This window comes from Lycium barbarum, chromosome 7, assembly GCF_019175385.1.
Source record: "Lycium barbarum isolate Lr01 chromosome 7, ASM1917538v2, whole genome shotgun sequence".
NCBI classification, from domain to species: Eukaryota; Viridiplantae; Streptophyta; class Magnoliopsida; order Solanales; family Solanaceae; genus Lycium; species Lycium barbarum.
Genome location: NC_083343.1, coordinates 52,910,817 through 52,982,905, shown reverse-complemented (window position 1 = coordinate 52,982,905; position 72,089 = coordinate 52,910,817).

Here is a 72,089-nt window from a genome sequence, read left to right as displayed (position 1 = left end):
AGGTTGTACTTATTCCATGTCCAGGTCCTTTCCTTATCATCTATAACTTTGATTCCCCACGTGCGAAACCTTAACCAAATCACGAGGCAAAGAGAACTCTTAATATATAGTACAAAATATTATCTGATAGTTGGTACTCGAGTAATACAATTAGTGTAGCAATTTATCCAAAGCCACATTCCATTTATTCTGATCAGTAATTAGCTAGTGCTTATAGTCGTTTCAAATTTTCAATTAGGTAGCGCTTATATTCTGATGATAAGTGTCCCAAGCTTTCTTATAACACTATCTTATCCTAACGGATATCATCTGTTTCTTTTAATAAATTCACTATACATCAGTTGTTTCGCAAATTCGCAATCCTTGTCCTTTAAGGATTTCACTATTTCCGAGGTGAAGTCACATACACGTAATACTCCTTTATGCTTCTTGCTCTTTCACCCTTGTTGTATACCCAGCGCTAACTTCTAACTTATTCAAAATCATATCAAATTCGTCTTAATAGTGGTCTTGTCTTATCAGCTTCTCGTCGTACTACACCTTAAGTTCGTAGCTATACATTTCCCTTTTATCCCATACTCATACTCAATTAAATACGTCTATCTTGAGTGCTTCCTTTATTATTCCTTTCATATCTCCAGTCTATGTCCATATTTTATTTTGTGCACGAGGAATCGCATGCTACTCCTGTATCCTTCGGAAAACACTACTTCTATGCAACCCCTTTCTCATTTTCAAAACATATTCTGTTCATCCCTATTTGTTCTTATCATACCAGTCATTTCTGGCATTCATTATGTCTCGTTGCTCATCTTCCTTTAGTTCGGTCTTTCACAATTCTATCGCTTATATTACTCGTTTTCTCAGCTATACACGTCATAACACATCGCTACACCGTAATTCCACTCGCTTTCTTCTTATCTTCTTCTTTCTATTAAATCCTTCTCTTCCTGTGCTCGCTTTCACTTTCGTTACCACTTGACCTCCATTCTGAACTTTCCCTATAGGACTTTGTAAGTTTTTTTTTTTATATGCTTTCCCGTTTCACACTGATCACATCATATCCTTTAGTTACTTCCTTGCTAGGCTTTACTCATTTCTATAACAATCCTTATGATATTCACATTACATCCTGTTCGTCATCCATCCTATAACGTAGCACTCCCTAACCTTATTCACGATTCTTACTATGTTGTAATTGCACTCTGTGGAGTAGGCGTATTTAACCCTTCACCCTTTCTGATCAATCTTATCCTTAATATCTCACAAGTTGTCTTATTAATACCTTCATAATTTATCATAATTCTTCCTCCTCCGTACTTTTATCTCAATCATACTGTTGCTCCTTTTAACTGTAAACTCATCGTACTTTATCCCTACTTAACGGTTCACTCGATACCTCAATAAAATGTTTTGTTAAGATTTGCCACCTTTTTCTAAATCATCCCTTAGTATCACCGGCCTTTCCGAATTATCCTAGCATTTCATCAACAACATATGAAATACATGATCCTAGACAGCCCACAAGTTTGAGTTTTCCTTCCACAAATTCCATCTTCAATTACTTGATTAAGAACTAATAAAATGTCACCATGAAGCATTCTCCAACCACCACCAGAAGAAAAACTAGAATCCGATAAGCACCACAGGACTTCTAGTGCTTGATTCACATGGTTTACCTCCAGATTTATTCTTGAGTCGTGAACGAATAATTTAGTTCATAAACTACTTGCTGTATGCTCTGTATTCTCCCAATGAAGTGAAACTTAATTGCAGGACGTTTTTTCCCTTCAACGTGAGCTTTTTCAAAGGTAAAAATGTGGCTGGAAAGTATTCTGGTCCATTCAAATGGATTCCAAACCGTGTTGCTCATACATGCTTCTTTGAAATAAAATTTCCCAAATAAGAATAATGCCTCTTACGGATGACATAGAGGGTATCTCTTAAAGCTTTAATCCAACATAATAAATTTACTCTATCGGTATCGACTTCCAAGACATATTATGAACCTATATCTCATTCTCTTTTTCTCTATTTCTGGGAAAATTTGGGCAGAGTTTCCTCTGTACTTCTTACTATCCCAAAACCTGCACGCTGGAAATACCAACAATGTCCCACAGGGCCAACATATATACGCATATATCATATTATATCATAGCCACAAAGGGCTCCTAATTTCAAGTAAAAAGTATAAAGGTGTCGGAACTAACCTCACATATCGCACCTCGAGACGTACCTGATCCTTTAACGATCTATCCTGTTATACCTTCATATCTACCTTCCCTTCCATTCTTCAACTTTACATTTCAATAGTACTTCAATATTGTTACCTTATCCGACAGGCATCTTTCGCACCGTTGCTTACCTGTGTACTTTGTGACTTCCAATATCATCAGTTACTTTCTTCTGTCGATGCCGTTCTTCAGCTGAAATCAAGGGTTAGTATAAGGAATTTCATTTCCTATGGCTGGGCTCTATCGCACGATCTAGAATAAGATGGAAAGGTAACATCCTAAATGTCCTGTAGCTTCCTATTTATAGATGTGGTGCACAACACACCGATAAACAAGACTCTACCAGAAACGGTCTGTAGACACTCCGAGGATGAACTGCTCTGACACCACTTTTGTCACGACCCAACCCCGTGGGCCATGACTAGTGCCGAGCTGGACACTCATATACGTACCTGTAAGACATAGTAAAATTAAAACTATAAACAACATGGAAACTTGAAAAATAACTCTGAAGGTTGATAACCTCATCATATGTATATATCCAGATAAACTGTCTCCTGAGGAGTCACGACTAATCAAATCATAAAATGATACGCAAGCCGACAAGGATGGTACTACATATCAATATCATATGCAAGCCGACAAGGCTGCCATTACAGACGAACATCATATCATAGCACATCGTATAGACACAGCTGAACAGGACTTATACACAACCCACACATATGTCTACAGACCTCTAAGAGTACTATAGTGAAATATGACGGGATAGCCCCTTCGTACCCCTGATAAACATATATATATATATACATCATAAGATCTGTACCAAAAGTCTAAACTCCGGAACAACGGAGCTCTCCAAGACAGGTGAGTAGGAATCCTATACTGAAGGGTCGCCAAACCAACTATCTGTACCTGCGGGCATGAAACGCAACCCCCCGAGGAAAGGGGGTCAGTACGGAATATGTACTGAGTATATAAAGCATGAAATACAGTAAAAAGGATCATAACTGAAATAGGGAGTACAGGAGACAAGTATAATGTCCAAAATACCAAAACACTTGCCCTTTTGAAACATAAATCATGCATGTCAATATCATATATCATACCCGGCCCATTATGGGACTCGGTGAAGATGGTCGCCAAATACCATCCTTGGCGCCATAACACAGCATAACCCCATAAACACATCATAACGCCATAAACACATCATAACGACATAACACAGCATAACTCCGTAAACACATCATAACACCATCATATATATATATATATATGCCGTACTCGGCCCTCTAGTGAGGGACTCGGTGAACAATGCAGTGAAACTGCGCACGAAAACGTATCCTGGCCCGGGACTCAGTGAAGGACATATTGAGGCATGCACGAACAGAGTAGTGAGCAACCATATGCAAATTAAAACATCATCGAAGACTCAATTGAGTAATCAAAACGAACTATCATTTGAAAATCCAGACAATAGTCATATCAAATACCTTTCGAATGTCACAATGGATTATATCAAAATAAAACTTCTGGAATCATATACACGTATCAAGATATAAAGAAATAACTTCCGAAAATCAAGAAAATTAGCCATCATAGTGGCTCTAGGAATAGGAACTTCTTTGAAATCATATTCACATCGTCTATTTGTTTCATAAAGAGCATACCATAAAGAAAGAAGGGTTAACTTTACATACCTGTCGTAGACCGATCGTAACAGAGCTTACTTCATCGCTCCTTTAGCCTTTTTAATATGAAAGTAATACTATTGTCAATAAACTACGACTTTCCGAACTTATAAATCTATAACAAATCACTTATGGGAATCATTCTCTAGTTCGTACTTTCTTGATTAGGATTTTGATTAGTTAAGAACCTGATGGAACTCGGGCAGCATTTCCTCTATATATCTTGCCTAGCCCGGACTTCCAATTCAATTCAACAATGCAACATATAGCAGCAACCACAACAACTTAATATAAATCTCTTTGAACTCAAATCATCAACTTTCATAGCTATACATAAAAATAGCCCAATATACACCTCGTTTACGATACTTTATACACTTCCTTCTTCAAAACATCCCAAGTATATCAACATCAACACAACCTTAACATCAACTCCTATCCATAAATAAATAAATCAGCTCAATAAGACAACAAAAACATGGCCAAAACAGTCCATATGCCTACAACAACAACAAATACGATTTCCGGCATATTTTCCATATTCTCTTATCTAACAACTTAGCTATATTTTGGATCAACTCAAATACATATTTAGGAGGGAAGAGTCATTACCTCACCCAGCAAGATAACACCTCCCTTAAGCCAACTTTAACTTGGACGAACTTCCATTCCAAGAACAAGATGAAAGGGATGATGAACACAATCTTTACGAACATCCGGAACTTCATCTTTCCAACGAAGCAACCTTCGACCCGCTTAATTAGCAAAAAATGACTTGATAATCTCCTTGGTATTAATCTAAGCAAGCAAATTTTTTTTTTTAAATAACAAGCTGGCCGTGAGCTTGCTACCATGGCTGTTCATGATTCCACCTTCAAATCAAGGTAAAGATCAACAATTTAATGGTGTGGAAATGAAGGCTGGTCGTGGGCTTCTTGATTTGCCATAGCCATGGCCGTGACCTTCAAGAATTGCTACCATAGCCATGGTCGTGAGTTGCCATGGCTAGGAGCTCCTTCCTTCTTCAATAAGATAATGAATTTGATAAATGAAATAGGAGTCACCAACTTAGTATTTATATGTGTCCACTCTTGTGACATGTGTCCACTTTTATGACATGTGTCCACTTTTCATTCAATCACCAATCAAATTTCGCTATGTTTCGTGGGGCCCACTTAGTGATCTAATTAGCTTAATTAATCATTAATCACCACTTAATAATATAATCATGGCTAATTAATCCTTAATCTCCAATAATATTTCTATACCAATTGAAATTTATAAACAATCGTGCACTCATAAAAAATCGGGGATTAAAAGCCCTTGTCTCATATCCCCAAAATTAATCTCGTCCTTAGACTTACGTCGATTAGCTTATGAATAGTTTGACGTTCCAAAATATGGGGTGTAACAGTTTGAATATTGCAGGTAGCCTAATCATTCGTTGAAATCGAAAGAGTCAACAAATCTTCAGAAAAGAACCTTTAACATTTTATTATTCTTGAATATTTCTTTTGCACCGGTCTTGTCATCCGCCCTTAAATTTCCTATTGATAGTAACGTTTGATCAATTTCCACATTTTCAGTATTCTTTTAATTTAATAGTAAATTTGTTACTCGTGGTGCGCACCACAAAAAACTCTAAACATTTGATTTCCTGAATAATACTGAGCAAGACTTTGTTTGATTTATTAGTAACACCAATCCCTGTGGAGATGATCTTAAACTATACCATTTTTTAACTAGCGAAGCGCTTAAGGAAATTATATTGTGATTTGTGCTCGTCACTAGGCTAGAGTGAGTCTAGGTGTATTAGTGTGCTTGGCTAGGGGTAGTCAAGTATGAGGGTTGCATAAGCGTTATTATAAGGGTGATAGGTTATGGGAGTTAACTTCCAGCTTACAATAGAGTTGTAACCTGAGTTTTCTAGGTTAGTGGAGTTGAAATCCTACTGGGGTAGGCCGTAATTTTTAATCCCTTGAGAAAGAAGTTTTCCACATAAAAATCTTGTGTTGATTCTTGTACTGCACTGCATAAGGGAACTGGTACACAACCAGGTCCCTCATATACTGTTTGGTTGACGCACAGCCTGCTACAATTGGTGTCAGAGCAGGTTCTTTCTCAAAGGTTAACATCTAGAGAGGATCTTCATCATCGCTAGTTCACCAAGCCTAGAGAATGGAGAATCTATCACAAGACCACCAAGATCCAACAGAGAATATCATAGATTGTGGAATGGGAGAAGGCATAACTTTTCATAGCTGAGGATCTAAGCTGTGGGACATCATTTGTGATGGACCTTATGTTCGCGGGGGTGGATCTGGGACTGGTCAAAAGATTTAGAAGAGGTCAAGATTCGACCGACCCAATTTCAGGAAAAGAAAGAAGGCTGGAGTGAGAGGAGGCAGTCAAAAAATATTTTAATAATGTTTACTTGGATAGTGACTGCTCAAGGCATATAACTGAAAGAGTCGATGATTTCTCTCACTCAAGGCCTACCAAGGAGGGAGTGTGTCTTTTGGAAATGGCAAGAAAGGTCACATTCTTGGCCATGGCAAAATATTGGCAAGACATCCTCCCATGAACTGAAAATGTGGCACAGAGAAACCTGATCCCTGCAAAAATAGAAGAAGCAGTAGAATCTCCATAAGGCATAGAGGAACCTGGTCCCTGCAATAACAGAAGAAGCAGCAGAATCTCCAGAAGTCAGAGAGGAACCTGATCCCTCTATCACTCTATTTGATGAAGGCTGATTCTGCAAGATAGAGGACCAGGTAGCAGAGATCTTCACCAAGGCACTAAGCAGGGAGAAATCTATAGGAGATGGGTTTGATCGAGCTCAACTTGTTGCCTTTCCTCAAACTTCTTTAGGCTTGGCTATGTTAAGAGGAAAGCTACAATGTTAAAAGGTTTTTTTCTGTGGCATCTAACTCACTCCTGTACCATTACAGGTACACACATGTGGCAGGGTCAGGAAAGCACAAGCATAAGTGACATTGTACATCTCAGAGCTCTTGCCTCATCTTCAAAATTGTCAATGGACCTGGTGTCCATAACTCAGGCTAGTAGTCTCTTCAGTGCTTAATATGTCTCGAACTGCCTAGAATGCCACGTCATTAAGACTCTTTCGCTTCCTATTCCAATTTAACCCCTTTAAATGCCTGGCCATCCTGAACGTTTTCATACTTCAAAAGAAAACAGTTCCTACTTCAGATATTGGAAATATATATATATATATATATATATATATATATATATATATATATATATATATATATATATATATATATCACCATACCTTAAATCTGAATCGTCCTTCCTTACTTGTTAGAATCTAAACCCCACCATATCACTACCAGATCCCAAAGATAGTGTGGCTCTGGTAAGCCCCACTTCTATCCATCATTCTAGAATAGATAAAGGACTCTATGAGCCCTGTGTAGACCTTTTTCTCGATGACTCTAAATGAGGGGGAGAGAAAAAGATCTAATATCATGAAAAGTGGAACTAAAATTGTTAAGGGGTTTGAAGAGGCCTTGAAGGCAAAACAAAGCGATGAAGGAACTTAAAAGGATCTGATGACTAAACTAATGAAGGGGAGGGAACCTGTTAGGGAACAAATGGATGCAATCCATTAGAAGAAAGGTATTTGTCATGAGTAACTCTTGTGGTAGTGCAGAAGAGACATCATACACATCAGCTCCCTGCAAATCACAATGATCTTAACATGACAGACAATGATGGAAACACCTTGCCAGGTACTGTGATAGATACCATGATGTGCCACCTTATGGAGCCTAATGTTTACTGGTATAGCCATGCTGAAATCTAAGGTCCTAGCCGTCCAGCTCATTACCATATATTGATTGATGAGAACGGATCTGTCGCAGCTACAAACTGGCTATGCTACATATGCAAGGTACACACATTCGGTCTCCATGAATCCACCGGCCTGTTATGAACATTTAGTTGCCCGTTGTGCAAGATTTTTCATTGAGGATGATGTGCTAATCATGGAGAAATGAAAATGCTCAAGAAGGTAAAGGGACAAGGTCTCAGTGGTGCAGTAAAGGAAGCCGACTCTTAGCTAAAAGACTGATCCTTTTTCTAGCCCCACTCTTCTTTAGTTCTTGAGCCCCTCCTAGTCCCCTTGAATATCTATGCCTTTGTATTCCATCTCTTAATGACTATGTCACTCATGGTAGTTTAAGCATCATATTTTGTAATGACTAAGACTACTATGTTTTTAATATGCTTAATCTAATCTGGGCAATTACTCTGATTTTTGAAATGATCTTAAAACTTGCTATTACTGTTGTTTCTTATGTTGTGTTTCCCTAGTGGCCATGAGTTAATGCTACTGAACTTCTTTTTGGCTTGTGCTACTTTTATTACTCTTTTCAATGATGCCAAAAGGGGGAAGAAAACAAAGGGGCGGGAAAGGGAGACTATAAAAAGGGAGGAAGAATGAGGGAGAGAGCAGTATATCAATAGAGTCTCTAAGTTTGTCATCATCAAAAAGAGGGAAATGACTACATGTTATATGTTTTGATGATTATCAAACCTGGTGAAACCAGAAAGAGAAACTCGGTCCTCAATATGGCCTCTCTATACAACTCACAGTCTCAAGAATATAATCGATATTTGTGGGAGAGACATATGCAGAAGATAAGGGGAACGATGATAAAGAGAAAGAGGACTGGAAGCTGGGCAACTGAAGGTCTTATCTGCATGGGGGAACAGGTGGGAATCTGGTTCTCAGGGTGAACTTTGCCTATGAGTTTATCATCATCAAAAAGGGGGAAATTGATATGTCATGACATGTTTTGATGATTCGACAAACCTTACTCAAAGAACCAAAATGCTACTATGTATCTCGAGATCTGAGTCTCAAGGGGAACAAATGAAGTATCTGGGTAAGAGATCTGGTCCGTAGGGGGAATACAAAGAATGTCGCTTTGTCATCATCAAAAAGGGGAAATTGATGAGAAATAATATATTTTGATGAGACGAAAAACCCTAAGGAACCAGATATAATTAGGTTCACCTGTCTGAACTTGGTTAACCTTATGATATCTCATATGCCATTTTTCTAACATGCTCCTTGAAAGATCAGATGCCTGCAGGATTTACTCATATATGAGAGACCGGATATATTGATTCAGAAGGACCGGATGGGATCAGGTCGCCAGCCTGCTCAGCCAATAATGTGGTTGTACAGATACTAACAGTGTGTCCAATACTTACAACTTGTTCGAAGAACAGATGAGGAACCAGGTTCCTCCAGATAAAGGTCCTGGTAACTGAAGTTGAAGGTCCAAATCCATAGCTGTAAAGTGTGCTGCTGAAAATTACAATGCAGCTGTACAGCAGTACCTCAACAACGCTGATAGATCAACGATCCAGATTTCATGAGTGGTCATCTCTGCACTCTCTCTCTCTCTCTCTCTCTCTCTCTCTCCGTGCATATAAGACACCATCTTCCAAGAGAAGACTTATTCTTGCACAATTCGGAAATTGCTCCATACAAAGTACAAGTCTCCACCTTTTAAGGTGTTCCTCAAGAATATAGCCACATCAACCCGGAGGACTAGGTCCAGAACTGAAGATGTTTTACGTCCTTATGTAGTTGAGTCTTTATTCTTTTGTGCATAAACTGTAAACCTACTCTTCCATAAAAATAGGCTGTTTGTAGGTGTTCTAAATTCTCAAGGTTGCTTCCACAAGCTCTTGAGTGGTACACTAGGCTAGAGTTAGCTTAGTTGTATTAGTGTGTGGCTAAAGTTATTTACTGTGGTGAATTTTCAAAGGGTGTTTGAGTGGTACACTAGGCTGGAGTGAGTCTAGGTGTATTAGTGCACGACACAACTAGAGGGCCATGACGGGTACCCGGTGCTAACCCACCCGGACACCTCTTAAAGTGCTCTCATATTCACATCTAGGTGAGCCACATGGCTTACTCATAATTTATATGCATCAATAGTGCTAATCTTGTTGCGCAACAACACATTTATATCATCATCAATAACAATGCCCATATCCATATATACAAGCCGACGAGGCTATCAAAATGATACACAAAATACAAGCTGACAAGGCTACAAGACATCTAACCATACACAATTGTCCACGAGCCTTTAAGAAGAGTATGTCACATCATATAGACGGGACAGGACCCCGCCATGCCCATAGGTGTGTACACAAAAGAATAAATACCAAAAGTTGTAGCTCCGGACGAAATGGAGCTCCTCTATGTAGTCCCTGAATAAGAATCTACGAATCAATCTTGTCTCCCTGTCCACCTGCGGGCATAACGCAGTGTCCACAAACAAAAGGACATCAGTACGAATAATGTACTGATTATGTAAAGCATAATCAATAGCATAATAGGAGCATAAGAGACAGCATAAGAAATAGCATAATATGGGAGATTCGGGGGATAGTAGCCATCATCGTAATTACTTACTTGACATTCATAGGGACCTTCCATTTCTAATGCGTGCTCACGTACATACATATATACATATACATATACCCATATTTGTATCCATATTCATTTACATATTCGTATCCATAGCATACCTGACCATGAAGGTTCGGTGGTTTCACATACCCGGCCATGACAAGGCTCGGTGTTATACATACCTGGCCCTACCAAGGCTCAGTGTTATCCGTACCCAACTGCAGTGGTGTGCGCGCGATAGGTATCATACGCGGATTCCGATGAGCAGAATATTCTCCGAGGCGTGAATCCGATCCTAGTACATCTAGGACATGCCAAAAGAAGAATCGGGGTAGCTTTACATACCTTTTACGCACTTTACGCCTTTCCAAGTTCACTTCCCGTTTCGTCCAAAATCTGCAAATGGTCACATTTACCAAATGTTAACCATAAGGCTTTAGGCTTAAATCTAAAGTCAACACTTTTCTACAGAAATTTGGGCAGCATTTCCCCTATATATATAGCATCCCCGAGAATTCAACTCGGCCAAAATAATCAACAACAACCCAAGAGCAATACTAGGAACAACCATAATAACCACAAAACACAATATGGCACCACTATTCTTCTTTCCGACATAATACGATAACTTTCATTCCGACTTCACACTTCCAAACTAAGCTCAACATTTTCATATTCATCACTACTCGAGATCATTACAATACAATTTAGAAGCATTTCATATCATTTCCACCAAATATTCATACGATATACAAAATATACAACTTTCCACCAAAGTCATAATTCATCCAAAGCTTCTAATCTTTGGCATACATATTCATAACATGTTTCCATCTTCCAAATCTATCAATGATCATCATAATTTGCAACCTAACAACTTCATTTTTCATAATGTCATAAAATCGTACTAAAACGACATAAGCTTCTACATTCCATTTCAATACAAACTTATATCATTTTATCTCCATATACATTGCAAGCATCACAACAACACAACTAACATATTAAACAAAATTAATTCATTTCCATTCCACCAACTTCATACCACACGGCCAAACACCACATTACTAACCCCAACTAAATTCATTCAACTTTCATTTCCAATGCGAATACCATCATCCACACAATTAGAATATAACATAAAATTCAACTCATATATGTATACCACATATATACACTCACGGCCACCTACTACATTCCATACCCACTTTGAAATCTTCCATTTTTCCATACTTTCAACTCATTTCTATATACTACAACACAAACAAACCTTCATAACATAAATAAAAGGGATGGATTCTTACCTTATTCTCTAATCTTCTTCACTTGAGTATATGGTCACTTTGATGAAATAAGTGCTCTTTCTTCCCAAACAATTGGACCATGTTGTAGAGGACCCTTAATATAGTAGGTATACCACAAGAAAAAAAAATTTGGAGGAAAATTCTTGAGAGGTGGAAGTGAAGAGCAAGGGCCGAATGTGCCCTTGAGTCTTGCTCTTCTTTGTGCTTGTTTTTCTTTTCTTTATTTCATGAAGCTTCAATGAGATAAGGACCAATATATACATTAATTATAGCACATGGAAAATTTATTAAATTCATGGGTTGGGCCATGCACATGGCCGGCCACCCCTTTGGTATTGGGCTTAATTTTTCATCCATTTTTTTGAGCCCAATAACTTATAATTCTCGTTTTGAAATTCCCGAAACTAATTTTCAAAATTCCAATTTTTTCCCTTGGCCTTCCTCCGTGTTTCCACACCAATATTTTTCATGAACAACACACACATACATTAATCCAAATCAACATATGGCCTCATTCCTTACAAATCATAATTATTCCGAATTTTCCCGAATACGCGAAAATACGGGATATAACAGACAATATCACTCTTCTCTAAGACATCTTTAAGCCATCATTAACTCGTCGCTCATAATTAGTACCCGACACACAGCATATCCCTTACTTTCCTTGACAACCTTCTTCCCTTACGTCAATTGTCTTTGAATCTTGATTAGGATCATCAAATGCTATTGCTCACTTATCGAAACATCGTATACGTCATGCTCTTGGCTAGCCTATTCACTGTACATTAACGGGGAATTTTCCAAGGTGTAACACTACTGGGACAGACTGAAGTGTTGGCGTTTCGGCTTCTACATCTTGAACCCGAACTAGATGGTAAATACACCCTTTAGCGATCATTTTCCTCGCCTTGAGATAGGAAATAAACCTACCCCTCGGGGATGCCGTATTTCCTTTCCATTCCAAAACTGGTTCTCCCGGAAATTGGAAGAGAACCGTCTTCGTTCTACAATCAACATTGGCATAGCAAGAAGCCAACCAATCCATGCCCATAATAACATCAAAGTCCACCATTTTCAACTCATGCAAATCAGCCACAGTACGATGATCACAAATCACAACTACACAATTCCTATAGACATGACTAGTTATTACTAGTGCACCAACGGGTGTAGATACCTCAAAAGGTTTGATTGACTCAGGTTTGACCCCAAACCGACCCGAAATATATGCAGTAACATATGAAAATGTAGAGCCCGGATCTATCAAAGCATATACATCATGAGAAAATACCGATAATGTACCTGTGACGACATCAGGGGAAGACTCAAGATCCTAGCGCCCAGCCAAAGCATAAATACAGTGCTGAGGACCACTAGAGTTTAGAGCTCTCCCTCTACCTCTACCATGGCTGATCGGCGCCTATGAACCTTGCCCCAAAGGGTGTATCAATGATGAAGACCTGGATGTCATTCCTGAAGGCTGGACTCTACCCCTTCCACTAACCGAGGGGCAGCCACGCATGATACGGCCTGACCGACCGCACGTATAGCAAACCTCTGAGCCTAATCGATACTGGCCCTAATGTAACTTCCCGCACAGAGTACATCATAGCACGGTGGCCTTGCCCGACCCGAATCACCTCTGAAATGAGAACCTGAAGCCTTGAAACATTGACTCGGCCCGGAATAAGTAGATCTATCAAATCTCTGGCCTATAAACCATGGAAGCGCACTAGTCATAGGATGGCCTGAATGCCAAGAAAACTGCTATCTTTGCCCTCTTCTAAACTCTCCAGTAGGACCCGAAGAGTTATCCCTCTTGTTATAACCTCTATCAAGCTCACGTTCACATCTTTGCGGTTGTTGGCTTTCCTCCAAATTCTGGTCATGGACTTGAATGCGTGAAATATCCATGTTGTACTGAACGGACACAGTAAAGCACTTATCCATCAAATGTGGTCCTAGGCCTCACACAAATCGGTGTAGTCAGTCACCCATATTTGATACTATGGCCGAAGCATACCTAGCCAAAGCATTGAAGCGGAGACTACACTCTAAGGCACTGATACCCCTTTGCCTAAGATTCAAGAACTTGTTGGCTCTAGCCCGCCGAATCTGTGGAGGTAAGTAATGTCGGAGGAAGGCATCCACAACTTCTTGCCATACCGGAGGAGGTGCATTTACTCCCGGTGAAGCCATCCAAACCGCGTACCAATGAACCGCAATATCCCACAATCTATAGGATGCTAACTCTACCGATTCAATGTCTGAAGCATGCATTAACCGAAGTGTCCTCAGCATCCCATCAATAAAATTTTAAGGGTCCTCATCCGAATTTTATCCGAAGAATTCCGGAGGGTTCAAGCTAATAAAATCACAGGCCCTTGCACAACAACCCTATCACCTTGCCCTGTACCTTACAGCTGAGTCTGAGCTTAAACCATTGAGTAAGTAAATGAATGGCCTCTTTTACATCTTGGGCTGAAGCATCTGATAGAGGAGCTGGGGATGAGACTCCCTTATGCTCCTCTGAAGCGGGTAATGAGTGGGAGGATCTAGATGGAACCTCATTCAGGGACTCATCCACCTCTATGACTGGTGGCGGTATTCTTTCAGCACACTTTTCTGTCGCTGCATTGCCCTTTTGGGCTGCTGTAGCTTTCCTCTTTACAAGAATTTCTGAAACACATAATAAACAGTTAAGGAAAGAGAAATCCCTATATCATGGCTCTATCGCACGATCTTATGAAGAAAGAAGGTAATTCATTCCTAAAATGCCCACAGCCTCCTACTTATAACTGTGGTGCGCAACACACCCATAAACAAGACTCTACTGGACACGGCTCGTGGACACACCCTAGGATAGAACTGCTCTGATACCACTTTTGTTACGACCCAACCGGAGGGCCATGACGGGCACCCGGTGCTAAGCCACCCGAGCACCTCTTATCGTACATTTACATCTAGGTGGACCACATGGCCTATGCATGATTTATATACATTGATAATACAAATGTCACTAGGCATCGACACATTTATATCATCATCAACAACTAAACCCATATCCATGTACACAAGCCGATGAGGCTATCAAAATGATATACCAAATATAAGCCAACAAGGCTAAAATACATCTAACCATATGCTACTGTCTACGAGTGTTATAGCCCGTACTTTGTACGTTGGGATAGTTCAAGGTCGTCGGGGAAAGTTAAGGGCGAGACCATTTTCAAAAATTATTTTTATGCACAAGCGGTTATGAATGTTGCTTATGAACATTACTAGTATGGAAATATTAGGAACGGCCAAGGATAAAAAGAGGAATTTGCAAAGTGGCAGTATGGTAATATTATGGAAGACTATGGGCGAAATGGTAATTTCACAAACAACTCAAGAACATTCTTGAAAAGAGCCATGTTGTCCATGTGGAAAAAAAAAGAAAAAAAAAAGATGACAAATAAGTCATCTTTGCCACCAAATTAAGAAAACGCTAGAGATGGATAGGTGGCCACATAAGATTGGAAGGAGACTATATATATATACAAAAGGAGACGACTAATTCATCAATTTGGAGAGTTGAAGAAACAAAGAAAAAAAGAAGACACTTTGGAAGAAAAATAAAGGGCCAATTTCGGCCAAGCTTGGAGGAAACAAGAACCTTGGAAAAATTTCTCAAACATTACTCTCTACTAATTGGAAGGTCCCTAGCAAGGAGAAGAGGTCGTTGGAACAAGTAGAACATTTATTGTTGCAAGATCAACATTCTAGCCAAGTGGGAAATTGAAGAAAAAGGGTAAGAACTTAATCTTCCTTTATATGTTATGTATGGTTGTGTATGTTGTGGTGTGTAGGAGTGAATGAAACTCATGAAAATTATGAAAATATGGATGTTGAATAGTTGTCCGTGTATATGTAGTTGTGGCCGTGTGGTCATAGTGTGATTTGGAAGAGAATGGATTAATTCTATGTAGTATGTTAGTTGTTGTTGCAATGTATGGAAAAGGATGGAAATTCATGAAAATAGGGGTGTAGTTGTTGTGGCCGAAAATGGACTGTTTTGCATGTCAAAGAATGGACTAATTTTGTTTAGTATCTAAGGCTTCACCCTTCTTTTTATTGCATGTCTTAAATGTAATATGTTGGATAAGAACCTCGGGGACCCTTCTACCCTCCAGAATCCGCACCTGAAGTTTCCTCTTTTTCAATCAGTAAATTTGAATTAAAAAGTGTTCAAAATGTTGGAAGAATTCCCTAAACCTCTAGAACTCGCATAAATAGGACCCGATGACCCTAAAAACCTCACCAGCAACGCCATGACAGCTAACATATGTAAATTTGGTACGCCGCCTCATTTGATCCTAGGTGGGCCCACTGTTCCCGGATTTACCTTATTGTTCCGCTTGACTTACTCTGAAGCTAAATCCAAAAGAAACCTTCGATCTTTATTCCATTACCAAATGACAAGTACTGTACCTATCCCAACGAGAATACTTCTATGACGGTAATGATAATGATGATGTTAAGGAAGAGAATATGCCTATGATAAGTACGATAAGAATGATTCCATGACTAAGAGTCTTGAGCTAAGAATTTAATGTAAATGTGAAAGTGTTATACTAGTTCTTGACCCTTATCTCTTCTTCTTAGCTATGACACTATGTTCTAAGGATTTCAAAGTCTATGAATTGACGTCTATGATGCCTATGTTTTCGTATTATGTTTTCTCCCAGTGCTATTCTCCGTTGGTAGTCTCGCCTTAAAATACTCGTTCCGTCAAGGTGGGACAAAGCAATCCCGATTATTCCATAACGTAATCGGAGGTTACCGACCTTACGTCACTCTAACGTGGACTTGGTTTTTTTTTGGACTCTCGAGCGTGTTATATGCGTGTTATAAATATATGTATATGATAAAAGAACCAGAGCGCTATAGACGCTGATATATGTACATGATACACGTATATGTATATGACAAAAGAGCTAGAGCGCTATAGACGCTGATATATGTACATGATGTATGCATATGTATACGGGGAAGATGGGAAAAAGGGGCAGAGCGTTATGTACGCGTATCCACCTGATCAGTTGGCATTATTTGACATGATAGCGTCCCGGACGCGGGATGTGTGCATTTATGGTTAAATGGATCGGCTGCCGACGCCTCGGCAATATGACATGTTCTATTTTTATATATATATGAATAAGGAAAGATTTTCAAAGGAAAGCTAAGCATGCATGGTATCTGCCCAAGGGCACCTATACGTACAGGTTATGTTTCTACCTCAGGACATGTGCTATTACTCTTTTATGTCATTATCCATGTTTTATATTTTACGTATATTACTATTCATGCTTTACATACTCGGTACACTATTCGTACTGACGTCCCTTCTTGTGGACGCTGCGTTTCATGCCGCGCAGGTCAGCAGACAGGCGGATTTGGTTCCTAGAAGCCCTACCAGCAGTACTTGACAGTGCTCCAGTTGTTCCGGAGCCTCAGTCCCTTGGTACTATTTTTGTGTATATATATTCGGGCACGACAGTACTCGGCCCTTTCTATGTATATGTGTACTATGTCTAGAGGCTCGTAGACAGATGTGTACAGTTAGATGTTTGTATTTTGGATTGTTCGCGTTGCTGTATAACGTGATAGCAAAGTGTACTAGTCTATGTTTATGATGACGCTACTAAAGCTAATGTTCAGTAACAAAGAAAAAAAAAATGGCACAGCTCCTACGGCCCACTGAGAAGTAAAGGTAAAATGACAGACAAGGGGGGTGTTCGGTACAAGTACTGGGCACTCGTCACGGCCCCTAGTCGGGTCGTGACAGAAGTGGTATCAGAGCAGTTCGGTCCTAGGGGTTTGTCTACGAGCCGTGTCCAGTAGAGTCTTGTTTATGAGTGTGAAGCCGGCCACATTTATAAACAGGAGGCTGCGGGGCATCTAGGAAATATTGACCTTCTTTCTATCTTAGATAGTGCGATAGAGCCAAGTCATAAGGAATAGGATTTCCCTATATGAGCTATATGTATGACGAAAGAAAACGAGCAAGGCTGCAGAAGCATATAAAGGTAAGTCCCGACATAATTGTTCTGCTACCTGAACAGGAAGTATTGGATGGCGGGGATGTGCCATATAGTCGTACGTTCTGTGAGGCCTTCATGACATTAGCCGCATACAGGTTTTGAATAATTGGAACAGTAAAGAAGGTTCTGCCAGAACGGGTACGCCCCACAGGAAGAAGTATGGGAAAGAGATACTGTGAGTAGGTAATAATTGAAATGCGTTGGTTCAGGAAGGTTATGGATTTGGGCGTGGCAACAAAGGTAAGGTCGCTACTATCGGGAATCTGGAAGCCCAAGACGGGAGGTAGTCATACACACAGGCGGAAGGTGAACATCGGGAACCAAAAGGGTAAAACGGTAATTACAAAAGAAGGGACGTGTTACGGAAATGTTTTGGGAACTGTGAGACTTTGACTTGCTCCCGAGCATGCAATAAAGGTCGTGTGAGGAAGCTGACGCGAAAATATCGGCATTAAGGCACCGAATTTCAGTGAAGCTTTTGGGTTAAGCGTGCTCAGGTGCGAGCAATTTCATGATGGGTGACCCCCTGGGAAGTTGTCAAGAAATTCTATATATCGAGACATCAGAGACAAATGAAAAGCTAGGTTAGACTAAGGAAAACTAGGATATACGGAATGGTTGGAGACTATAAGAAGACACGTAGGACGAGACAGACTAGCTCGGTGAAGAGACAGAAAAGGCATCATAGCCCTGGAATTAGGATAGGCTTGAACAGCAACTGAGACGTACTTTGTGGGTTAGTTGATAGTAATCATATACATATATATGAGAAGATGTAGGATGTTCCAAAATGATTATATAGGTGAATCACAGAGTTCCGGTAACCGACACTATGTCAAGGAGAGCATTAATCAAACAAAGGAATCGAAGCCCGAGTGTTAGCGAAAGTAAATGGTACTGGTGCTATAAGGTAAGTTGTTAGTGCTTCTGCGACAGATTAAGATTGGAGAATCTAATACAGTAATAGTTGGAAAGGAAAAGGAGTGAGTTAATGGAAAATAAGGAGACCAGAGGGCACGGAAGGGTCAATGATAAGAAATCGCATTGAAATAAAAGTAAGAAAAGGTAGTGAGGGAAAATCCGAGAGGAACTATCGACAAGACACGAGACTACTTGGGCCAAGAATTTAAAAAGATAGGTGTGAGAAGGGATAGAGTGTGGCAATATGGATCAAAAGGGAAAAATGTGGAGTCTGAGGACTGATTCCAATAAGTAGGGCCAAAGGAAGGGTTCACGAGCTTTAGAACCCATATGAAGCAATAGTAAGCGAAGGAAGGTACTCGAAGACGGTTAGCCTATAAGGAGCCCCCTAAAGGGGGGGGGGGGGAGATCATATTATATTAGACCTCAAAAGGAAGTGCAACACTATCAAGTGTCAGAAAAGGAAATCTATTAGCTTGGAATCAGAGTGTAAAAAAATGTTGGCATGTCGCGAGGATACTCGGGAGAAGAGTAGAAGCGTAATAACAATGAGTATACTAAGAGATAGACCTGAGGATAAAGAAATAGCCTACGGCTACATTGAACCGTTAGGTAAGAATTGTGTACTAAGACATGGCTTCCGTTAAGGTGCGGTAACGAGACAATAATCGAAAAGGAAGGACCCGGAAAGAACAAGGACAATGAGGTGACACAGTGAGTTAGAAAAACCTATGACATGGAGCAATGACTCATGAAAGGTCAAAGAGTTCGATTATAAGGAAAATAAGGTAAAGGATAAGGAACGGACATAATGGCGAGAGCAGCTATAAAAGAAACCCATGACATGGAATGAGGACTCATGTAAGGATCCAGGAGTTTGATAGTAAGGAAAGTAGGATAACAGATATGGAATGGACATGAAGAAAAGGGCAACTATAAAAGAACCCCCTTCCGAAGTATTATGACACCCCATAAGATCAATTAAACATTCGAGGACGAATGTTCTAAAGGGGGGGAGGATGTTATAGCCCGTACTTTGTACGTTGGGTTAGTTCAAGGTCGTCGGGGAAAGTTAAGGGCGAGACCATTTTCAAAAATTATTTTTATGCACAAGCGGTTATGAATGTTGCTTATGAACATTACTAGTATGGAAATATTAGGAAAGGCCAAGGATAAAAAGAGGAATTTGCAAAGTGGCAGTATGGTAATATTATGGAAGACTAGGGGCGAAATGGTAATTTCACAAACAACTCAAGAACATTCTTGAAAAGAGCCATGTTGGCCATGTGGAAAAAAAAAAGAAAAAAAAAAGATGAAAAATAAGTCATCTTTGCCACCAAATTAAGAAAACTCTAGAGATGGATAGGTGGCCACATAAGATTGGAAGGAGACTATATATATATACAAAAGGAGAGGACTAATTCATCAATTTGGAGAGTTGAAGAAACAAAGAAAAAAAGAAGACACTTTGGAAGAAAAATAAAGGGCCAATTTCGGCCAAGCTTGGAAGAAGCAAGAACCTTGGAAAAATTTCTCAAAAATTACTCTCAACTAATTGGAAGGTCCCTAGCAAGGAGAAGAGGTCATTGAAACAAGTAGAACATTTATTGTTGCAAGATCAACATTCTAGCCAAGTGCGAAATTTAAGAAAAAGGGTAAGAACTTAATCTTTCTTTATATGTTATGTATGGTTGTGTATGTTGTGATGTGTAGGAGTGAATGAAACTGATGAAAATTATGAAAATATGGATGTTGAATAGTTTTCCGTGTATATGTAGTTGTGGCCGTGTGGTCATAGTGTGATTTGGAAGAGAATGGATTAATTCTATGTAGTATGTTAGTTGTTGTTGCAATGTATGGAAAAGGATGGAAATTCATGAAAATAGGGGTGTAGTTGTTGTGGCCGAAAATGGACTGTTTTGCATGTCAAAGAATGGATTAATTTTATTTAGTATGTAAGGCTTCACCCTTCTTTTTGTTGCATGTCTTAAATGTAATATGTTGGATAAGAACCTCGGGGACCCTTCTACCCTCCAGAATCCGAACCTAAAGTTTCCTCTTTTTCAATCAGTAAAATTGAATTAAAAAGTGTGCAAAATGTTGGAAGAATTCCCTAAACCTCTAGAACTCGCATAATAGGACCCGATGACCCTAAAACCCTCACCAGTAACGCCATGACAGCTAACATATGTAAATTTGGTACGCCGCCTCATTTGATCCGAGGTGGGCCCACTGTTCCCGGATTTACCTTATTGTTCCGCTTGACTTACTCTGAAGCTAAATCCAAAAGAAACCTTCGATCTTTATTCCATTACCAAATGACAAGTACTGTACCTATCCCAACGAGAATACTTCTATGACGGTAATGATAATGATGATGTTAAGGAAGAGAATATGCCTATGATAAGTACGATAAGAATGATTCCATGACTAAGAGTCTTGAGCTAAGAATTTAATGTAAATGTGAAACTGTTATACTAGTTCTTGACCCTTATCTCTACTTCTTAGCTATGACACTATGTTCTAAGGATTTCAAAGTCTATGAATTGACGTCTATGATGCGTATGTTTTCTCCCAGTGCTATTCTCCGTTGGTAGTCTCGCCTTAAAATACTCGTTCCTTCAAGGTGGGACAAAGCGATCCCGATTATTCCATAACGTAATCAGAGGTTACCGACCTTACGTCACTCCGACGTGGACTTGGTTTTTTTTTGGACTCTCGAGCGTGTTGTATGCGTGTTATAAATATATGTATATGATAAAAGAACCAGAGCGCTATAGACGCTGATATATGTTCATGATACACATATATGTATATGACAAAAGAGCTAGAGCGCTATAGACGCTGATATATGTACATGATGTATGCATATGTATACGGGGAAGATGGGAAAAAGGGGCAGAGCGTTATGTACGCGTATCCACCTGATCAGTTGGCATTATTTGACATGATATCGTCCCGGACGCGGGATGCCCGGACGCGGGATGTGTGCATTTAAGGTTAAATGGATCGGCTGCCGACGCCTCGGCAATATGACATGTTCTATTTTTATATATATATGAATAAGGAAAGATTTTCAAAGGAAAGCTAAGCATGCATGGTATCTACCCAAGGGCACCTATACGTACAAGTTATATTTCTACCTCAGGACATGTGCTATTACTCTTTTATGTCATTATCCATGTTTTATATTTTCCGTATATTACTATTCATGCTTTACATACTCGGTACACTATTCGTACTGACGTCCCTTCTTGTGGACGCTGCGTTTCATGCCGCGCAGGTCAGCAGACAGGCGGATTTGGTTCCTAGAAGCCCTACCAGCAGTACTTGACAGTGCTCCAGTTGTTCCGGAGCCTCAGTCCCTTGGTACTATTTTTGTGTATATATATTCGGGCACGACAGTACTCGGCCCTTTCTATGTATATGTGTACTATGTCTAGAGGCTCGTAGACAGATGTGTACAGTTAGATGTTTGTATTTTGGATTGTTCGCGTTGCTGTATAACGTGATAGCAAAGTGTACTAGTCTATGTTTATGATGACGCTACTAACGCTAATGTTCAGTAACAAAGAAAAAAAAATGGCACAGCTCCTACGGCCCGCTGAGAAGTAAAGGTAAAATGACAGACAAGGGGGGGTGTTCGGTACAAGTACTGGGCACTCGTCACGGCCCCTAGTCGGGTCGTGACAACGAGCCTCTAAAGATAGTACGTAACATCATATAGATGGGACAGGATCCTGCCATGCCCATATGTATGTACACAAAGGAATAATACCAACATCTGCAGCTACGGATCGATTGGAGCCCTTCTATGCAGTCCCTGAACAAGAAATCTATGGAACAGGCCTGTCTCCCTGTCCACCTGCAGGCATGACGCAGCATTCACAAACAAAAGGACGTCAATACGAATAATGTACTGAGTATGTAAAGCATAATCAGCATCATAGTAAGAACATAAGAAATAGCATAAGATAGAAGAATTAGGAGTTAATAGAGCCATTTGTACCTCTAGTGACCATCGTCATATTTACTTACTTGTCTCTCATAGGGACCTTCAATTTCGAATGATTACTCATATATACATATATTTGTATCATACCCGACCATGAAGGTTCGATTTTTCACGTACCCGGCCATGACAAGGCTCAGTGTTATGCATACCTGCCCCTACCAAGGCTCAGTGTTATATATACCTGGCCCTACCAAGGCTTAATGTTTTCCGTACCCAACTGCAGTGGTGTACGCGTGATAGGTATCATACCCGGCCATATAAGCTCGGTGTTACATGATAGTCATACACGTATACATAAGAGTCCATAAGTATCATCAACATCATCACCATCATCGTTTTCGTTACGTCTATCCTTAGAGGATCAACTATCGTATAAGCGAGGTAATAGCATCGCGAAAGTATCGAGGATCATGAGCTTTAGTAACTTTTAGAGATAGAGTCATTCGAAAGATATTATGGAACTCAATGAGAAGGTATATAGCAAAGGAGTCATGCCTTAATGAAAGAAGTGGTAACTTTACATACCTCTTGGTCTTCTTAACTACTTAACATTCACTGTTGAAGCCTGAACAATCTACATTTAGAAGGATTCATACCATGGTTAAGCCTTAATGATACTCTTAAATTCAGACTAGAATAATTCATGATCTAATGAAAATTGGGCAGCATTTCCCCTATTTCATCAACTTCCACCATATTACAAAACAACTCCCAAACAACCACAATAACATCCACAATATCATAATCAAGTAATCACATTCCATTAAGCCTTCAAAATTCATTCTCATGCTCAACTTATACTAACAACTTCACACCCATTCTTAGCACATTTTCATATAATGCTTCCTCGACACTATTACTACCTTACATAACAAGATCATACGCATATCATACAAAGAATCATGACTCAAGTTAGCCTACCATTCAAAAACATCATAAAAGCTACATTTAGACCTCATTTTCTACATTCTTCTTCTACCCAAGTTGTTCAACAACCAAGCGTTCATGAAATAAGCATGAAAACTAACCTTTTATCTCGTGAGAATGAGCTTTGTAGCAGCTATCAACTTATATGAAAATCCTAGCCTCAATATCCAAGACTTCCTTGTAGACTACTAACCTAGCAAGACTTCTAACCCTAGAAAAACTTCTAACACATGGGTACCTTGATTCTGGCCTCTTGATCTTTGTTTTCTCTTGGGTTGGAGTGGAATATTCCTGGAGAAGGGTTTGGAGCTCTCAATACTTGTGGAAATGTGAGAAATGAAATAAATGAACAAGGGCCATCTATTTATACAAAAAAATAAAAATCTGCCCGATGGACTTATACGGACAAATTATACGGTCCGTATAAGTGGACCGTATAACACCGTCATGGAAACATCCCTTTCTGTAAAGATCATGTTATACAGACCGTATAAGTGGTCGTATAACTCCCAGTTATTCAAAACTTTCTCTCGTTGATTCATTTGACTTCCAATCCTTGTGGAACCTTATTAGCACTTACATAACACTTCATTAACCATACAGTAGGCCCTATAGCAGCCCCTCAAGACATCACCAAATAAATATTAGCTCAATTATAGCGAAAACTGTTCCGAACACGACTTACATTTTACTTCCTTCAACGAGCTAGATTTCTTATATTCATATGACTTCAAAATCTTATAGTATGCACTTAAGCTATCCAATACTCCCTTAATATTGTAAGGATTTCATAATCACCTTATGCTCACATTAGCCTATTCACAAGGCAACAAATCCGGAATTTCTGAGATGTAACAAGATCACACCCACTTATTCCTTTTCATTGTAGGTCGCTATCGTCATGTATTCACATGCTTTTAACTCACTCATTTCCATATCAATCCTCTTCTGTTGTTAACTCCATGTCCTTCCGCTAGCAAAGGCATTACCAAATTCTGAGTCAAGTATTTTTGTCTCTAAGGCTTTCCTTGTACAATGCTTCCCCAATCGTCATGCGACATTGGAACTTCGCATATGTGTGACTTGCTTGCGGTGGCTATTCCATTTGACTTCCCATCTTAGTCCATCATTCACTTCTCCCTCTAATCCAAATCTTACTCTCATTGCCTGTATCTCCTCACTGTGAAATCATTCGCATGAGCTACTGTTTTGTTGCCATTGCTATTAAACCATGAGGGAATTATCCTTACCTCAAGTTCCTTTCATTACTTCTATCAATACCCATAGACCGTCCTGTATGTTCACCATTTCCCTCGATGTAGCTCATAACCGCTCTATACTCCCTATGCCAAATCGTCCCCAAGCTCGCTCTCTCTTGGCTCACCTTTCCTCAATAACTTCTCCCTGGGACCTTTATCGTATAACCCACCGGGGATGCAATTCCATTTGTTGTTGTTCTGACATACGTAGAAAGTCAGTCCATTGATCATTCACAACCAAACCTTGTTCCTCCTTTCGTGTTAACCCTCATCCTTTCCTCAAATGATTTCATTCATAGGACAATAACCCTAAACCTATTTTAGGGTACCATTTGCTTATCTTTCCTTTCTTCTCTTTTCTCTCAGAACACTATCTTTTGATAAAACTATAATTTAAGGTTCAACGTCAATCCCTCTACACTCTTCTCCGATTAGTTCACACTGCTATAGGAGTATTGTACTCTGTTATCCCAACATATTAATAACGGGGCAACACATGGTCCTTTAGAATTCTTTGTATGGATATTGTGTAAACTTTCTCTCCACGCATAGGATATCTTTCTCGACACTTGTTTCCAGAATTCTCATTATAACTTAATTAACCACATTGTCCGTATAGCATGATTCAAAATTTCTATCACTTCACGACTCCTGATTACATTCCCAATTAATGTTAGAATATCCACAGGGTTTAATTCTCGTCCACCCTCTATTTATTGAGTTACTGCTAGTGGACTTCCCTCCTATTTGCCTCGCTCCTACTCTTTCTTCTTTGTTTCCAACACTTCCACTACACACATCACGTATACCGAGCATTCATCACTTGTCATCCTTTTGTTTCGCCAATCAATCTTATCTTATTTTCGCTTTCCCTTATATCTATAATAGCAATCCCTGTCATGTAATCATTCGAATAAATTCCTAGATATATAACCTGAACTATAACACAGAACACAACTGCAGTCATAAGGTTACCCAATTGCCAGGCAAGGAGCTTTTGTGAATACATCTCTTTTACTCTCTTTCCTCGAGGTCTCACCGAGGTCAATAAGGCTGGCTTATAGTGATATGAAGGTTTTTCTCCCACTATAATCATCAAGTGAAACCTAGCTTAATAATCTGATTAATCGTATCATGTATCGGCTTGTACGGATACATACAGTTCATCTCATAACTTAATGTTCCCCTAAACAAAAAGAGCTAGCCAAACTTTCTAACTTGCAAGTTCTTCTAGAGTGCTTATCGCTTTTCTCCTTAGTGTATAAAACATCTTTCTATCCCAAGCACTTCACTTCCCCTTCTCATGTTCCATATTCCATACTGACCTATTTATCATTCCCTTAGCTTAATACGTACTTACTATGTTTATCCCGAATTTAACTACTGACTCTGTCCTTAATCACTCATTGCTAGGCCCTTTTTCTTGCTTCTCGCAACAATCTTGCCTACAGTTCCCACAACTTCCTTTAGATTCCTGGAAGAATTTTGGTAGAGTTTCCTTCATAAACATAACAATCCCGAATCTACACACAGCCCAGAAAACACATCCCATGCCCTAAAGGCCACATATAGAAACACATATAATATACAGCTCAGCAGCACAAGGTTGACTACTATAAAAGAATTTAAGTAATAGGGCTTGTCTCATAAGTTATACCTGCACACTCTTTCCAGAATTCCATTGTACATATTATGTCACGACTCAACCCGATAGGCCATGACTAGTGCCCGAGCTGGACACTCATATACGAACCTACTAGATATAATCAGGATGAAACTAACAACAATATGGAAATTTGTAAAAGCAAGTTATAGACTCATAACATCATATATCATAATGAACCCGTCTCCTGAGGAGTCACAACTAACCAAAACATAACAAAATAAGCAAGCCGACAAGGCTGCCATTCTATACGGGAATATCCAAAGAAAACCATGTCGATATAGCTGACCAAAACCTATATACAACCCATACATGCCTACAGACCTCTAAGAGTATAATAGTGAAATATGATAGGATAGGGCCCCACCATACCCCTGGATATGCATAAGTCTATATCAAAGGATCTGAACCAAAATGACTCAAGCTCCGAAACAATAGAGCTCTTCAAGCAGCTCAGCAGCAGTCCTAGGCTAGAGGATCACCAAACTGAGTGTCTGTACCTGCGGGCATGAAGCGCAGCCCCAAAAGAAAGGGTGTCGTACGGAAAATGTACTGAATATGTAAAGCATGAAGTACAGTAATGAAGATCATGAGTGAGTGAAAAGATGACAGGAGATAAGTATGATAATCAAGGGATACCAATGCATTTGTACCTTATGCCGTGAGTCATACATATATATACTCTGTATACCGTACCCGACCCATTATGGGACTCGGTGAGTGGAGTCATATACATACATATATACCGTACCCGGCCCTTTAGTAAAGGACTCAGTGAGAAAACAAGCTGATTCGTGGTCATGTAAATGTATACCGTACTCGGCCCTTTAGTGAGGGACTCGGCGAAATATATATATATATACTGTACCCAGCCCTTTAGTAAGGGACTCAGTGAAATGATGCAATGAAAATGTATATGAATGCTAAGCCTTTCATTAGTAACTCACAATCCTGTATGAAGACACTTTTGTGAATGCACAATCTTGTTATCATAGAATATCTTTTGAAAGTGTTATTATCGATGTGAGAACACTTAGTAATAGGGGCAATCATGTACAAAATGAATCATCATTTGGGATTTAAGAGAATAGATTGGATGAACTAACACTTGAGGGACCAAAGACAACTACCATGTCAAGTACTATTGAGAACTAGAGTTCATTGGATTCATATGTGTTCGTCGTTTGTTCATTTTATGTAATTCATGCCAAAGAAGGAAGAAGGGATAACTTTACATACCTTTGTGCTTATCAACGACTCACTATATATATATATGTGTGTGTGTGTGTGTGTGTGTACTGCCCGTAATACTTCAACCTACATCAACACATTAAAACAATGGTTAAGCTATGAAAGCGCTTGAAACAGATTTCTAAGCTAGTAGCTTATTTCTAGAAAATCGGGCAGCACCTCCCCTACATTTCTTTACTTCCGAAATCCAAAACAGCAACCAACAACAATATTAACAACATCAGCAACTAACACTATCAATCCAACTCCTTAATACCATAAGAACAATCCAAAAAAATCATAATTATAACGTAGCGAGCGGCAAGCTCAGTTTCCGATCCTACAACAACAGTTTTGAACTCCTCTTCTTTCCAGCATTTATTCACACGTTAACAACATCAACAACAATGAAAATAACAATCAACAACACGTCCAACCCTCCAACAATACAAGAATAACCTCCACATTCTATTAGGTCAATATTCAACAATTGACTAGGACATCTTGTCGATGTTTCACAAATTCTTGACAAGCCAATATAAGTAAAGCTTCGCTAGCTCATACACATAAAGAATAATTGAAACCTTACCTTGATTATAAGTCCTCAATCAACTCACAACAAAATCAGCTCCTACATATGTTCACTTCCGCACAAAACGATTATCATACTAGTGTTAATCGACCTGAAACGTAACGAAAAACTATGAGCCTACTACTCTTCGATTATATGGGTCTCTCCACGCCCTTTTGCCATCCAAAATTATAGTAACAGTAGCAAAATAGATAGCTCAACAACAACACAAAACAGTCCACAAAACAGCCCAATAAACCTAGCAACTTAAAGTTGATTTTTATGCGGTCTCTTTCCAATTTCTTACCTTTAATGTGCTCCAATCAATTCAGTTTGTGGGGGAAGCAAATAGAAGTTTAACCCTTGCCTTTTCTGTAGAAATATTTCTCTTGGTTCAGATTCTAGCAAGCTTTAATCTTCCCTTCAACATCAACTTGAAAAGGAATGTAAATAACCTAGAGTTTATGGGGTTTTAGGGGCTGTTTTGTAAGAAATGATAGAAGAATACTTATAAACCCTAAGAGAAAGAGGGCTGCTGCCTTGAGAACGTGGGAAGAGATTTTTATGTTGTTTCTAAGTGTAAATGAGGTGATATATATATATATATATATATATATATAGTCTCCGAAAAGGGCTTGGGCTGCCCCCAGATCAGCCCATCTCTATCCTTTTCCTTTCTATTTTTAACTAGGTCCATACACTTTAAGTAGGTGCATCACCTATTTGCCGTTAACTTGTAACCTACTCAAGCAAGTAGGACAGAAAGTAAGTAGGTTAAGCAAGCACGTCGGGTAAGCAAGCATCTCGTTTATATTTCCCAAATTTCTTTTCTCTCAACTTAGTCATGTATATGTTGAATGAAAATACAAGGTGTAACAATAAGCATGTCTAATATCGTATAACCTCGAAGATAATGTTGATGTGAAACATTAGGAGAACTAATCATACGATGAATCTCAAGGTACAAACTATGAGGTGTAACATCCTTTCCCCCTTAGAAACATTCATCCTCTAATGTTTATAATAGGTCTCATGCTATAAAAATTTCGGCAGAGTCTCCTCTATAGCTATACCTACCAACCTGCATTCAGCAAACCCACAGATGCCTCACAGGGCCACAATATATCACATGGTCTCATTTACCAATCAATATAGTCAAGTAAGGAATTGAATTACCTGCAGGCATAGGGAACAGGTTAGGATACTTATTCTTCATTTCGTCTTCTGCTTCCCAAGTCACCTCTTCCCTATTATTATTTCGCCACAACACTTTGACGGAAGACACATCCTTAGTACGTAACCTTCTAACCTGGCTATCAAGTATAGCTTTGGGGCTCTCCTCATAAGACAATTCTTTTGTTACCTGAACATCATCTACAAGAAATACTCTAGAAGGGTCACCAATACATTTACGAAGCATTGATACATGAAAGACTGGATGTACCACTTCCAAATCAGATGGTAGGTCTAACTCATAGGCAACCTTTCCTACCCTACGAACAATTTGGTAAGGCCCAATGTACTTCGGGCTGAGCTTCCCCTTCTTGCCAAATCTTATCACACCCTTCATGGGTGATACGTTCAAGAATACCCAATCACCAATCTGAAACTCTAAGTCTCGATGTCGATTATCTTCATATGACTTCTGTCGACTTTGGGCTGCCAATAATCTCTCCTGAATAAGCTTCACCTTATCAACAGTTTGCTGAATCATGTCTGGGCCTATCAACTTAGTCTCACCAATATCGAACCAACCGATAGGTGACCTGCACTTCCTCCCATATAAGGCCTCATACGGTGCCATTTGAATACTAGAATAGTAGCTATTATTATAAGCAAACTCAATAAGTGGCAAATGATCATCCCAGCTACCTCTGAAGTCAATAATACAGGCTCGCAACATATCATATAGCGCCTAAATAGTTCGCTCAGCCTGTCCATCAGACTGAGGATTAAAGGTTGTGCAAAGACTCACCTGTGTCCCAAATCCCTTCTGGAACGATCTCCATAAGTTAGTTGTAAATTGAGCTCCTCTGTCCGATATAATAGATGTGGGAACCCCATGAAGTCTCACTATCTCCCTGATGTATAACCTCGCATAGTCTTCAGCTGAATAAGTAGTCCTGACTGGAAGAAAATGGGCTGATTTTGTCAGCCTATCCATAATAACCCATATTGAGTCATACTTCCGCTGTGTGCGAGGTAAACCTATAATGAAGTCCATATTAATCACTTCTCATTTCCAAGTTGGGATCTCTATCTCCTGCCATAATCCATCAGGCTTCTGATGCTCGACCTTAACCTGTTGATAATTCGGGCACCGAGCAACAAACTCCGCTATGTCCCTTTTCATGCCATCCCACCAATATAAGCATCTGAGTTCATGATACATCTTCGTTGACCCCGAATGGACAGAATAACGAGTATAATATGCCTCTCCCATAACCTGCCGTCATAGCTCTGCAACATCAGGTGCACACAATCTGCCTCTATACTGTAGCACTCCGTCAAGTGTAACCTCGAATAGGGACTTATCCTTTTGCACAGCTGTATCTCTATATTGTGCCTGAATAGGGTCCTCGTACCGGTGTCTCTTTACCTCTTCTATGATAGAGGACTCAGCAACTTGTCGAACAGAAACTCCACTATCTCCAGAATTAGCCAAATGGACTCTAAGGCTAGCTAGCTAGTAGATCTCACAAAGTATCTCCTTCCTTTCTGGGTGCACATCTGTCAAGCTACCCATAGATTTACGGCTAAGAGCATCTGCTACAACATTTGTTTTCCCTGGATGGTATAGAATATCAACATCATAATCCTTTAGTAACTCTAGCTACCGTCTCATTCGTAAATTCAGCTCTTTCTGCTTTAAGATATATTGGAGACTCTTGTGATCCATATAAATATCAACATGAACACCATATAAATAATGCCTCCATATCTTCAAGGCATGAATCACTGCTGCTAACTCCAAATCATGAGTAGGATAATTCTTCTCGTGCTTTATGAGCTGTCGGGAGGCATAGGCTATAACCCTACCATGCTGTATCAATACACAACCTAGTCTAACACCTGAAGCATCACAATAAATAACACAGCCATCTGGTCCCTCAGGAAGAGTTAGAACTGGAGTTGTAGTCAACTTGTCTTTCAGTAACTAGAAGCTTTGCTCACAAGTATCAGTCCACTCGAACTTAGCTGCCTTCTGAGTTAGCCTTGTTAAAGGCACTGAAATCGAGGCAAACTTTTCTACGAATCTCCTGTAATATCCTACTAGCCCTAGAAAACTGCGTACCTCAGTAGGTGTCGTAGGTTTGGGCCAAGTCTTTACCGCCTCAATCTTCTGCGTATCTACCCGAATACCATCAGCTCTAATAATATGCCCCAAGAATGCTACTGAAGTCAACCAGAATTCGCACTTAGAAAATTTAGCATACAACTTTTGGTGCTGGAGTACCCTAAGTACAGTCCTCAAATGGTCTGCATGCTCCTATTCTGAACGTGAATAAACCAAAATATCATAAATAAATACAATAACAAACGTATCTAGGAATGGTTTGAATACCCGGTTCATCAAATCCATAAACACTGCTGGAGCATTGGTCAGCCCCAAAAACATCACTCTAAACTCATAATGCCCGTATCGGGTCCTGAATGTCGTCTTCGGAATATCTACCTCCTTTACCCGCACCTGATGATAACTTGACCGCAAGTCTATCTTCGAAAAACACTTAGCACCCTGCAACTAATTAAATAGATCGTCAATCCTGGGGAGGGGATACCTATTCTTTATCGTTACTTTATTCAGCTGCCTATAATCAATACACATCCGCAGCGACCCATTTTTCATTCTCACAAATAGTATCGGTGCTCCCCAGGGTGATGTACTAGGCCTGATGAAGCCTTTTTCTAAGAATTCTCTCAGTTGCTCCTTTAATTCCTTCAGCTCTGCAGGTGTCATTCTATAAGGAGGAATAGATATGGGTTGAGTATCTGGCAATACATCTATAGTGAACTCTATCTCCCGTTCTGGAGGAAGACCTGGAAGTTCATTTGGGAATACATCTGGGAATTCATTAACTACCGGGACTGACCGAAGAGCCGGTACCTCTGCTTTCATATCATGCACTCGAACTAGATGATAAATATAACCTTTTCTAACCATCTTCCTTGCCTTGAGCTATGAAATAAACTTACCCCTCGGCGATGCTGTGTTCCCTCTCCACTCTATAATCGGCTCTCCTGGAAACTGCAATCGAACTGTCTTTACTGTACCATCAACATTAGCATAACAACAACCCAACCAATCCATCCCCATAATAACATCAAACTCAGTCATGTCTAACTCTATCAGATTTGCTATGGTTTGACGACTATATATAACCACCGAACAATTTCTATATACTTGCTTAGCTATGATAGAATCTCCTACCGGTGATGCCTCCTCAAATGGTTCTATCAACTCAGGTTCTATTCTGATTCTACTAGCAACAAAGGGGGATACATATGATAAGGTAGAACTTGGATCTATCAATACATATACGTCCCGGGAGAAAATCGATAATATACCTGTAACCACATTCGGTGACGCATCCTGATCCTACCGACTAGCAAAGCATATATGCGGTTCAAAGGACCGCTAGAACCGGAAGCTCTGCCACAACCTATACCACGGCCTGCTGGTGTCTGAATACCCTGCCCCACAGGGCGCATAGCTACGAAAGAAGATGAACCAGCAACCGACCCCGTAGGCTGAGCCATACCACCAATACCACCTCTATAAGGACACTCTCTCATCACATGGCCTTGACAGCAGCAAGAAAAACAGGCAGCTATAGACAAATGACATTCCCCAAAATGAGGCCTACCACACTGAGAACATCGAGGCAAAGGAGGCCTCGACTGGCTCGAACCCCTGCTCATCTGTGAACTTGAAGCCTTGGAGCTCTGACCGGCTCCTGAAGACCCTGTGCAGTCGAATCACCTACCCGTGAACCGTGGGGGTGCGCTCTGTGCTAGCTGGGAAGAATATCTAACATGTTGCCGAGGCTGCCCGCCTCGAAACTCACAGAATAACCCGTTGATCTAGCCCTCTTATGCTGGCCTCTGTCATGATCTCTATCTGGCTGACGCCCCCTGTGTCGATCCTCTACCCCCTGTGCGTATGCCTATACTCGAGTAATATCCATACCTGGCTAAAGAGCCACTGCCATACAACCATTAATCAGATAACGATCTAGTCCCATCACATAACGATGCACTCTATCTGCCATATCAGCTACAATAGTCGGTGCATATCTAGCCAACGAATCAAACTCAAGACTATACTCTTGAACGCTCCTGCCATTCTGCCTCAAATGTAAGAATCAATCAACTCTAGCTTGCCTCATCTCTGGAGGTAGGAAGTCGCCAAGGAAGGCCTCCACAAACTCATCCCATACCGATAGAGGAGCACCCTCGCCCCGAGATAACTCCCAAGACCCGTACCAATTAACAGCTACATCCCACAATCGATACGAAGCCAACTCAACAGACTCAGTCTCAGAAGCCTTGATTAGCCTCAATGTACGCTGTATCTGCCGAATAAACTCCTGTGGATCATCCTCGGGCTTTGACCCAAAAAACTTTGGAGGATTACAACTTAAGAAGTCACGAACCCTCAAACTATCAGATCTATTTGCAAGGTCAACTCCTACTCCATGCCTGCGAGCCTGCCCTACTACTAATCTCGTCAACAACTAAACTGCATCTTTCATGGCCCCATCCTCAGCCCCTGGTTGAGGAGCTGGAGGCTCAGGTACTGGGGCCTCGAGAGCTGGCGGTGGTGCTGCCCCCTGAACTGGAGTTGTTGCTGCTCTAAGCCTCTCTACAGGTGGCGGTGTACCAGAGCTCGCTGACTAGACTACAATCTCAGGCATAGACTGGGCACGGGCCCTAGTAACTCTCCGAGTCTGACTAGTATCTCCTGCTACTGATTTGCCCTTCTGGGCAGCTGTCGCTTTCTTTGGAGGCATAGCCGAAAAAACAACAATTCATTAGAGAGGGATTATCCTGATAACATATCTCGATCACACGATCTAGAGTAAGAATGAAAGATGACATCCTAAATGTCCTGTAGCTTCCTGTTTATAGATGTGGTGCACAACACACCGATAAACAAGACTCTACTAGGAACGGTCTGTAGGCACTCTGAGGATGAACTGCTTTGATACCACTTTTGTCACGACTCAACCCGATGGGCCATGACTACTGCCCGAGCTGGACACTCATATACGAACCTTCTAGATATAACCAGGCTGAAACTAAGGACAATATGGAAATTTGTAAAAGCAAGCTATAGACTCAGAACATCATATATCATAATGAACCTGTCTCCTGAGGAGTCACAACTAACCAAAACATAACAAAATATGCAAGCCGACAAGGCTACCATTATATACGGGAATATCCAAAACGAACCATGTCGATATAGCTGACCAAAACCTATATATAACCCACACATGTCTACAAACCTCAAGAGTATAATATTGAAATATGACGGGATAGGGCCCCGCCATACCCCTGGATATACATAAGTCTATATCAAAGGATCTGTACAAAAATAACTCAAGCTCTGAAACAATAGAGCTCTCCAAGCAGCTGAGCAGCTGTCCTAGGATAGAGAATCACCAAACTGAGTGTCTATACCTGCGGGCATGAAACACAGCCCCCGAAGAACGGGGGTCAGTACGGAAAATGTACTGAATATATAAATCATGAAGTATAGTAATGAAGATCATGAGTGAGTGAAAAGATGACAGGAGATAAGTATGATAATCAAGGGATACCAATGCATTTGTACCTTATGCCGTGAGTCATGCATATATATATATATATATATATACTCTGTATACCGTACCCGGCCCATTATGGGACTCGGTGAGTGGAGTCATATACTTACACATATACTGTACCCGCCCCTTTAGTAAGGGCCTCGGTGAGAAAAGCCAGCTGATTCGTGGTTATGTAAATGTATACCGTACCCGGCCCTTTAGTAAGGAACTCGGTGAAATCTATATATATATATATATCGTACCCGGCCCTTTGGTAAGGGACTCGGTGAAATGATGCAATGAAAATGTATACGAATGCTAAGCCTTTCATTAGTAACTCATAATCCTGTATGAAGACTCTTTTGTGAATGCACAATCTTGTTATATCAGAATATCTTTTGAAAGTGTTATTATCGATGTGAGAACACTTAGTACTAAGGGTAATCATGAACAAAATGAATCATCATTTGGGATTCGAGAGAACAGATTTGATGAACTAACACTTGAGGGACCAAAGACAACTATCATGTCAAGTAATATTGAGAACTAGAGTTCATTAGAGTCATATGTGTTCGTCGTTTGTTCATTTTATGTAATTCATGCCAAAGAAGGAAGAAGGGATAACATTACGTACCTTTGTGCTTATCAACGACTCACTATATATATATATATATATGTGTGTGTGTGTGTGTATGTACTGCCCATAATACTTCAACCTACATCAACACATTAAAACTATGGTTAAGCTATGAAAGGGCTTGAAACAGATTTCTAAGCTAGTAGCTTATTTCTAGAAAATCGGGCAGCACCTCCCCTACATTTCTTTACTTCCGAAATCCAAAACAGCAACCAACAACAATATTAATCCAAAACTAGCTCATATACATAAAGAATAATTGAAACCTTACCTTGATTAGAAGTCCTCAATCAACTCACAACAAAAGCAGCTCCTATATATGTTCACTTCCGCACAAAACGATTATCATACTAGTGTTAATCGACCTGAAACGTAATGACGAAATATGAGCCTACTACTCTTCGATTATAAGGGTCTCTCCACGCCCGTTTACCTTCCAAAATATATAGGAATAGTAGAAAAAGAGATAGCTCAACAACAACACAAAACAGTCCACAAAACAGCCCAATAAACCTAGCAACTTAAAGTTGATTTTTATGCGGTCTCTTTCCAATTTCTTACCTTTAAAGTGCTCCAATCAATTCAGTTTGTGGGGGAAGAAAATAGAAGGTTAACCCTTACCTTTTCTGTAGAAATATTTCTCTTGGTTCAGATGCTAACAAGCTTTAATCTTCTCTTCAACATCAACTTGAAAAGGGATGTAAATCACCTAGACTTTATGGGGTTTTAGGCGTTGTTTTGTAAGAAATGTTAGAAGAATACTTATAAACCCTAAGAGAAAGAGGGCTGCTACCTTGAGAACGTGGGGAGAGATGTTTATGTTGTTTCTAAGTGTAAATGAGGTGATATATGTATATATATAGTCTCCTAAAAGGGCTTGGGCTGATGGGTATTGGGCTGCCCCCAGATCAGCCCATCTCTATCCTTTTCCTTTCTATTTTTAACTAGGTCCATACACTTTAGGTAGGTGCATCACCTACTTGTCGTTAACTTGTCACCTACTCAAGCAAGTAGGACGGAAAGTAGATAGGTTAAGCAAGCACGTCGGGTAAGCAAGCATCTCGTTTATATTTCCCAAATTTCTTTTCTCTCAACTTAGTCATGTATATGTTGAATGAAAATACAAGATGTAACAATAAGCATGTCTAATATCGTATAGCCTCGAAGATAACGTCGATGTGAAAGATTAGGACAACTAATCATACGATGAATGTCAAGGTACAAAACTACGAAGTGTAACATATTATGTCAGTCAACTCTCTATTTGTGGAGGTTTACTTACTCATAAATCATAATTTCGGCTATCACTAGGTCATTAACAGGCCTAGACATCTCAAATTGTTGATTTGGCTCAGGTTTCAACCCAATACAACCTACAACATAAGGAATGATATATGACGGCATAGAACCCAAATCAATCAGTACGTATACATCATAGAAGAGTACTGATAATATACCTGGGACAATATTAGGGGGAGACTCAAGGTCCTGCCGCCTAGCTAGTGCATAAGTATGATGCTGGGATCCACTCAGACTGGGCATTCCTTCTTGGTCTCTATCATTGTCTGTTAATATCTGCGGCCTTTGCCTGGGGGGCGTACCCATGAAGAAGTGGCAGCTGCCACTCCCGTAGGCCAAACCATAGCTCTACCATGTATCCATAGACAGTCACGCCTGAAATGGCCTGGCCGAGGGCAAGCATAACAAACATTCAAACCCAAGCGCCACGGTCTGAAATGTAGCCTACCGCACTAAGTACATCGTGGTACAGGTAATCTCGTCCAGCTTGAATCACTATTGTTCTGGGAATTAGGAACTCTAAAACTCTGAACTGGCCGCACCTAAGCAGATCTATCAACCTTGGGTCCAGAAAGAAGATCTATCAGCTGCCTCGGAACACCCCTAAACTCATGGTCAAACCCTGAAGACCTGACTCTCTTCCTCCAACTCCTGTTACCATGGCCCGCATCCTGCCGCTGAGCTTGAGCGGCTACTAACTGGGTCAGCAAAAGAATGGCCTGCCTCATCTCTTGGCTTGAGGCATCTGGTGGATCAACTGGGGGTGCTGGAGATAAGGTTGAGACTCCTTTTTGCTCCTCTAAAGTGGGCAAAGTATGAGAGAACCGAAATAGGGCCTTACTCTAGGGCTCGCCCTCCTCCATATCCATAGGCATCTCCCGTTCAGTCCTCTCTTCGACCACTATCTTGCCCTTCTGGGCTGCTGTAGCTTTTCCTTTCATCAACTTTGCTGAAAACATAACGCATGGTTAGGGAAAAGGGAATTCTTATAATATAGTTGTATCGCACGATCTATGAAGAAGAAAGATGATCATCATTCCTAAATGCCCCGCAGCCTCTGGTTTATAAGTGTGGCGCGCTTCACACCCACAAACAAGACTCTACTGGACACGGCTCGTAGACACACCCTAGGACGGAACTGCTTTGATACCACTTTTGTCACGACCCAACTAGGGGCCATGACGGGTACCCAGAGCTGACTACCGAGCACCATTCATTATGATTTCTATCATGCTCAGCCTGAACATACATCATTCTCAACCCAAGACTTATCATAAAAGAATCTCAAAATATCCCCCAAAACATGTGAGCATACATAGGCCAATAAGGCTACAAAATGATATACAAAGCATAGTCTAAAGAAGTCTCATAACAACTATTACCAAAACATGAGTATCTACGAGCCTCTACTAGAATACTGAGATCATAAGGATGGGACAGGGCCCCGCCATGCCCCAAATGTGTACACAGAAGAATATACCAATGAGCGGAAACTCCGGAGTAGTGGAGTGCTCCTGTACAGCTGATGGTAAGGCTCATAGGTGTCCGGGTCGTCTCCCTGTCTACCTGTGGGCATGAACACAGCGTCCATAAAAGAAAAAGGACGTCAGTACGATCAATGTACTAAGTATGTAAGACATGTATGATAACATAATAAGGAAGTATAGAAAGCATAAGAAGAAAGGATAACTGTAATTACTTGCCTCTTGAGGCAGAATCATGCATGCTTACTTTTATATACATAAACTGTCTGAATCAATAACATCATTACCCCGCATCCGGGGTAATCATCTCACGCCGCCCACTACTGGTACTGTCATCATCCATATGCCGCCCACCGTAGTGGTGATGACCGTACCATATAGACATGGTGTAATATGCCGCCCGCCTTAGCGGTGCTGCCCGACCATCTAGGAAAAGTGTAATCATCATCATATACTTAACCTGAAGCATGCATAAGAGCTCAAGTAAAAGTTATAACTCTATCAGAGTGACGTAAGGTCGGTAACCTCTGATTACATTATGGAACATCATGACCGTCATGTCTCACCTTGAAGGAACTAGCATGATAAGGTGAGACCATCAAAAAAGAATAGCATCAAGGAATCATGTAAAGATCATTAACATCATAATAGCATCATATCATAAGCTTTAAAATCTCTGGACATAGATTCACCATTATCATTATCATATTCATAACACATCTCTTATCTTTATCTCATGAGAAGCTCTTAGTAATCATAAACTTATAATTTTCTCTGAAATGTACGAAAGTCATGGAAAGATAGAGGAAATCATGTTATAAGAATCATGCCTTAGAAACGAAAGGCCTAGCCAGAACATACCTTTACGTCTCCTCAACAACTAGCGTTCTCCTTCCAAGCTGACTATTCTACATTCAAGAGAATTCGTACGAAGATTAGATAAACGGAAACATACTTAGGCCTCAACTAAAAAACTAAGGGCTAACGAAAATTGGGCAGCGTTTCCTTTGTTTCTACAACTTTCTCCATATAATCAACAACTCCCAAATATCATTAACAACACCCAAGACATCATAATCAATAAACTTCTTCAAGTTAAACATTATTCAATTATTACAATGCCCTTCCAATGTAACCCATAACCATTACCATGACATGATACCATGTTCATTCTCATATAATACTCCTTTAACATCAGTTGTATTATTCACCACAAGATTTTACTCATAACATGTCAAGAACTATAATTCAAGTCAAGTTAATGTTTAAGAATACCACTATTTCCATATTTGAACTTCATACTCTACTTTCTTCGATAATCCAAGTCTTTCAACTACTCAATATTCTTAGTAACATGAATTAAATATGAAACTCACCTTTGATCACATAGGAATGGTCTTTAGATGAAAATACTCCACTTGGAGAAAAGTTCAACTTCAATTCCAAAGGAATTTCTAGCTACCATTAACCCTAATGAGCACCCATACACTTGATTTCCGTTGATTATTGGTGTTTAACCCTTGATTTCTCTTGGGTTTGTGCTAATATGATGTAGAGAATATTCTAGACTCTTGAAGACCTGTAGAGAAAGTGGAAACTGAAAAATGAGAGCATAGGTTGTCTATTTATAGCTGGGACTGGAATATTCCCGAGAGGCGGTTCGACAAGCGGGTCGACGATCCGTCGAAGTGTCAACGGTCCATCGACTTGAGCCTGCAGATCACCGATTGCAGAAACATATTGACGGTGCACAGGGATGGTCCGTCGACGTGTCGACGGCCCGTCGACATTGACTGGTGTCTGCAGAATTTCTTGAATCAGTTCAGATTGCGTCGATTTGATTCGTTCAACTTCTAACCCCGTAAATTACCAGGAATACTTGCTAGTACATTTATACACGGGGCAAGGCACTTTCTACCTTAACTTTCTCCAACGAGCTTCCTTCTCTCCTCAAATGTAGTTGGAATCTTAATTAGAATCATTAAGTATCCCTTCTTACTTTTAGGACATCATAAACACCTTAACTTGTGTTAGTCTATTCACCGCACAACAACCCAAAATTCCGAGGTGTAATAGTTATAGAAAGGATGAATCAAGCTCCTTTTAGCCCATGTCGGTAGCACTTCTTTTGTCCCTTCTCGAGATCTTTTCTTTTGAGGACCTGTTCCATTCATTCCTTTTTTAGAACCTTTTTTCTGAGGACCAATTCCTCCTATTCTGACTCCCTACTTGACAAGGCCTTTGGTCTTTTGAAAAACCTCAATCCTTGCTTTACATCCCTCCTTGTAGTGTCCTGGTTTCCCACAGTGAGTGCACAACAAGTTTTCAGTTGGGGAGACATACTTGTTGTGTGGTTTATAGGGAATTTTCTCTCTGTTAAAACCAATCCCTTATTTTTCATCTCCTCTACTTCTGTACATGGAGGCAATCACATCAGAGGACCAGGTCCAATTGAGAGCTTTGTCAAGATCAAACTTGACCCTATTCAAATTATTTTCTAGTAACTCATTCTTCTCAATCTCAAGAATGGGGCTTAGTTTTGCTATCTTTAACTTCTTTTCAACCAATAGAAAGGTTTCATTTGTTTCACCTTTTGCCTCGAACGGCATTTTCACCCCTTCTCTCACTTGACTTTCCAACAAAATGTTTTGTTAGTTTGTCTTATGGATTTGATTCTTCATTTCTCCAAAGGATATGGTCGTCCCTTTCTTGCTCTATCTCATCAATTACTTGATTCAGCTCATTCTTCTCAACAATTAGAATGTGATACGCATCAATTAACATGCTTAATAGGGATATCAGTTTCTTTTAAGAGTAACCTTTCAAGTTTTTCTTTATGTCAAAAAGGTTTTTCTCCTTATCCTCATTATCCGTGTCAGACTTAGCCATGAGCGCACTTATTGACCCATTTTTAGTTGCTTCATCTTCGTTTACAGGAACATGAGGACCATCACAAATAATATCCCATAGTTATGAGTCCCCAGGTGTCACGACCCAACCCCGTAGGCCGTGACTAGTACCCGATCTGGGCACTCAAACACATCTATCCTATGCTATCTCAACTGTTATCAAACGCATTCAGGTATAAAGCAGAAGCCGTCAAGGCTATATTTCAAATTTAGATAATTTGCAGAAAAATTTTGGCAGAGTTTCCTTTGTTTTACAGACTATCCAAAATAACCCTGCGTACAGAAAATACCAACAAAGGCCACACCGGCCAATCAAAGCAATATATAAACATATGCGGACCGGCCGCCGCGGCGAATGGGGTCGCCCCAAACACAACATATACACACATCCGTACAGAAAGACCCTAACCCACAAACATATCTACAGGCCTCTAACAGACATACAGAGTCATATGACGGGACAGGGCCCCGCCGTGCCCGGAGTTGCCATACATACAGAATATACAGAAGACAGAAGATATATACCGAAAGTACATGCTCCGGACCAAAGGAGCTCTTCAAAATAGCTGAATCTGAGCCCTAGACTGGCGGCGTATCTTCAGGTGCGTCTGTACCTGCGGGCATGTAGCGCAGCCCCCGAAGAACCGGGGGTCAGTACGAAAAATGTACAGAGTATGTAAAGCGGAAATATAACAAACATAATCATAGTCCAGACGGACGGATAGAATCATAATCCATACGGACAGACCGAATCAGAATCCATACGGACAGAGCGAATCAGAATCCAATCAGACAGACAGAATCATAATAAGGCACAAGAACGTGGTCGCCACTCCTGCCTTTGGCGCCACAACATATCATATTTCAGAAGATTTCATATCTTCGAACATCTTCGTCACATAACACATCATATCATAACCACGGTAACCCCGGGGACAGATCACACGCCGGAAAACCGGACACATCATACTTCGTAACATATACACGGTAACCGGGAACGACATATACCACAGTACCCCAGAACCGGACACATCATACTTCAGAATTTATACATGGGACCCGGCCCCCGACCAGGGACTCGGCGGCCCATCCGCACGATATAAACCTGCCCGGGATCCGGTGAAAGGAAGCATTGAGAATTCCTTCAAGGTGAGATTAGCCCATTTCTGTCCGAAACTCACAGGTAACTCTTGGTTATTATTCTGTCCGCTATATGACAAGCATTATGGCTATAGTTAGGAGTCTCATAATATATTCTGACGTCTGGAGCGGTTCTAGACATTTTATTTTGATATAATCTGTCGTGCCATTCCAAATGACATTTATGCGTATCTACTATGGATTTTGTCCGATTATTCGATTTGACCTATCATCTGGACTATTTCCGTTTCATTGAGTCTGTATGCATATGGTTTCTCATTAATCTGTTCGTGGATGCCTCAATACTTCCTTCACTGCGCCTGGGCCAGGTTCTGATACTCGTGCACATTCCACTGCATTGTTCACCGCGTCCCTCGGTGTGCGGGCCGAGTTCTGTTTACATCTGTATATGATTTGATAATGTGTTTGTATGGGGATGGCGGCCAGGATGGCATATGATCTGATCTGTCTGTCCACCGCGTCCCGTACTAAGAGGGCCGGGATCTGTTACCGCGTCCCTTATTAAAGGGTCGGGATCTGATATGTATGTATATGCTTATGACTCTGCATGCATGATTCTGTCTGTTACAGTTCTGTATGTCTGATCTGGAATATGATTCTATCTGTCACACTTCTGGAAATCTGATCTGTATCATGACTCTGTCTATGCATTTCCGTGCGTCTGGTTCGGATTATGATTCAGTCTGTAACATTTTGTACATCTAACTCAGATTTCGATTTTGGTTATCCACATTCTGCACTCCTGATCTGTGTTATGATTCTGTCAGCTATACTCTGTCCCTCTGATTCATATTACGGTTCTGTCGGCTATGCCCCGTGCATACGATATATATATATATATTGTGTGAATCTGTCCGTACTCTCTGTAGTTCTGCTTCGGTTCCGAGTTCGAGTTCGTCCGTTATATTTTTGTACTTCTGATTCAGATTATGATTATTGTTGTTACATTTCGGCTTTACATACTCGGTACATTTTCCGTACTGACCCCCTGTTCTTCGGGGGCTGCGCTACATGCCCGCAGGTACAGACACACCGCGGGATACGCCACCCGTGTAGGATCTCCGTTCTGCGGTTTGGAGTGCTCCCTTTTGATCCGGAGCTTATACTTTTGGTATATACCTTTTTCTGTTGTATAGTCTGTACATGTGTTTATTTGGGGTATGACGGGGCCCTGTCCCGTCATCTGATTCTGTTATGTCTGTTAGAGGCCTGTAGACATGTTTGTGGGTTGTGGGTTGTCACTGTTCTGGTAGGTACGTGTGAGATTGCGACTTAAGTGATCCTGCTTGCTATGATAGGCTCAACGGCTTATGTATAAATCTATGTGTGTACATATATTTTGTGCGACGTATGCTATATCTGTATGAACCTATGTATCTTTAATTTAAGTAATTGGTTAGTACGCTAACTCTATCAGGTAGGTACGTATGGGTGCCCAGTTAGGACACCAGTCGCGACCCATGGGGTTGGGTCGTGACAAATGTATTATATGATTATCCCCTCCCTAATTTTGCATACTAATTTCAGCAAAGCTGATGAAAGGAAAAGCTACGGCAGCCCAGAAGGGCAAGATAGTGGTTGAAGAAGGGCTTGAACGGGAGCCGTCTATACATATGGAGGAGGGCGAACCCCAGAATAAGGCCCTATCTCGGTTTTCTCATGCTTCGCCCACTTTAGAGGGTCAAAAGGGAGCCTTAACTTTAGCTCCAGCACCCCCCGTTCCTCCACCAGATTCCTCGGGCCAAGAGATGAGACAGGCCATTCCTCTACTGACTCAATTGGTAGCCGCTCAAGCTCAGCGGCAGGATGTGGGCCACGATAACAGGGGTTGGAGAAAGAGAGTTAGTTCTTCAGGGTTTGATCATGAGTTTAAGGGTGCTCCGAGGCAACAATTCTCTAGGCACTTGGTTCGTTCAACAAGTAGTGCTCCTCCGCAGTTTCCTTGACCTAGGTTTGATGGATCTACTTATTCTAGGTCACCCTAGAGTCTCAAAGTTTCTAGTTGTCGGATTCGGGTGGTTCTAGTCAGACAAGATCCTCGGTACCACAATGTACTCAGTGTTCTTGGTTACATTGGGCACCATGCCGCTTGGGCTATGGTTTTTGTTATGCCTGTGCTTGGCCAGGCCTTTTAAAGCACGACTGCCCATCGCTACGTGGTAAAGGTAAGGTTCGGACTACGGGAATGGTAGCTGGCTCTTCATCGTCGGTACGCCCTCTAAGGCCAAGGCCACAGATGTTAGTAGGCAGTGATAGAGACCGAATAGGAATACCAGTCCAAGTGGATCCCAGCATCATATCCATGCGTTAGCTGAGCGACAGGATCTTGAGCCTTCCCCCGATATTGTCCCAGGTATATTGTTAGTATCCTCTTATGCTATGTGTGCATTGATTGATTCGGATCCTATGCTGTCATGCATCACATCCGTTATGATGATTGCGTCGAGGTGAAAAATCTGAGCCAATCCGACAATTTGAGATGACTACATTTGTTAGTGACCTAGTGATAGCCAAAATTGTGATTTACGAGTAAGTTGATTGACAGTGAGTGAATATAAATAATATGTGTATATATATATATGTATTGGAATCCTAGACCGAGTGTGCAGGCACAACTTATGAGACAAGCTCTATTATTTATATCCTTTAATGGTAAGTGATCTTGTGTTGCAGAGTTGTGTATTATGTGTGTCCCGGTATATGTCCTGTTGAGACATCGGACGTGTTTTCTGGGCTATGTGCAGGTTTTGGATTGTTATGCTTATAAGAGACACTCTGCCAAAATTTTCCTAGAATCTAAAGGAGATAAGATATAAGCTTGTAATATGTCCTAACGGGAAGGGATGTTGTACAAAAAGTAATGGCAGGACGAGATTAAGTTAGGAGTATCGTTAACAACTACAAGAGATGAGTAACGGTAATTATGAGATCAACATTCATATGGTAAAGAGAAATGCTAGAGTAAATTTAGGGGACTGGTAGTACTAAAGCATGACATAGAAGAGAAAAGGGTAACTCCAATAGAGTGTGATACTGAAGTATTGATTGGGTTGATAAGTACAAGTAAAATACGATAAGACTATTAGCAAAATGAAGTAACAACATGACTGAGGCAGGGGTATGACGAATGTGAATCCATTGGTAAAACAATTTATTTGGTAAGTATAATAGGGCTGACTAGAAAGAGTGAAAGGTCGAGTATGCTTACATCGAAAGGTTTATTCTACTTTACGAGCAGGCTTGCGAACGAGGTAAAGAAGTGGCGCTCTATAGCGTTGATTATGATCAAGATATAATGAGAGTGTGGCAAGAACTGTGATACAAAGTATAGCGAGGAAACGACTAAAGATGTGACATGTTCTATATGAATAAAGAGTGAACGCAAGTGTGAAATCAACAAGCGAGCCATGGGGCTGCAGATGAGAAAGCTTATAAGACTTCGTTAAGGGAGAATCCAACATAGAGGTTCCTCAATGACAGGAATGATAGAAAGCAAAAGGGGGAAGTCAACTTGAAAAAAGAAATAAGAGAAAAGCGATATGGCAAAGTAATAGTTTGTGATGTGTATAATCGAAAGTATGGGTGATATTTTTAGCTGGATGTAAAAGACCAAGACTACAGAAAGATGAATAACGAAAGGATCAACACAATAAGATAAAATGAGGAGGAAGGAATGAAAAGGAATAAGAATGGGAATAGAAAGAGAAGGAAATGCGCCGCAAAGTACGCGCACTTAAGAAGTAGTCGGTTATGATTAAAGGAAGATGCATCTCCTATGAATATCCTATACTAAGTTAGAACGATTAAAGTATATGAAGTGAAAAGAAAAAGATGATCATGAATTATGAGTTTACCGTACGACGATAAAGCGATAGAGTTAAGCTATTATCAACGACAAATATAATACGATTATGATTGGTTTTGAAATAAATGTTGAGTGCAACACAAGAGTAGAAGAGTATGAGGCATGAGGGGTATTAGTGGCGCATGAGACTTAGGCCCTGGAAAACAAATATGACATTACCAGTGAAGTATGAGCACTGAAGAAGAGGGCAGGTAACATTGCATAGATGATATGGATAACTAGGTATACTACTATGATCAGCATCCCTATGGGATAAAAGTTGTTAATTGGAGAGGATTTAGATATTGACTCATAATTACCAGATGAGCCAAGTAAAATACATCCTTGCTCGGATTGTTATGTCGGTTGTGTTACTTGGTTACAAACCTGCAAGATGAGTATATTAAGACTTCACACGTGAATTATCGTAGCTATAGATTATGGGAAACGACATGAATAAGATGTAGTATAGTAAGGGATATGTGAATTCGAGATTTGAAAGTGAGGCAACGGATTTGAGAATGGTACAAGTAAACCCCTAAAAAAGGGGGGGGGGGGAGCGAGTAAACAGAATACAAGTGTAGAAATTGAAACGATGGATCCTACGATGTGAAAGATAAAGACTCTGAAACAAAGTGTTAGAGTTGCACAGAAATGAGTTTAATAACTGGTAAATAAACGAACACTAATTGAGCAGGCATCTGAGACTGTACTGGAAATCATTCGTGAAAACCTTGAACCACGTGAGATGGAGAGCAGAAAACTCATGGGATATGGTAAAAGATAGCGATGCTATATTAGAATAGAAGCAAAGGCACTAGTGGTAAAGTCGTTAATGATATTGCGATTTATAAGCGACAATTAAGAAAGGGACCTAAGGTTTTCTATAGTAGAACATAAGATATGATAATCAAGGGAAAAATAAAGGAAGGAAGAGGGCATGACGAGATGAGTTACTACAGATAGACAAAAGAGTTTAGGTATATATAATCACCGATCCTAGCCATGGTCGGGTGCGTGAAACACCGAACCTTCGTGGTCGGGCGTGCTATGTATATGAATATTACTATGGATACGATATGTAAATGAGTACGATTATGAAAAAGGATACGGATATGGATACATGTATATGTATAGATGTGTATGTACACGAATCATGCAAGAATGATTATTTAACTTACAAGTATTTATACGTTGCCAATAAGTGGGTACATAAAAAGAGGAGTAAGAGGTAAACAAGAATAGTGTGGTCATGCTACTCCGGGTCAGTTGAAGGAAAATATATGGTAAATTAAGTTAAAATGTTGAGTTGGGATTTTTGTTAGGGATCAATAGGACAATTTCTTGGAATATGACATAAGTACATGCCATACGCTTACTACAGTAGCCCTGTGGTGTGACAACTTACGAATGCAATAAGATCACTGAATGAAGGGGAGGCTTAGTCCCCGATACATTAGGCCTTATGATATTGTGTGCAAAATAGGCAAGGTGGCTTATGAATTAGATCTACCTCCCGATTTTGAGTCAGTTCAACCAGTTTTCCATGTCGCGATGCTTCGTAAATATGTTGGAAATCCTACTAGGATCGTGCTAGTAAATGATGTTCAAGTGACAGAAAAGTTGATTTATGAAGAGGTACCCATTGCCAAATTCGATAGGCAAGTACGGAGACTTTGAAATAAAGAAGTGGTCTCAGTTAAGGTCTTATGGCAAAATAACAATCGAGAAGAATGACTCGAGAAAGCGGAAGAAAATATGAAATCCAAGTGTCCGCACTTATTTCAGCCCCGGAAGACATTCAAGACGAAACATCAAGATTTTGAGGTATGTATGATTTCTTTCTATGCATATGAGTCGTGTGTGGCCAATTTATATTGCTATTAAGTTGTGGCCCTGTGAGGCAATATTATTGTGGGCTATTGTAACAGGATGGTAACGCCATATTACAAGGGAAACTCTGGTGAAATTTTTGTAGAATTCCTGGATAGCTTAACATTCGAGGACGAATGTTCCCAATGGGGGAAGAATGTTACACCTCGAAAATTTTTTCGTTCATGCACAGTGAATAGACTGACGAAGAGTACGACGTATGTGATGTTTTGATAAGTAAGAAATAACATTTGATGATTCTAAATGAGATTTCAAAGACATGTGAAGTAGGGGACGGAAGTTGTCAAGGAAGGCAAGGCATGCGTTATGTATTAGAAAGGATTTATCAGTAACGAGTTAATGATGATTTAATGATGATTTGGACAAGAGTTATAATGTCCCTTAGATTGTTAATGAAGTGATAAACAAGTGTTAAGAAGGTCCCATAAGGATTGGAGATCAAGCGAGTCAACGAGAACGAAATCGGAATAGCTGGGCATTATACGGCCCAACATACTGGCTGTATAAATTATACTGGCCGTATGTTAGGCCGTATATTTAGCCCAGATGGTCAACCTCCACTGGACCAAACATACTGTCCAGACATACGGTCAGTATAAAATATACAGACCGTATGTTCGTATCGGGACAGGTTTTGTGTATTTAATAAGGGACCAAGTTCCTTTTATTTCATTTTCCCTTTTCACTCCCCTTCTCTCTATAACTCTCTAGAATATTTCTCCCACAAGAATTCAAGAAATATTAGTGATCAACTATATCAATCCAAGTTAATCAAGCGTAAGAAGCACATTAAAGTTCATCTAAGCCAAGGAATCCAAGTGAAGGTGAAACTAGGGTTTCGCTCAAGTGAGGAGTTTCCACCCAAGGTTCATTCCTACATAATATAAGCTAATATTTATGGTGTTTCCATGTTGTTTAAGGTATTTGAAAGTTGAAACACTTGGATTGTAAAAAGGATATAGAAAATGGGTCATGAAAGTGAGAATATTGTCATTTTGAGTAATAACTTGAATTGAGTCATGATTCTTGATGTGTTGTGATATGGTTGTGCTAGAAATTACATTTAGAACATGGGGAAAGTATTATATGTGAGAACACGCGATAGTGAACTATAACCACAATTATGGAGAAATTGAAGTAAAAGTTGTGAAATGCGGATAATGTAGATGAATGATGATTTTTGGGTATAATATTGTGAATGTTGTGATGGATGTTGGGAGTTGATATGTAAAATGAGGAAAGATGTATAAACAAAGGAAATGCTGCCCGATTTTGTCAAGCATTAGTAAGCACGTTTATATAATCACGCAGGATATATCTTCATCCTATGTCTTATGACTCTTCTATTATGTTCATTTCATTCATGACTTATATACCCAGTACAATGTTCGTACTAATGTTCGTTTTCTTTGGACACTGTGGTGCTCGGCGGTTAGCCCCGGGTACCCATCATGGCCCCTAGTTGGGTCGTCACAATAATAGACATACATAGGCACATATACATATAAGCTCATAGGCATCTTTATCATTATCACTGCTATCATCGTCATCATTATCGTTATCGCTATTATCGTCGTCATCATTATCATCATTACCATTATCGCCGTCATCATTATCGTCGTTCATTATATCTATCCTTATAGGATCATAAGCTTTGTAGTTTTTCTGAAGATACAATCATTTGGAGAGCATCATAGGCTCATGGAAGAATAGATATTTGGCCAAAGAACCATGCCTTATGAAAGAAGGGTTAGCCTTACAAACCTTTCCGTTCAACTAGTCTACACTTGCACGTTCTCCTTCAATGATCACATTTCTACCTTCATTAGAGTTATACTATCATTAGAAAATCGATAGCTAGCATACACGACTAACACTAGAGAAAATTTGAAAGCATCTCCTTTATTTATACGACTTCCTCCATATCATATATCAACTCCCAAACATCAATAATACATCCACAATATCATAACAATAGTCTTTATTCATCCACATTATCCTTATCTCTCAATTCACTTCTAATTATCCATATCCATGGTCATAACACACAATTACATTCATTCATATACAATGTCAATCCCATGTTCTTAACATCGTTTATAACATAACCACATCACAACACATCAAGATTCATGATTCAATTCGAGCTATTACTCACAATGATGCTATTCCCACATTGACCCATTTTTATATGTCCTTCTACAATCCAAGTGTTTCAACTTTCAAATACCTTAAAAAATATGGAAATACCACAAATCTTACCTTAGATGGTGTATGGATGAACCTTGGGTGAAAACATCTCACTTGAGCAAAACCCTAGTTTCACCTTCACTTGGATTCCTTGCCTTGGATGAACTTTAATGGGTTTCTTACACTTGATTCACTTAGTTTGATGTTGTTGATCACTAATATCTCTTGAATTCTTGTGGGAGAAGTGTAGAGAGATGTTTTAGAGAGAAGGGGTGTGAAAGGGAAATGAAATAAAATGAAACTTGGTCCCATATTAATACACAAAATCTGTCCCGACCAGTTTCTACGGACCAACATACGTTCCGTATAAATTATACTGACCGTATGTCTGGCCATAGATTTGGTCCAGAGAGGGGTGTTATTCTGGGCTGATTAAACGGTGAAACATACGGTCCGTATATTTTATACGGCCAGTATGTTTGGCCGTATAATCCTAGTTTCCCGAAGTTCGTTCTCGTCGACTCGTTTGATCTCCAATCCTTATAGAACCTTCTTAGCACTTGTTTATCACCTCATTAACAATCTAAGGGATGTTATAACTCTTCTCCAAAGCATTATTAAATCCTCGTTAACTTGTTACTCGTAATTCCTTTTCGATACCTATCGTATGCCTTGCCTTCTTTGGCAAACTTTCTTCCCCTATCTCAAACATCTTTGAAATCTTAACTAGGGTCATCAAATTTCATTCCTTAATTATTTAAATACTGTATACTCGTGCTCTTCCTTAGTCTATTCACTGTGCATCAACGAAAAATTTTCCGAGGTGTAACAGAAGAAAGATGGTTCTTTACGGATGTGTATCGACTACAGGCAACTGAATAAAGTAACGATTAAGAATAAATATTCGCTTCGAAGGATTGATGACTTATTTGACCAATTACAAGGCGCCAAATGGTTTTCAAAGATAGATTTGGGATCCGGGTATCATCAGGTGCGAGTTAGGGAGAAAGATATTCCTAAGACAGCTTTCAGAACAAGATATGGCCATTTTGAGTTCTGGGTAATGCCATTTGGGATAACTAATGCACCGGCAGCATTAATGGATTTGATGAACAATGTGTTCAGGCTCTTCCTAGATTTATTTGTGATTGTGTTCATTGACGATATCCTGTTATATTCAAGGTCTGAGGCAGAACATGCAGATCATTTGCGAACCGTTCTTAGAGTTCTTCAAACTTGAAAGTTATTTGCCAAATTTTCTAAGTGTGAATTTTGCTTTAGATCAAAATTGAAGAGTGGTCTCTTTTCACCCCACATGCTTCCACTATATCTACAACCTGATGGCAATATATTGAGTAGACTTGAAAAACCTAATCTAAATCACGCAGAATCTGCCGACACAAGTTTCTCAAGTGCTCTTAAGAACAAAGTAATCGACAAGCCAATGAACCTAATCCAGACACAAGATATTATATATGTTCTTTTGGTTGTTGTGAGTCTTTGTTTACATGTGCTTAAACTGCAAACCTACTCTTCCATAAAAAGAAGCTGCTTGCAGGTGATCCAAATTCTCAAGGTTACTCCCCCTAGCTCTTGAGTGGTACACTAGGCTAGAGTTAGCTTAGTTGTATTAGTTGAATTCTCAAAGGTTGCTTGTTGGAAGAGTGTCTTCAAAAGAACTTTGAGTGGTACACTAGGCTAGAGTTAGTCTAGGTGTATTAGTTTCCTTGGCTAGATTTAATCAAGGAGAGGTGCTTACAATCGGTGTTTCATAAGGATAGATGGACTATGAGAGTTAGTTCCTGGGTTGCAACTATTTTAAGGGTGAGGGATTATGGGAGTTAATTCCTAGTTTGCAATAGGTTGTAATTGGAAGTTGCTCGTTGAAGTGGAGTTGAATCCTACTAGGGTAGGTCGTGATTTTTAATCCCTTGAGCAAGGAGTTTTTCACGATAATATCCTGTGTCTTTTACATACTGCACTGCATAAGCGAACTGGTACACAACCATCCATCCATACTCTGTTTGGTGGACGCACAGCCTGCAACACTATGGCTTATCTTTAGTATTAGAATCATACATTTCTCTAAGTACCATTTCAATGATAGACTTGATGTGTGTTTAGCGGTAAATATTTTAAGTGCATTGATAGTTAATCAGTTTCAAGGAGTTAAGAGTTAAAATTGATTAATAACTTAAAGGACTTAATGTTATTTTTGTTTGACTCCGTGCAACGCACGGGTACGTATCCTAGTATTTAAAATAACATATAACTATTTTTCCTAATATTTAAAATAGTCAATTAATTATTTCCTATTATTTAGGATTTTAATTTTTCCATTCCTTTTCATCTAGAATTCTTGCACAAAGCCTCCTAATATACCTCAAACTCTAAAACCTATTGTTTAACGTCAAGGTGTCCGATTAAACCCTATTATTTAGCAAACTTATATATTTTAGGTTTCCCTAACTTCCACTAGCTTACTCTAGAATTTGTAGAACCACGATCATTGAAGCTATAGCTAGCAAAATGCAAAATAGTTCTTCGGGAACAAGGTGCCCACCAATATATTGGTTTCTTTGTATGTTTTGACCAAACACTACTTGGAAACTTTTTGCAAGAGGTTGGACCACGCATGGAGTCTTAGGATTTGTACTGTTTATGTTCGTTTGTTGAAGTTTGAAAGTACAAATATTTTGGTGCATCAATTGTGATAATTATTTTGTTAATTGTGATACGTTTGATGCTCTTTAGATAAGTTAGTCCAGGAAAATTCTCTTGAATCCTCATCAAGTCATCAAGGTATGTGACTTCAACTAATAGGTGAGTAGAAATTTATAAGTTTCACTTATTCAAATAAATTGATTATAATTAGTTGTGATAAGTTTGATATTTTTTTTTAAATCAATCGGTCTAAGGAAATCAAGTTACGGAAAACAAACAGAAAATAAACAGTTCATGCAAATATCACACACTAGAATACGAAGGTCAACCGTATAGTATGGATCCTTAATACTAGGGTGCCTAACACCTTCCCTAGGGGATCACCAGAACCCTTACCTAGAACTTTGGATTACAAAGAATTTTCCACGGTGTTTGAATAAACCTTTGAACTCGATTTTCCTAATTTCCTAAAAATTAGGTGGTGACTCTTTTTCAAAACAAGTTCGAAAGAGCACTAACAAGTTCTCAGTAGCTTTCCGAGCGCTAACCCTACCCGCAAAATGCGAACCGTGACAGATGGCGACCCTGCTGGGGACTTAAAGGTTCTAACCGCAAGGATTCCAGTATAATGTGATTTATTTGCTTGAACTGTTTATGTGTTTACTTTTCTGAAATTATAACTGTCATTGCATGCATATCATAACTCTGCCACTCCTAGGATTTATTTCACACTTTGTTCCAAAGGAAACTTCGCGAAGCACGCGGTCGAACCTTCACTATAAAACAAAAATATTTCTTTAGAACTATTGTCAAGCGGTGTTGGTTTGTGGTCGTCCAACAGCCCCAACGGTTTAGCCCCAGTTAGTCCACTCGTGTACCAGGTCGTTTGTCAAAGCCCATTCTAGTGATAACAAGGATAGAGCAAGCCAAATTCCTACCGAACTAGAGCATTCATTCCTAGACGAGCCTTGGGTATCTCAGACCTACCTAAGGCTCATTAAGAAGACTACCCTCTGTTCATACGGTTTATGACCCAAAGACACCACATTTCATTTATGTGCGAATTAAAAACACGCTTGTGCCTATGTGTTGAACCATTAGACCAATGGGAAGGGCTGAAACATTAACGGTGCTCTGTTTGTAGATAGAAAAAAGGATTCGACTTGATATCATACTCGAGGCACCTGAGTTTCTTAGAGCTTGGTGGGAATGGTTGGGTGATTTGCACCGTGGAATCATCAGTTTCTGTTTAGGACATCTGCCTGCTATAATGACTATGAAAGGTCGTCCAGAGCTAATAGAAGTATTGACTGAGTATTGGGATAATGAAGATATGTTATTTTGGTTTGGAGATATTGAGATGACATAAACTCTAGAGGAGATTAGGTATACCATAGACAACAATGGAACCTGTTTAAGGAGAAGATATAAACCTGATCATAACCTGCCCTTGCCCAAAAACATTCCATTGGCCAGATTCCGAAATACCTTTTTCTGACCTAAGAACCTTGGGCACATGGGCCCACAGTAGCTTTCAGAGATCTATACAGGCCATTCAGGGATGCTATGGGGTTTACTTTGTACTAAGAGGAGTTTAAGAGTAGAGAGGAATGGGAAGGCACTAGGCCCTTAGCATTTGGCATCGCACTATTAGATACTATGGTATTCCCAAAGCATGAGTCGCTGGCCATAGACACCAGAGTCATATATCTCGCTCAGGCCATTTTCTAAGGCATAACTAAGGATCAGGAGACTGGGTATTTTGACCTAGCCCCCATCTCTAGCAGACATTTTTTGAGCCCTAGACATGTGCCAAAACCATTCCATATATTTCCTAGGGAGTAACCTATTGCTACAAAAAACACATTAGCATGGCCGAGGGAGTCCAGTACCTAAGCAACAACAACAGGATATACTATCTCACAAATTATTATCCAAACCTTGGTTCATATCCAAAGGGGCGTGGCTCACTTCTTCGCAGAGTTGACTGAAGATAGGATCCAGTTGTCACGACCCAAGTCAATGAGTCATGACGAGTGCCTGATCTCTCATGACCAAACACCCCTATACTCATAACTGAATAACATTAAATAAGAGGGGCCATAAGTTGCTCAAACTGAACTTATACTGACTCATGACAGGATATCGTCATAACTCTACATAATCTGTGCATACATATAAGATGGGAAGAACGATGCAAGCCGATTTGACCGCTACATATACTGTACAACAAAAAGAGAGCCGTTAAGGCTACATAATATCCGAACTATGAACAACTGTCTACAGACCTCTAATGGAGTACAAGCTGTAGAATGGATGGGACAGGGCTTCCGTCATACCCATATATGCATATACATCCCAAAATAACAAACCAAAATAGATCGTAGTTCCGGATCGAGTGGAGCGCACCCACAACAGCAGAGGGGAAGTCTTACTGAGCAGGATCCTCTCTTTGTCTACCTGAACCTGCGGGCATGATAAGAATCATGAACTGAATCTGATCTCTGAAACTGACTAACTATCTAGCTGCATCTGTATGACTGAGTATCTAAAAACATTTCCATAAATTTGTATACTGACAATGCCTCTGTGGGCGCATAACATGTATGCTCTCAATGATAATCGTACTCATGTATATATATAAGTCATAGTGCTGAGGAACGTACGACCTGATCCATATATAATAGTGCCGAAGAACGTACGACCCAATCCATATATAATAGTGCCAAGGAAGGTATGGCCCGATCTATATATTATTATCGAGGTGCACCATCTGATCAGGTGGTAATGCGTATATAATGCCTATCCCTTTCCCCATACCCCATATACATATAATATACACGTATATAATGCCTTCTGGTCACGGGTCAATATGCATATATATATGAATGAATGAAATGCATGAATATACTGTATACTTAAAAATGGACCCACGAACAGAAGGGACAATCATAAGCGGGTTACAGGAATATCAAAGACTGAAGTATGCCTACTGCTTCTACGAGGGGAGAAATATCGAAGCTCTTTTACTCGCTTGTTGATTCATGTCATAAGCTCATGGCAAAAATGAATGAAGGGACAGCCTTAACATACCTTTTCGGTTGCCTTAACTTTACTACTTAATGCTTGTCCTCCCAAGCTCGTGAATCTATATTCAAGAAAATTATACTATTGTTAGCCCTATCTTCATATGCTTGTCTCAAGCCTTCAAATGAAATCTATGTACAATCTGCCGAAGTTTGGGCAGCATCTCCCCATTTTATATCCCTAGCCCGAAATCACAATACCGACAACCAACAACAACAACAAAAATATTAACATCTATACCATCATCATCAACACCAATATACTACATAAAATATCCCATACGAAGTTTACCCGATTTCTCAACCAATTAATCCATCATACGATGATTTAATAACTCTATCTTCATAAATAAACTTAATTCAATATCAATAAAGACAAATTCATACCTTACTCTCGCTAAAACCGCAATATCTTCGATATCTCCCTGATTTCAAGCCAAGATTTACCACAATACGATATTATAATCGTAACTATACGCTGTGGGAAACTAAATCCGGAGATTAAACTTGATTCGCGTTAAAATTTTAGGGGTGGAAGTTGGGGAGAAGTTTAAGAGAATTTGGGGATGTTTTGGGGTGTTGGACGAAGAAATAAGGGGGTAACCCCCCCTTATATAACGTTCTGGAAACTCGTTATGGTAAGTCTAGCTCGTAGGCGACCTTGCCTATATTTCGAACAATCTGATAAGGCCCCTTATATCTCGGACTGAGCTTTCCTTTTCTGCCGAATCGCATTACACCTTTCATAGGTGACACTTTCAGAAATACCCAATCGCCAATCTGGAATTCTAAAGGTCGACGTCGCTTATCTCCATATGATTTTTGTCGACTCTGGCTGCTAATAACCACTCCCGAATGAGTTTCACCTCATCGACTGCTTGCTGGATCATATCTGGACCAATCAATTTGGTTTCACCCACATCGAACCAACCAATCGGAGATCTGCATTTTCTACCATATAAGGCTTCATACGGCGCCATCTGAATGCTGGAATGATAACTATTATTATAAGCAAATTCAATAAGCGGCAAATGATCATCCCAACTACCTCTGAAATCAATAACACAGGCCCGTAGCATATCTTCCAGCGTCTGAATAGTACTCTCGGCCTGCCCGTCAGACTGAGGATGGAATGTTGTACTAAGACTCACCTGAGTCCCTAACCCGTCCTGAAACGACCTCCAGAAGTTAGCCGTAAACTGGGCACCTCTGTCGGATATAATAGATATAGGAACTCCGTGAAGCCTTAGTATCTCTTTAATATACAACCGGGCATAATCCTCAGCCGAATAGGTGGTCCTGACCGGAAGAAAATGGGCTGATTTTGTCAGCCTATCAACAATAGCCCATATAGAATCATATCTTCGTGGAGTGCGCAGTAAACCTGCAATGAAATCCATATTAATTATTTCCCATTTCCAAGCTGGAATTTCCATTTCCTATAACAATCCACCGGGCTTCTGATGCTCGATTTTAACCTGTTGACAATTTGGGCACTGAGCAACGAACTCTGCGATATCTCTTTTCATACCATCCCACCAATATAAGCATCTGAGATCATGGTACATTTTTGTGGATCCAGGATGAACAGAATACCGAGCATAATGTGCCTCTACCATAATCTGCCGCCGTAGCCCTGCAACGTCAGTTACACATAATCTACATCCATATAGTAATACCCCGTCAGGTGAAATTTTGAACTGAGTCTTTTCCTTATCAAGGGCCGCATCTCTATACTGTACCAGAATAGGATCCTCGTATTGGCGTCGTTTTACTTCTTCCATGATAGACGATTCAGCAACTTCTCGGACAGAAACCCCAATATTTCCAGAATCGTCCAAACGGACTCCAAGACTGGCTAGCTGATGAGTCTCACGAACTAATTCTTTCTTTTCTGGCTGCACGTCGGTCAAACTGCCCATAGACTTGCGGCTAAGTGCATCTGCTACAACATTGGCTTTTCCCGGATGATATAAAATGTCAACATCATAATCTTTCAATAACTCGAGCCATCTCCTCTGCCGCAAATTCAGCTCCTTTTGCTTAAAAATATACTGAAGGCTTTTGTGGTCCGTATAAATGTCAACATGAACCCCATATAAGTAATGCCGCCATATCTTCAAAGCATGAATTACCGCTGCCAATTCCAGATCATGAGTGGGATAATTTCTCTTGTGCGGTCTGAGCTACCGGGAGGCATAGGCTATAACTCGCCATGCTGCATTAGTACACAACCTATCCCAATACCAGAAGCATCACAATAAATAACATACCCATCTGGCCCCTCGGGAAGAGTTAGAACCGGAGCAGTAATCAATTTTTCCTTCAGCAACTGGAAGCTGCGTTCACAAGCATGGGTCCACTGAAATTTTGCTGCCTTCTGAGTTAGTTTCGTCAATGGTGCTGCAATAGAAGCAAAATTCTCCAAAAATATCCTGTAATATCCGGCCAATCCCAGAAAACTGCGTACCTCAGTCGGTGTCGTAGGCCTAGGCCAATTCTGTACAGCCTCGAACTTCTATGTATCGACCCGAATACCATCTGCTCAGACGATATGCCCCAAGAATGCCACTGAGGTTAACCAGAATTCACACTTAGAGAACTTAGAATATAATTTTTGTTGCTGAAGTATGCCAAGTACTGTCCTCAGATGGTCTGAATGCTCCTCTGCTGATCGGGAATAAACCAGAATATCATCAATAAATACGATCACAAACATGTCTAAAAACGGCCTGAATACCCGATTCATCAAATCCATGAAAGATGCTGGAGCATTAGTTAGCACAAAAGACATCACTCTGAACTCATAATGCCCGTATCGGGTCCTGAAAGCAGTCTTGGGAATATCTGTCTCTCATACCCGCACCTGATGATAGCCCGAGCGCAAATCTATCTTCGAAAAATATTTAGCACCCTGCAACTGGTCAAATAAATCATCAATCCGGGGGAGGGGATATTTATTCTTTATAGTCACCTTATTCAGCTGTCTGTAATCAATGCACATCCGCAGCGACCCTTCTTTCTTTCTTACAAACAATACCGGCGCTCCCCAAGGCGACGTACTGGGTCTGATGAAGCCTTTTTCTAATAGATCTTTCAGCTGCTCTTTCAATTCTGCAGGTGCCATTCTGTAAGGGGGAATAGATATAGGCTGAGTATCTGGCAGCACATTTATCGTGAACTCGATCTCCCGTTCAGGTGGAGGACCTGGAAGCTCATCCGGAAATACATCTGGAAATTCATTAACAACCGGAACTGACTGGAGAGTAGGTGTTTCTGCTTTAGTATCATGCACACGGACCAAATGATAAATATACCCTTTCTGAATCATCTTCCTAGCCTTGAGGTATGAAATAAACTTACCTCTCGGCGATACTGTATTTTCTGCCGATTCTATAACTGGTTCCCCTGGAAACTGGAAACGAACTACCTTTTTCTGACAGTCAACATTAGCATAACAAGAGGCTAACCAATCCATGCCCATGATAACATCGAACTACATCATATCTAATTCTACCAAATCGGCCTTGGTGCAACGACCACATATAATCACAGAACAATCCTTATATACCTACCTCGCTATAATGAAGTCCCTGACCGGTGTAGCTACTTCGAACGGCTCTATAGGTTCAGGTGTTATCCCAATTTTACTAGCGACAAGGGGAGAAATATATGATAAAGTAGAACCTGGGTCGATCAATGCATATACAGCTCGAGAGAAAACCAATAATGTACCTATGATTACATTTGGCGATGCCTCCTGATCCTGTGGCTAGCCAAGGCATATATGCAGTTCGAAGGACCACTAGAATCAGAAATCCCGCCACGGCCTCTACCGCGGCTTACTGGTGCTGGCATAACCCGCCCCATAGGGCGCATAGCAACTGAAGTGGAAGATGAATCAGCAGCTGATCCTGTCGGCTGAGCTGTACCACCAGAACCACCTGCCAACGGACAATCTCTCATAATATGGCCCTGGCGGCCACAAGAAAAACAGGCACCCGTAGCTCGATAACACTCTCCGGGGTGAGACCTCCCACAATAAGAACATCGAGGCATAGGTGGCCTCGCCTGGCTGGAACCTCGACTCACCTGCGAACCTGAGGCTCTGAACTCTGGCCTGCTCCTGAATGCCCTGCACCATCAAATCGTCTGCCTGTGGACTGTGAATGTGTACTCTGACCTGACTGAGGAGGATATCTACTATACTGTTGTTGAGGCTGCCCGCCTCGAGACCCCCCAGAATAACCAGCTGACGTATCCCTCTTGGGCTGCCTCCTGTCACGGTCTCTATCGGGCTGACGCCCTCTGTGCCGGTCCTCCATTCCTTGCACATATGCCTGTAACCGGGAAATGTCCATACCAGTCTGCGATGCCATCGCCATACAACTATCAACCAAGTAATGATCCAAACCCATCACATACCGGTGCATCCTGTCGGCCATATCTGCTACAATGGTGGGCGCATATCTGGCCAGAGAATCAAATTCTAAGTTGTACTCTCGGACACTCCTGCCTCTCTGCCTCAGTTGTAAAAATCTATCAACTCGCGCCCGCCGCAACTCTGGAGGCAAAAAGTGGCTGAGAAAAGCTGCTGTAAACTCATCCCACACAGCTGGAGGGGCATCTTGACTTCTGGACAACTCCCAAGACTCGTACCAATTAATCGCTACGTCCCGCAATCTGTGAGAAGCCAGCTCGACAGACTCAGTCTCAGAAGCCCTGACCAGTCTCAGTGTGCGCTGCATCTGTCGAATGAAATCCTGGGGGTCCTCCTCGGGCTTAGACCCGTAGATCTCTGGGGGATTACAGGTCAAGAAATCACGGACCTTCAAACTGTCACGTCTGTCCACATCATCACCCTCTAGCCCGCGTCTGCGAGCCTGTCCTGCTACCAATCTCGTCAATAACTGCACAGCATCCCTCATCGCCCTGTCTTCCGCCCCTGGCTGGGGAGCTGGAGGCTCGGGTACTGGAGCCTCTGGGGCTACTGGTGGAGCCGCCCCCTGATCCATGGTGACAGCAGCTGCTGCTCCAGGCTCCTCGAATGGTGGGGGTGTAGCAGAACCCTCTGACTGGGGTGCAATATCGGGTATAGTCTGAGCACGAGCCCGAGTGACTCTCTGTATCTAACTAGTCTCTCCTGCCACTGCTTTGCCCTTCTGGGCCGCCATCACCTTCTTCGGAGGCATCACTGTAAACATAGCAATCGATCAGAAAGAAATCATCCTAATAGCACAGCTCTATCGCACGATCTAAGATCAAAAGATAGGTAACACCCTAAATGTCCCGTAGCCTCCTGTTTATATATGTGGTGCACAACACACCGATAAACAAGACTCTACTAGACACGACCAGTAGAAATTCCGAGGACGAACCGCTCTGATACCACTTTTGTCACGACCCAGCCCCGTGGGCCGTGACTAGTGTCCTATTTGGACACCCAAACCCATTCGCTTACCAAATCGACATATCAAAGACTTATTCAAATTTAACATACGTTATTTTGCATAGATACTGAGAACAGACATCATCTTAAGCGGTCACCTGTAACAGCAATATCATACAAAGTCGGCAGGCTGGCGGAATACACATCGCCCAAATACACACGCATATACAAACATATGGACCGTTTTTTCCATAATAGCAAACGAGACCGCTTAAGGCACAAGTCACAGACATAATCGAACAAACACGACCCATGACCCACATATATGTCTACAGGCCTCTACAAACCATAACAGAAACATATGACGGGACAGGGCCCTGCCGTACCCCAAATAGTCATATATACAGAAACATGTACAACAAAGGATATGTACCAAAAATATGAGCTCCGGATCAAAGGAGTACTCCAAAGTAGCAGAATATGTATCCTACACTGGCGGATCACCAGAACGAACGTCTGTACCTGCGGGCATGAAACGCAGCCCCCAAACAAAGGGGGTCAGTACGAAATATGTACTGAGTATGTAAAGCATGAAATACAGTAATTCAAATCAGAACTGAAATAAGGAGTATGGAAAATGGATACAAAGTTAGTATATCAAAACCTTTTCTGAAAACATAAATCATGCAAATAAAGATCATGCATAGGGCTCAGGAACGTGGTCGCCACTCCGACGCTGGCGCCACAACACATCATACTCCAGAAGTTTTCAAATCTCCGTACAATCCCCGAACATATCGTATCATCATAACATATCAATACATCAGAACATATCATATGCCATATCACATCATAACGCCGTATATAAGCGATGCCCGGCCCTATGGCGAGGGACTCGGGAACCGTAACACATCATTGTCACGACCCAGCTAGGGGCCGCGACGGGTAATACTCACTCTACTACTTATCTTGATCATTTAATACTCTTTTGTCAATTTTACATACCAATTGTAGGAAAATCATATTTAATCAAAACATAAATACTTTATATACATTTTCCTTTTGGCAATCAAAATAATATACATACATATGAAAACATCTTGTGAGACCATTTAACCCACACTGCGTATCTACGAGCCTCTACTAACCAAATGAATACATAGACGGAACAAGACTCCGTCATGCCCAAAATATGCATATATTAATGTACATCAAAAGAATAGCCATAAGCACCTCCGAACAATGGAGTGCTATCTATCAGCTGACAGCTACTGAGGACCTGGGCCAAGCTCTCCTCCCTGTCTACCTGTGGGCATGAACACAGCGTCCGAAGAAAGGACGTCAGTACGAATATTGTACCGAGTATGAGAGGCATACATAATGAAAGAAGACATCAATAATAGGGGAATAACATCAACATGAGACAACTGAATCTAACTGATAATCATAAATGAATTAATACATGCTGTCTTACTCATACTCATCATCATAACATGTATGCATCATATGCAAGCTGCCCGTCCATGTCGGAACGGTATGATAATCAATAACATTAGCCCGCGTCCGGGGTACCATCTCATGCCGCCCACTAGTGGTGTCTGCCTACACCCGTAGGTCGTGGTGTATCCGTATCGCCGCTCGCCAAAGCGGTGTCTGCCCGGCCAACTAGGCCCGGTGTGAATGCAATCATGACATGCTTAATGTAAATACTCATAGTAATATTTTTATCATAAAATACTTATCTTATCATAATGCGTATATAAGACTCATGATCAACTTTACTCTATCGGAGTGACGTAAGGTCGTGATCCCCCAGTTACATTATGGAATCATTAAGGACATTTTGCCTCACCTTGAAAGGACTAGTACATAAGGTGAGTGTAGGCAAGGAATAACATCATTATCATTCTAGTGTCATCATATCGCATAACCCATCTCATATAGACATTCATAGGTATAAGCTTTTATCTTTTTAGAATGTAAGAACTCATGGAAGGAATAGGGATTCAAGCTAAAAGATTCATTCCATTAGAAAGAAAGACTAGCCTCACATACCTAGGTCGTTTAGCTAAGATATCGCTCACTTTTTCTCCGTAGATATCACGTCGTTACCTTCATAAGAGAATTCGTATCAACATTAGTAACTAGCTATAAGAACGCGTCGCTAATTCTAGGAAAAGTCGGACAACGCTTCCTTCGCTCATACCACTTTTCCCACGTTTTATATTAACTCCCAAAATTCATAATGTTACTCGCAATATCATAATCGAAAATCGTCATTTACGTACATTTTGCAAAATCCACCATTTTCCTCCAATTTTTCCTTATTTCTACTTCTAGCTCATCCTTGTGTTTTCATGCATTTAATGCTTGTTTCATGATATAAACATCATTTATAACGTATGAGTACTCACAACACTTCAATATTCATAGTTCCATTCCACTATCATTCATTTATGTCACTATTCATTCAATAATGACCCATTTTTATGTTCTTCTACATTTCAAGTGTCTAAGCTTTCCAATACTTCAAAAAACAAGGAATAATCATGAAACTTACCTTCGATGATGGTTGAACAATCCTTAAGTTGAAATACTTCAATTAGCCAAAACCCTAGTCCCACCTTCTTTGAAATTTCTTCACTTAGATGATCCTTTATTGTGTTCTTACTCTTGATTCCATGAAATTTGTGTTGTTGACCTTGATGTTCCCTTTGATTCTTTGGGATTTCTATAGATGAAGTATGTGGAGAGGTCTAGAAGTTTCTTGAGTTGGTTGAATGAATAATGAGTTGGAATGAGGCTTAAGTTCCCTTTAAAAATCACAAATCTGATCTTTAATGAATTCTTGTTGGGATGAATAGTGGTCGTAAAATGCAGTTTACGGACCGTATTGTGGTTTACGGTCCGTCCTCCACAGTCGTTTTTAATCATCCCAGAAACAGAAAGTTTTGCTGGGGATTATGGAAATTTACGACTGAGGTTTACGGTCCGTAAACCAGTTTACGGGCCGTCCTCCAAGTCTTATTTAACCATTTTCACAATTTACAGAAAGTTGAGATTTTTGACAAACTGGAGGACGACTGGACTATACGGTCCGTAAATCACTTTACGGGCCGTATAGTGCCATATACGACCACTGGGCTGAAAAACTTTCTGCGACTTTCTTATTTCCAAAAATCCTTAATTAGCCATTCCCGACTTAATAAAATATCATTCACTCAAACTCTTCATCATTCCACTCATCATACAAGTACGGAGAAATTTCCGAGGTGTAACATTCTTCCCCCCTTTTGGAACATTCGTCCTCGAATGTTCGACACTTGGGAATTCTAGAAACATTTTGCCAGAGTTTCCTTTGTAATTTGGACACTACCTTCCCATTACAACAACCCACAATATCTTTGCCTCACAGGGCTATATCACAATATTAACACATTTATGGCCACACACGACCAAAAACATAAAATTAAAACATACATCCCTTACACCATCGACGTCTCATATTGAATCTCTTTTGGGGATTGGAACAAATGGGAGTACATAGATTTCATCTTCTCGTCCGCTTCCCAAGTCATTTCTTCCCGATTATTGTTCCGCCATAGAACTTTGACTGAAGCAACCTCTTTATTCCGAAGCCTTCGTACTTGTCTGTCCAAAATGGCAATGGGAATTTCCTCGTATGTTAGCTTCTCTGTTACTTGCACATCATCAACTGGAAATATTCTCGTTGGGTCTCCAATACACTTGCGGAGCATCAAAACATGGAATACTGGATGCACGGATTCGAGCTCTGAAGGAAAGTCCAATTCATAGGCGACTCGACTCACTTTGCGAATGATTTGATAGGGTCCGATATATCTGGGACTTAGCTTTCCCTTCTTGCCAAATCTCATCACTCCCTTCATCAGCGATACCTTCAGGAACACCCAATCGCCCACTTGAAATTCCAAGTCTCGTCGGCGATTATCTACATAAGACTTTTGGCGACTTTGAGCTGTTAACAGTCGATCTCGAATCACTTTAACCTTTTCAACTGCTTGTTGGATCAAGTCGGGGCCTATCAATTGTACTCCTCCGGTTTCAAACCATCCAATTGGAGATCTGCATTTTCTTCCATATAAGGCTTCATACGGGGCCATTTGAATACTGGAATGATAGTTGTTATTACAGGCAAATTCAATAAGAGGCAAATGCTCATCCCAACTACCACCAAAGTCCAGCACACACGCTCGTAGCATATCTTCCAAGGTCTAAATAGTACGCTCGGCTTGTCCGTCGGTCTGCGGGTGGAACGCCGTGCTGAGCTTAACTTGGGTACCTAGACCTTCTTGGAAGGACTTCTAGAACTTGGCTGTGAACTGTGCCCCTCTGTCTGTGATAATGGCCAAAGGAATACCGTGAAGTCGTACAATCTCCTTGAGATACAATTTAGCATAATCTTCCGCTGAATATGTGGTTCTAACGGGGAGAAAATGAGCTGCTTTCGTGAGTCTATCCACGATCACCCATATAGAATCATACTTCCCCCGCGTACAGGGTAGTCCTACCACAAAATCCATGTTAATCTCTTCCCATTTCCACGTAGGAATTTCCATTGCTTGCAATAAGCCTCCTGGCTTTTGATGCTCGGCCTTCACTTGCTGGCAATTTGGGCACTGTGCTACAAATGCTGCTATGTCTCGCTTCATGCCATCCCACCAATACATCAATTTGAGATCGTGGTACATCTTGGTTGCACCTGGATGAATAGAATATCGGGAATAGTGTGCTTCCTCTAAAATCCGTTGGCGCAAGTTTGCCACATTCGGTACACATAGCCGGTCTCGATATCTAAGAACCCCTTCTATGGAAACTTCGAATGGAGACTTTTCCTTTTCCTGAAATAGATCTCGATAGTGGCTTAACTGAGGGTCTTCATATTGCCGTTCCTTCACTTCTAGATTCAATGATGAAACTGTGGGGTCATTGACGCTAATACCTGCATCTCCTGAATCAATTGGCCGTACGCCGAGACTTGCTAACCGATGGACCTCACGAACCATTTCTCGCTTTTCCGAAGGAACTCCACACAAACTACCCATCGATCGGCGGCTAAGTGCATCCGCTACTACATTCGCCTTCCCTGGGTGATATAGAATGTTCACATCGTAATCCTTCAGTAATTCCAACCATCGCCTTTGCCGTAGGTTCAACTCCTTCTGTTTGAGAATATATTGAAGGCTTTTGTGATCTGTATAGATGTCCACGTGCACACCATATAAGTAGTGTCTCCACATTTTCAATGCATGAATGACCGCAACTAGCTCAAGATCATGAGTGGGATAATTCTGTTCATGTTTTCGCAACTGTCTCGAAGCATATGCAATAACTATCCCATTCTGCATCAATACACATCCTAATCCCACACCGGAGGCGTCACAATATACTACATAGCCATCTGATCCTTCTAAAAGTGTTAGCACTGGCGCTGAGGTCAACTTGTTTTTCAACTCTTGGAAGCTACGCTCACAGCCATCACTCCACTGGAATTTAGCCGACTTCTAGGTTAACTTTGTCAATGGGGCTGAAATAGATGAGAAGCCCTCTACAAATCTTCTATAGTATCATGCTAACCCAAGGAAACTACGAACTTCTGTAGGCGTCGTCGGTCTTGGCCAGGTCTTCGCAGCTTCTATTTTCTGAGTGTCAACTCGAACACCATCACCTGAAATAATATGACCCAGGAATGCAACAAAATTAAGCCAAAACTCGCACTTTGAAAACTTTGCATACAATTCCCGATCTCGAAGAACGCCAAGAACAATTCTTAGATGTTCTGCATGTTCTGACTCTGTGTGAGAGTACACCAAAATATCGTCGATGAACACTATCACAAAAAGGTCCAAAAACGGCCTGAACACATTATTCATTAAATTCATGAACACTGCCGGGGCATTCGTCAACCCGAACGACATTACTCGAAACTCGTAGTGACCATATCTTGCCGTGAAGGCAGTCTTGGGAATATCCGTTTACCTAATTCTCACCTGATGGTAACCCGATCTCAGATCTATCTTGGAGAACCATTTAGCACCTTGCAATTGATCGAACAAGTCGTCAATTCTAGGAAAGGGATATTTGTTCTTCACCGTCACTTTGTTCAGCTGTCTGTAATCAATACACATTCGTAACGAACCGTCTTTCTTCCTTACGAACAAGACTGGTGCTCCCCATGGCGAGGAACTGGGCCTGATGAAACCCTTCTCAAGTAAATCTTTTAGCTGTGCTTTTAGCTCTTTCAGTTCTGCTAGAGCCATTCGATAAGGAGGAATAGAGATAGGCTCGGTGTTTGGTAATACATCAATGGCGAAATAAATCTCCCTTTCTGGAGGAAGGCCTGGTAACTCGTCGGGAAACACATCTGGGAATTCATTCACTACCGGGACAGACTGGAAAGTTAGCACTTCCGCTTCCGTGTCATGAACCCGAACTAGATGACAAATATAACCTTTGGATATCATCTTTCTCGCCTTAAGGTAGGAAATAAACCTACCCTTTGGGGAAGATGTATTACCTTTCCACTCAAGTATGGGCTCTCCCGGAAATTGTAATCGAACTACCTTTGTCTGGCAACAAACATTAGCATAGCACGATGCCAACCAGTCCATACCCATAATTACGTCAAAATCTATCATCTCAAGTTCAATCAAATCAGCCCTTGTCTGACGATCATATAAAATGACTACACAGTTCTTATATACTTGCCTCGCTATTACAGGATCACCAACCGGAGTGAATACCTCGAAAGGTTTAATTGGCTCGGGTCTCACCGCAACACAATCAACGATATACGGAGTAATATATGTGAAGGTAGAACCCGGATCAATCAGAGCATATACGTCACGGAAAAATATAGTCAAGGTACCTGTGACAACATCTAGGGAAGACTCAAGATCCTGTCGCCCAGCTAAAGCATACACACGGGGCTGAACAGCACCTGAAGTGGATGTTCCCCCTCTACCTCTGCCTCTGCCTGCTGTAGTCTGAGGAATCTGTGCGGTCGAATGAGCTGACGAACAACCCGCTGCTAAACCTGTGGGCTGAGTCCCCGCTCTATCTCTCACTGAAGGGCAATCTCTCATCATATTACCAACTTGCCCGCAAGCATAACAAGCATCTGAACCCTAACGACACTGTCCGGAATGTAATTTGCCACACTGGCTACACCGCGGTACTGAAGGTCTCCTCTGGCTAAATTCTCCCCTAGACTGCGAATCTGAGGCCCTCGAACTCTGTCCCTGACCTGACTGAAAAGAACGGTCGAATCTCCTATCCGAGAATCTGGGAGGTGCACTGGTCACTGATAGACCTGAGTGCCTAGAATGCGTCTGTCTCAGTCCCCCTCGGTACTTACTGCTCTCCCCATAGATCTATCCCTCTTACCTTGTCTTCTGTCACCCTCACGATCACTTTTCTGCTGTCGTTGTCGTTCCTCGAGGTTCTGAGCATGGTCCTGTATCTAGGAAATATCCATCCCGTCTTGCAAAGAGGCTGTCAGGCAATCTCTGAACAAGTGTGGTCCTAAGCCACTCACAAATCTATAGACTCGGTCTCCCATATCAGCCACCATAGTCGGAGCATACCGGGCCAATGAGTTAAATTGCATACTATACTCTCGGGCACTCATGCTTCCCTATTTCAAATTCAAGAACCTGTCCGCTCTAGCTCGGCGGACTTCAGGTGGCAGGTAATGACGAATAAAGGCATCTACAAACTCTTGCCAAACGGGAGGTAGTGCGTTCTCTCCCCTTGATATCACCCAATTTTTATACCATAGTACCGCCACGTCGCGAAGTCTATATGAGGCCAACTCCACGGATTCGGTCTCAGAAGCATGCATAAGTTTCAGCGTCCGCAACATCTCATTGATAAAACCTTGTGGGTCCTCATCCGGCTTCGATCCGAAAAATTCTAGAGGGTTTAGAGTAAGGAAATCATGGGCTCTTGTACTAGCAGAACGATCACTTGGGCCCGCATTCTGTCGTTGTGCCTGAGCGGCAACCAACTGTGTCAATAAATGTATGGCCTCGGACACTTGTTGACCAGAAGCACCCGGTGGAGGAATCAGAGCTGAGGCTCCTCCCTGCTCTTCTACATTGGGCGCGGCCTCACTTTGCGATTCACTTTCCTCTACGTTTGCCGGAGGCTCCCTTTCTGCACGCTTCTTCGTCATAGCTTTGCCTTTCTGGGCAGCTGTAGCTTTTCCTTTCGGCGGTATTTTTTCTGAAACCATAACGCACTTTTAGGAATGATATAATCCTGGACATGGCTCTATCGCACGATCTCATAAGAAGAAGGATGGTCACTTTCCTAAATGCCCTGTAGCCTCTTGTTTATCAGCGTGGCGCGCAACACACCATAAACAAGACTACCAGACACGCCTCGTAGACACTTCCTAGGGTGAACTGGTCCGATACCACTTCTGTCAGGACCCAGCTAGGGGCCGCGACGGGTACCCGGAGCTAGTTACCGAGCACCGCTCACTCTACTACTTATCTTGCTCATTTAATACTCTTTTATCAATTTTAAATACCAATTGTAAGAAAATAATATTTAATCAAAACATAAATACTTTATATACATTTGCCTCTTGGCCATCAAAATAATATACATATATATGAAAACATCTTGTGAGACCATCTAACCCACACTGCGTATCTACGAGCCTCTACTAACCAAATGAATACATAGACGGAACAAGACTTCGTCATGCCCAAAATATGCATATATGAATGTACATCAAAAGAATAGCCATAAGCACCTCCGAACAATGGCGTGCTATCTATCAGCTGACAACTACTGAGGACCTGGGCCAAGCTCTCCTCCCTGTCTACCTGTGGGCATGAACACAGCGTCCGAGAAAAGGACGTCAGTATGAATATTGTACCGAGTATGAGAGGCATACATAATGAAAGAAGACATCAATAATAGGGGAATAACATCAACATGAGACAACTGAATCTGACTGATAGTCATAAATGAAGTAATATATGCTGTCTTACGCATACTCATCATCAAAACATGTATGCATCATATGCAAGCTGCCCGTCCATGTCGGAACGGTATGATAATCAATAACATTAACCAGCGTCCGGGGTACCATCTCATGCCGCCCACTATTGGTGTCTGCCCACGCCCGTAGGTCGTGGTTTATCCGTATCGCCGCCCGCCGAAGCGGTGTCTGCCCAGCCAACTAGGCCCGGTGTGAATGCAATCATGACATGTTTAATGTAAATACTCATAGTAATATGTTTATCATAAAATACTTATCTTATCATAATGCGTATATAAGACTCATGATCAACTTTACTCTATCGGGGTGACGTAATGTCGTGATCCCCCAGTTACATTATGGAATCATTATGGACATATTGCCTCACCTTGAAAGGACTAGTACATAAGGTGAGTGTAGGCAAGGAATAACATCATCATCATTCTAGTGTCATCATATCGCATAACCCATCTCATATAGACATTCATAGGTATAATCTCCCTTTTTGGAGGAAGGCCTGGTAACTCGTCGGGAAACACATCTGGGAATTCATTCACTACCGGGACAGACTGGAAAGTTGGCTCTTCCGCTTCCGTGTCATGAACCCGAACTAGATGACAAATATAACCTTTGGCTATCATCTTTCTCACCTTAAGGTAGGAAATAAACCTACCCTTTGGGGAAGCTGTATTACCTTTCCACTCAAGTATGGGCTCTCCCGGAAATTGGAATTGAACTACCTTTGTCCGGCAACAAACATTAGCATAGCACGATGCCAACCAGTCCATACCCATAATTACGTCAAAATCTATCATCTCAAGTTCAATCAAATCAGCCCTTGTCTGACGATCACATATAATGACTACACAGTTCTTATATACTTGCCTCGCTATTACAGGATCACCAACCGGAGTGAATACCTCGAAAGGTTTAATCGGCTCGGGTCTCACCCCAACACAATCAGCGATATACGGAGTAATATATGAGAAGGTAGAACCCGGATCAATCAGAGCATATACGTCACGGAAAAATATAGTCAAGGTACCTGTGACAACATCTGGGGAAGACTCAAGATCCTGTCGCCCAGCTAAAGCATACACAAGGGGCTGAACAGCACCTGAAGTGGATGTTCCCCCTCTACCTCTGCCTCTGCCTGCTGTAGTCTGAGGAATCTGTGCGGTCGGACGAGCTGACGAAGAACCCGCTGCTAAACCTGTGGGCTGAGTCCCCGCTCTATCTCTCGCTGAAGGGAAATCTCTCATCATATTACCAACTTGCCCGCAAGCATAACAAGCATCCGAACCCTGACGACACTGTCCG